General features: G+C 39.7%; 1 long non-coding RNA gene across 1 annotated transcript; it reads right to left on the minus strand.

Moving 5' to 3' along the window:
• Nucleotides 1–25,196: 25,196 nt before the first annotated feature.
• On the minus strand, nucleotides 25,197–45,356 carry LOC119871197. Its single transcript, XR_005357003.1, has 3 exons — nucleotides 42,587–45,356; nucleotides 35,430–35,552; nucleotides 25,197–26,319 (listed from the first exon to the last, which is right to left on the minus strand). It is a non-coding gene; the product is annotated as an uncharacterized LOC119871197 (long non-coding RNA).
• Nucleotides 45,357–72,089: the final 26,733 nt, after the last annotated feature.

Raw genomic sequence — 72,089 nt, forward strand, 5'->3', positions numbered from 1 at the left:
CCAAGCTCTGTCACTTAAAGTCTCCATGACCTTGGACATGGACTTAGACAGGTAAGCTAGATGAGCCTTGGTTTCCTCATTTTTAATTGTGGATAGTAAGAGTACCTACTTCATGGAGTTGTGGTGATGTTTCGATTATTTAAATCATATAAATCTCTCAGAATCGTGTCTACTAGTAAGTAGTCAATAATGCCAGCAATGATTCTCATTGCTATTTCCAATACAAGCCCTCTAGAATTAGAGACACACTCTAGCAAACTTAAAATTGTGGGCATTTTTAAAGACCATTCAGGGAGAGGAGATACAGGAGGTGGGCAAATCTGTTTGGATAGTATCTCAGGAGCCTCAAAGACATATGGAAAGGACTTTTCTTTTGGGGACATCAGGATGGCAGAAGGAGAGACAGATGGGAGAGAAGTTGAGGAAAGAGGCAACAAAGGACAAGATGAGTCAAAGATGACTCCTAAGTTGTTGTTACTACATTTTATGTTTTGGGATAAGGTAAGATGTAAGAAATTGCTGGATATGATAAGCTTCCCACAGAATATTTAAGTAGAAACATTTCTAGTCTCTGTAGAGATACAATGATTTGGGGACCACCTATCTATTTAGAGCTAGTGTTCTAAAACCTGATAGGTGGAGAAAAGACAAATCTAAGAAGAAACCCTGGAGGAATGCCTAAACTTAGGATGTGGAAAGAGAGAAGGTGGAGAATCAATAGTCAGATAGGACATGAAAATCTGAAGGGCAGGGATGTTTTAAAACTGAGAGTCAAAGAGCAAGAGTCAAACATCAAGTCAGTTTTAAAAAGGATAATGCACTGGTCCTGATCCATTCATTGTGATACAAACACTAACCAAAATCTACATCTAGTCTAGTAGGTGATTTGATTCTTCTACTGCCAAATTCAAGCTTCATACCTAATACCACGGGCTAAGATGCAAGGGATTTTTTCCTTTGATAAACCAAAAACATGGTCAAATGAAAAAGAATATGAAATCGTCTGCCATCATGTGCTAGCTAGCAATCAGGAGTACTTCAGAATTCAACAACAGATTCACTGAGTGATTCATTCATTCATAAACATGGAGTGATTAGTTGTCATATGCCTGCTCTATCCCAGGCCATGTGGGAGGCTGTGGGAATATGGCAGTGAGGATGAACATGGTCTCTGCACTCAGGAAACTTAGAGTGGGGCAAGGGGGATTCCATGAAGAAGAAAAGCTGGGTGCTATGAGTATATAGGACAGAGGTCTAGCTCTGTCTGGAGGGCCCAAGACATTTTTCCTGAGGAAGAGATGTTCAGGCTGAGATTTAAAAATATACAGCAGAACAAAGCTGTTGGAAGAAGTCAAGGGACAAAAGCCTTGATACAAGAAGGAATCTTTCTCCTGAGAAGTTAGAAATAAGGTCAATGTGGCTGACTCACAGAAAGACAGACAAGACAGACAACACTGAAAAGACATGCAAGGACCACAGCAGGCAGAGTTTGAGGCTCTGGTTAGGATTCACACTTCAGTCTAACAGCAGTGGGGAGCCATTGACAAATTTTAAACATCGATGAGATTTTACTGCAGGGTGAAGAGTGAACAAAAAGGTTATCATGATAAGGCTATTACACTGTCCCTGGCAAGAGATGACAGTTGCTGGAAATACCCAACTGTGAGAGATATTTAGGCAGCCAAAACAATAGGAATTTTGACTAGGCACAGGGGGCCAGAAAGTGGAGACAGCAATGCTGAAGTTCAAATTTCCAGTTTAAAGTGAAGTTTGTCCTCTCCCCCTCTTCCCTTTTTTAAATGTTTTCCATTGTGCTTATTTTTTATTGGGGTTCAATTTCCCAACATATAGCATATCACCCAGTGCTCATCCCATCAAGTGCCCCCCTCAGTGCCCATTACCCAGTCACCCCAACCCTCCACCCACCTCCCCTTCCACTATCCCTTGTTTGTTTCCCAGAGTGTGGGGTCTCTCATGTTCTGTCACCGTCTCTGATATTTCCCACTCATTTTCTCTCCTTTCCCCTTTATTCCCTTTCACTATTTTTTTATATTCCCCAAATGAATGAGACCATATAATATTTGTCCTTCTCCAACTGACTTACTTCACTCAGCATAATACCCTCCAGTTCCATCCAGTTGAAGCAAATGGTGGGTATTCATCATTTCTAATGACTGAGTAATATTCCATTGTATACATAGACCACATCTTCTTTTTCCATTGTGCTTAAAGTAAAATCTAGAATCCCTAACAATGGCCTTCTACCCCTTCTACATCCTGGCTCTTGTCTGCCTCTCCAATTGTATTCATACCCTTCTCATCCACTCTGCATATTCACCACTGTGGGCCCCCTTCCTGTCCCTGAAATTGCTAGTATATATTTGGCAATTCTATTTTTATTTTTTTTTAAACTGCCATATCGTTTCTCATAGTGGCTGCATCATTTTACTTTCCCACCAAAAGTGTACAAGGATTCCAATATTTCCACATCCTAATCAACACTCAGTTTTTTGTGGTTTTTATTTTTTACAGTAGTCATCCTATTGAACATGAGGTGATACCTTGTTGTATATTTGATTTTCACTTCCCTAATACTTAGTGATGATGAGCATCTTTTCATGTATGGGGACACCTTTATGTTGCCTGTTGAAGTGAGGCTCTAAATTACCAGCACCCTCCCTCCACTTTCCCTGAGATGGAGAACTATGATCCTGAGCAGTCATTCAAAGCTCTCCAACTTTGAATGCTAACCTCTCTTTTCTGCTCCCTCAAAGGTTCCATGTTCTCTGGGATATCAGATAGAGTTCTTTTCTTTTTGCATTCCCTACACTCCCTCACCTCTTGTACTTTGTACATAGTTTTCTGGGACTGGAATGCTTTTCTCCTTCTTTTCCACTGGTCAAAAATCTTATTCTACCTGCAGGGCTAATTACAAATCCTCTCCATACCCCATGTTGGTCCTGATCCAACTTCTTTGAAGAGATGAATCACTTCTACTTTCCATAGCACTTATTCTGCTTTAGTGATGTCAGTGTTGAGTCATTTTCCCATGAGACTGTGAGTTCTTTGAAGACTGGCTTCATCATCTTTGCAACCTCAGCAGTCAGCCCTGGGCCTGATGAGTGTTTGGAGCTCTAAGAAATGTCTGCCTTGTGAATAAAGGGAGAAAGCTTTGCAGACAAGAAGGCGATGAGTCAAGGTTTGGGGTCAGGAGTAAGACTCAGTGTCAGAAAGTAGAATTTATATTTTCACAGAAGTGATGAGGCTTTGCAAAAGTTTAAGAAACTGCACATAGCTGGACTTCTGAATTCTTCAGAGGCTAGAAATCTCACCAATGGGACCAGGCTTCACATAAGAAATTTTCAATAGCTCGATCAAAGCCGAGGAGTGAAGAGCAGAGGGACCGGTGGCTTACAGAAAGAGCTTACAGCTTGCCTAGCAGTGTCTTAGAAGAGTCGATAAAACTTTAAAATCAATATGCTGATGAAGTGCCAGCTAGAAAACATCACAGAATAGGTTGATGTTGTCATAGGGATCTAAGAATACCGCAGAGTGCTGTCCCTGTCCTATCCCTCATAGTTGTCCCTAGGTATCTATATAGTATAAAATCTTTGGAACCTCAGCAGTTCTTTATAAGAAAGACAACAAAAATCCTATTTTTACAAATTTTATTTGACAATAAAGGATAATTATGGGAAAAATTTAGAAAACACAAAAAAGGCTTAGAAATATCAGAAGCTTTTTAGAAGTGACCACAATTAACACTTAAGTGTGATCCAATTGCTTATGATTTATTAAACATTCTTATATTATTGGACATTGGAATTGTTTCCAATATTTACCTGAACATCTATGTAGATGAAACTTCTAGAAATGTTTTGTTATTTCCTTAAATACTGTGAAATGAAGATAATCAATACCCACCTAACAGCACTGTTTTGAGGATTATAAGACAGTATTTGCAAAAATTACCTACTAGGCACTTTTGTGTATCCTGAAATCTAAGGATAAAAAGTATTTTTGTTTTAATATTGACGTATCAAGGGAAAAGTTAGTAATAACGGGGTTGAAATCAGGGGATCGAAGTCCACGCTCCCAAGTATACATGACTAAATTGTCATAAATCTTATTTCAATGAAGTATGTTCTTTGCCACAAACCTTCTTTTATAACTTTCTCCTTCTATAAGGATATTATAATTCTCATTATATGAGTTACATGTACATATGTAGATGCACACACATGTGTATTATTTATTATACAAAACTATACTGTAAGTATTTCAATTAAAATATTTCTATACTGTCCTGGCTGCAAAATAATAATGTAGCATATCATTAATAATCTGAAAAAACAAATCCAAATGACAATCAGCTAGTTATGCAAACACAGAAATCATTTAGTGATTCAAGTATAGTCCTTTGGTTAGATTAAAAATGAGTTATCAAAAATGTACTGACAACTGAGATTTAATAAATTATCCTTAAATCATTTTTATATATAATTTTATCATTTGTGAAATTACATTACTCAAATCTCTGCCTGAATTTGGATGTTTCCTGCCAGTGTCTGCAAATAGGGTGTTTTTTAAAGCTATCTTAACCCTTTCATTCATGGTTTGGAGAAAATACTTTTTTTTTCTTTACTTAAATTCAACTTGCTAACATGTAGTAGAACACCCAGTGCTCATCACATCACGTGACCTCCTTCATGCCTGTCACCCAGTCACCCCAACCCCCTGCCCACCACCCTTCCTGTGACCCTCTATGTGGAGAACCCAAAAGAACTTATATTTTTAACTTTCTCCATTCTTGACTCTATCAATCCATCAATATTTTCCTCTGTGCTACACAATGGATGGAGCGTGGAAATTATCTATTAGGCAGCTAGGACACCAGTGATAGAAAATGTCTAGTGGAAAAGAATATTGTCTAATTGAAATTTAACAGCAACTAACAGCACAACATTCAAGTGGACCTTAAGCATTCACTGCAGATCCCCAACGCTCAGAGGTGAGGAGCTGTTCTGAATATAGAGTCATTCAGAAATTGTGTAGCCAAAGAAAGTGCCTTAAGAGACTTCTGCTTTAGGTTGAGGTTATCAGAATGGAATTACCTTTACTGGAAATAAATCACATTGTTTTCTTCACAGGTGGCTCGATTTAGGTGTTTAATCTGAGAGAAATGACAGATTTAAGAGCAGAGGAAAAAAAACTCTTGGCTCATCAGGTTTGAAAGAGTTTGAAAGATATTTTATCTCTGTTTCAGTGTTTCCATCTGATAATCAGTTGTGTAAACTATAATTTCAGAGTAATTTGGAGCATAGAAAATAGAAAGTCTTACAAATAGGTGTGTCTTGGAGTGGCATATAGATGGTAGTGGGCTAAGGTATTTGTTTAGAAATAATAACTTTTTTTACTGTCAGGTTTAATAACTTGCTCAAAATATATGTGTACATATTTTGTTAGACAGTTTCCAAAGGAAAAGGTCATGCAATTTCGATGACTGGCCACATAACGTACTGTATTTGGTCAAGACAGGAAACTAGCTGAGGTAGGAAAATAAATAGTTTAGAAAACCATGCATGCTTTCAACTAAGAATACCTGAAAGTAATACAAATATAAACCTTTATTTTGCTGAACTCTATTATAGTTCTATAAACTGCAAATATAAATGGGACATACACAATTCAAAAAAGAAATCTAAGAACAGAAATATATTGAATTTAACACAGAAATAACCATAATACTTAACAGAGAACAGCAAATCCATGCCTATGCTTAGAAAATCTAATAACATATCTTAAAAACATACAAGAGAAAAAAATTATCATCACTGCCCATAGTGATATGTTGTGGGTACAATACTATGATTTGAACTAGCAAAGCACCAAAATGTATTATTTTAACTGGTGTCTCTAATTCTGTGCCATAAAGTCTAGGAGTTGACATACAAGAAAAATCTAATGGAGGAGAAATGCAGTTTGAAAAGACTAAACAGCCAGGAAATATTTTCAGAAAACACTACACTCAAGAAATAAATTTTTAGGGGCGCCTGACTGGTTTGGTCAGTAGATCATGTGATTCTTGATCTCAGGATCATGAGTTCAAGCCCCACATTGGATATGGAGCCTACTTAATTGAAAAAATGGGGAAGGAAAGAAGAAAGGAGGAAGGAAGGAAGGAAGGAAGGAAGGAAGGAAGGAAGGAAGGAAGGAAGGAAGGAAGGAAGGAAGGAAGAAGAAGAAGAAAGAAAGAAAAAGAAAGAAAGAAAGAAGAAAGAAAGAAAGAAAGAAAGAAAGAAAGAAAGAAAGAAAGAAAGAAAGAAAGAAAGAAAATTTTAAAATAAAAGAAAGAACAAAAAGGAATACTAAAGTGAAAAAAAAACTATCTATTAACAATTCTTCTAGTCCATGACACTGAGGTAAATCAGCATTGGATGGAATGAATCTAATGAATCTAGAATCTAATGGATCTAATGAATTAGAACTTCAGGTAAAATGTGCTCAATAGTTGTTTTAACTTTACATTCCTGTCTCTGAATATACTTTCTTAATTTTTAAAGCTATTCCATGTTATGGAAAAAGGGAACCAAGGAAACACTTACAGAACTGAATGGGAACTGCGTTGTTTTCAACTGCGTTGAAAGTGTGTGGACCACTTTCCACCTGTTCCTTCAAATGTAGATGCAGTTTCCCTTCAACAGCGTTGGGAATGTAGTGAAAGTGACAAAAATCCAGAGAAAGGTGAGATAATCTTAGGAACACCAAGGAACACCTCTGTCAGCCACCATCTTGATAAGAACTCTATGAGTTCATTGAAACTTCTAGGTGATGAGGACCTTGCTGGCTTGCCCACTGCATTGCAAAAAGGCAAGTGACAACCTTTTACCAAGTTAATGAATATTAATAGATTCACATGGGTTAGGGGGAAATAGTGATTTCCACACAGAAGAGTATTACAGAAACAAACAAACAAACAAAGACTCCTTGTTCAATAGAATGTTTGGGGAATTAAAAATAAGTCTTTAATCCACGCCCCTTTATACATGGGTGCACATTTATGTAAATATATCCTATTAAGTAGGAAGAGTTCATGTTTAGCATGATCCTCTTCATCCTACTTCTACAGTAGTGGATAAAATTAGATCTTCTCAGAGGAAGCTATTAACACTCATCTGAACTATGGGTACAGAAATGTAGATAGTGTAAACGACCAGAGGTCTTGTGAACCTTAAAACACTACAGACTTGAGTTGCAGTAATAAGATGGTGGCACTGTCCTGGAAGCCTTGCCCCTTCAACCACAAGAAAGGTGATTTGAAAGGTTCTGAATTTTTTTGAGTCAGGTGGAAAAGCTCAGGGATTCCTATAAGGCTCTCTGTCCCAGATCCCTCAGCAAGGGAGGCTGGTCCTGTGAGTCCCCAGGGCAATGGACCAGACACTACGTATCAAAAAAAAGTGTTAACATAATTTTCTGAACACCAAATAAATCTGGATGAACTCTAATAAAGCATGATTCTATCTTCGGTAGAAATAGAATATGCTGATAATGAGAATTCAAAGAAGTGTATTAATTTAATAATGCTACTATGTTATTTGCATGTAGCACTTTACCTATGTTACTTTATCAACATATTATTGTTATAAGGTAGGTAAATATAGGTTTGCTTGCCAGAATAGAATTATTGGCAGTGATTTTGTTTTCATTTTTATTTTTTTCCTCTGTCTCCCCTTCCTTTCCTTCTTCTTTTTTTTTTAAACTTTATTTTATTTTTATTATTATTATTTGGTCTCTCACTATCCAACACCTATGTACCAATTTAAATCAGCTTTGTTGGAATAATGTGGTATGGATTCTCATTTCCTGACAAGGTGCTGACTAACCAGTACTTGGGACTCTCAGAGGAGGTATTCCAGGATTGACTTGGTCATTCCTTCGGCCGGGAGCACATTCCTGAGCTAACTGCCAATGCAAAACAGAATCTGGTAACTCATTTTACACAGCAGCATCAAGATAATTAAATTATCAGCTTTGGTTGCTTGGAATGAAGTACCTTTCAAAGCAGGTGCCTTGAAGAACTAAGTAGCTTATGCCCCAGCTATAACTAAAAGTAATGATGACCACAGGATCATATGTTGATTTGGCTGCTTTCTAATGCATGGATATACTTACAGAAAGAAACCTAGAGCTCAGTGCTATGATCTACCAGCTGAGGTAAGAGCCAATCAGCAAGGTTATTACAGTAAAAATAACCAACAGAAAATCCTTGGAATCCGTTTCTTCCTCAGAATGGTAAAGGCAAAATCTTACTGCTGAGAGAACTACAGGAATCAGTATTATTACCAAAGATTTGAAAAATGTAGGCAAATTCCTGCCACATCTCTACTTCACTCGACTATTGGGCTGGTGCAAAAGACGATAGATCTTGGAGAATGACTACAGATTTTCATAAACTTTATAAAGCAACCGAATTACAGAGGGTGTTCTAGATATGAATTATTTACTGGAACAAGTCATCATGTCTCCTAGCATCTGACACATAGCGATTTATCTAGCACCTTTTTTCCTGTCTATACTGATTTGCGAGGTCCACTGGAAGCTGTTTGTTTTCACCTGTCAGGAACAACAGCATACCTTCACTGTCTTGTCTCAAGGGTATATCAGGTCCCGTGCTCTCTGACAGAACCTTGTTCCCAGAGGTCTTGACTGTAAGAACACTCCACAAAATGTCATACTGCTCCTCTTTACTGATGGCAACATTGCTGATTGACCCTAATGAGTAAGTAGAAGCAAGTATTCTAAATAACTTATTAAGACATGTATATGCCAGAGAATAAGAAGGATAAATTAAAATAAAAAATAAAGATAAATTAAAATAAAATAAATAAATAAAATAAAATTCACAAGCCTGCCACCTTGATGAAGTTTCTGGATATCCAGTGATTTCAAGTATGATGGAATGTCCTTCTAAGTGAAAAAATAGTTGCTATTCTTCATGCTACATGGTAGGTGTTTTTGGATTTTAGAGGCAAGGTATATACCACAGTGAGTGTGCTAATACAATACATTGATTAAGTAACCTCTAAAGTGACCTGTTCTTAGAGAAAAGCCTTTAAAATGGCCAGTAGTGTATGAAGATTAAAGTAACCTACAAAGTGACTAGTTTTTAAGGAAAAAGTAAGCACTTTGTCACCTATTCTATAACACAGTTCACTCTGTGACTTCATCCTTGTTACTTAAAAGAGACTTCAGTTATCTATGTATTTGAGGCAAACAGACATGTTATATGGAGCATCTTATTGACTACAGTATAGGAATCACAATGGAGGTTTATTTTAAAATAGAAAAGAAAAAAAGTATGCCTTCTTGGGAAGATAACTTTTTTTTAGAAGTCCCACATATTGTTCCTGAGTTCTGGTAGTATCTGAAAGCCCAATCATGAGACCTCAGTGACTATAGCTAAGCTCTCTGTCATAAAGTGTATGTTATGGGGTCCATTAAGCCATGAAGTTGGATGTGCAAAACAATTACTCCACCGTCAGCAGAGAATGGTATAGAAGCGATTATTTTTGAGCAGATTTTGACGTCAAGTATAAGTATCTGAGACTCATAGGTCTCATACACCTGTTTCATTGTCTCCTCTCGCTCAGTCTATACCTGTGACGTCAGTAGACATTCAGCATTAGTGAGGAGGAAAAACAAACTCTGACCTTCATTATGAATGTTCCTTCACAATATATTGGTACCAACTCCAATTATTTGTAGTACCACCACCCACCCTCTACAGGTACCAATTTCCAAGATTCCCAGTGAATATCTAAAATTGCAGATAGTATGGAGCCCTGTATATACTGTCTTTTCCCATATGCACATACAGATAGTAATGTTTAATTTCTAAATTAGGCACAGGAAAATATTGTCAACAACAATTATTTTACTGATAGTAAAATAGAACTTAAATTATAACAATAAAAGTTATGCGAATCTGGTCTGTGTCTCTTTCTCCCTCTCTCCTAAAAATATGCAACTGTAGTTACTTCTTGTGTTGAAATGAGATGATAAAGTGCCCATCTGATGAGATGAAGTGAAATGACCTGATATATCAGAAGGAAGATCATCTTCTCTGGACAGTGATTGACCACAGGGAATTGAAAACATGGAAAGCAAAACCATGGATGAGGGCACTACTGTACTACAGGCACAAACAGAAAAGTTCCTAAAAGGTAGTAGTGAAGGAAAATCTTCACAGAGCAGATAATTTCAAACAATGCATTTGGTGGTCCATCTTTTTAAAAAGATTTTATTTATTTATTCATGAGAAACACAAGCACACAGAGAGACAGAGAGAGAGAGACAGAGAGAGAGAGAGAGGCAGAGACACAGGCAGAGGGAGAAGCAGGCTCCATGAAGGAAGCTTGATGCGGAGCTCGATCCCAGGACTCCTGGATCATGCCCCAAGCCAAAGGCAGATGCTCAACCACTGAGCCACCCAGGCATCCCTTGGTGGTCCATTTTAACTGTACTGAAATATGGCCGAGAATATTGGTTTATATTGATTCATGGGCATCAATGTAACTAAAGGGACAAAGACTTGAAAAGATTCGTAATAAGGAGGTCTTGGAGGAAGATGAAAGTCTACAAATTGACACAGAGATATTTTTGTCTCATGGGAATGTTCAACAAATAACATCCATTGCACTCTCTCACCCATCAAATAGCAAAGATTACAAATTCTATGGGTGAAGGTCAACCCTTCAGACCAGGAATGCCTTATTAGCTATCACAGCATCCCACCTACCATTGCTTCTGAGCAAGAAACTCATTTGTCAAACAACAACAAATATAGCTGTAGTAGACTTACGAGCATAGAATTAACCATAGAATTAACCTCAGCTTCAAATCTACTGTTTTCCACTTTGTGGTATTAGAGCACAGACTGAGAATATGACATTTTACAGACCTCCCTGAAACTAACTGCCTCTTACTTTCTGACAACAGGAAGCTCTAGAAGGAGAATGAAAAGCAAGATAAGAGGAAAAAGGATTTTTTTCAGCAGAAGCAGAGAGTCATAAATCCTTCAGAGTTTTGAGCACCCTCTTCTTGGGTCACCTCCTAAGTCCTTTTGGCTCTATAATTATCATTTCTGATATACTAAAGTATTATCCTTTTTTCTCTTTCAACTCTCAAATACTTCCTATATGAAATCAATTCACTACATTAAATTAAAATCCCTGGAGTGGTTTCCTCTTTCTGATTCAATCCTGATTCATAAAATAACAAATAAAACATGTTATTGTTTGGATTTTTGGATTATTTATGGAAGTATTCAATGGTATTTTTAAATTGCCTTTAGAAGGCCCTTTCTTGTCCTAGTAAATCACTCATAATAAGTGCTTGAGGTCAAAGTCATAGACTCAAATTCTTAGGTGATAAAATTTAGAACACTTGAAGTAGGAAGATGTTCTTCCAATAGACCCAAATAGAATATCTTATTGTATGTGGTTGGAGATATCAGTGGTTTTCGAGCTGTGGTCTGTGAACTTCTGATAGCCCCAGAGACACCTTCAGATAGTCTGTGAGTTTAAAACTATTTTCATATTAGTATTAAGAAACTATTTATTATATTCACAGTGTTAACATTTATACCAGTGGTGCAAGAAAACATAGAGATAAAAGTACTGATACCAATACTTGAATCAAGGCAAGTAACATTAGACTGGACTATACTGTATTTTTACCACCATACTCTCTCTGGTGAAAAAGAAACATCAATTTAATTTAAGACAGTGTTGATAAGGCAGTAAAAATGATACATTTTATTAAATTTTGACCCTTGAATGCAGGTCTTTATGCTGCTTTTTAAATATTCTGTTTATTAAATGAAAATGTGCATAAATCACTTCTTATGAATATTACATGGGTATCACCAGGAAAAGCATTAGTGTTTGAGTTGTGAGCTTAACTGGCCACTTTTTTTCATGGAACATTATTTTTAATTAAAATAAATACTGATAGATAAAATATAGCTATTTAGTTTTAGCTTATTTGGCAGAAAATGTCTCAGAAATGAATTGGGTGAATTTATCCCTTCAAGAGAACCACTGACCATTTGTATTAACACAGACAAATTGAGCTCTTAGGCAAATATAAGAGTCTTGGAAAATTTGTATCCGCCTCTATAAGTATAGTAGCTTCCCAAAATATAAGGGCATTTCTGATATCCATCCAACAGTAATCTTAATCTTAATGATCATGTGGTGTATTCTTTTTTGTATGATAAATTATGTCAACATTTGGAATACCTACGTAATTTAGCAAGGTAACATTTTGCAAATGGCCAATGCATGATGATATAAGATCATGTATGGTTAAAATATCCAAACAATGTACAAGATATAACAAATAAGTTTAATGTAACAGAGTTTACTAATATGATTTAAGAATCTACTTTCAATTAATCTTTTAATAGATTTAAAAGGCAAACTGCCATTTGTTGAGTTTTGGTGTAATATCAAAGAATACCTACAATGATCTAAAAGGGCTGTTAAAACATCTCTTCTTTTTCCAACTAAAAGGTCAATATAAAAGCTAGCTGTTCTTTGATACTTCAATGAAAAGAACATCACAACAGACTGATTTCAAAAACAGATATGATCAGGCACTTGATAGGATGAGCACTGGGTGTTATGCTATATGTTGGCAAATCGAACTCTAATAAAATCTATACCAAAAAAGGGAAAAAAAAACAGATATGAAATCCAGTTGTGTTTTATTAAGCCAGACATTTAAAAGATTTGCAGAAATGAAAATCACTGCTACCCTTTTTGCATTTTTTATTTTCCCATTAAAAAGTATTACGTATGTTAGCATGTAATGGGTTTGTGATAGTTATTTTTAAAATATCTAATAAACATTTTAAAAGAATAATGAGTTTTCATTTCTAATGCAGTAGATAGGAATAGACACAATCCTCACAAACAAAAGTCTTCTAGAAGGCTCATTTTAAGAATGAAAGGGATAGGGAGCCCCAAAGTTTGAGAACTACTGAGATGTGTCATTGTTTCTCCATGAAAATGTATATATAGATAATTATTTAAATTGAGTAGCAGTACTCCTAATCGATAGGAATCATTTTTCATTTATCTCTGTACCAAGTTTAGAAGTCCATATTTGACTTGAAGGTGAAGTGATATAAATGACTCAAGCTAAGTTATTGAATTGTGAAGATCGTGACGTTTTCTGACAAGAACTTGTTACCCGTTGATATGCATTTTCAAATGCATGTGGTTTGCTTTCAGAGATTCTTTTTATAGGCTTTTGTTTTATTACCCACTTTTTTGGCTCACATACACACATATTTTCATCTGTACATTATTGCCACAAGTGAGAAGATCATACATAGCAGCACCAGCTCAACACTCCTTGATTTGCCTTTTGAGTTATTTAAAAATCAGGCCTACTGCATTATAGACATATTATAATCCACTGTTTAAAAGATAGCTATGCAAAGGAAAATGTCCTTCCGAGTATCATGAAGTCACTCTATAGCCAAGGGTTCAAAAAAGTACTTCGTCTATCTTTAAAGAAATTCAACTAATTATTGCAATCCAACCAAACTGTGAATTCACCTCTAAAAATAGCCTTTTTGGTGGCTGTATTAGTTAAGATAAAACAATCCTTGCACATGTATATGTTCAAGGCTAACGAGAAGTGCCATCTGCAGAACTGGAATATTTTCACACTCCTCTCTATTATACAAAACAATAAACCCTCTCCAGCTGATTTCTCTCATTGTGAAATGCAAATTGCCAATAAAAGTCCTGAGGGTGTGAGAAGACACTTATCAAACAGACATTACACATGCATTCATAGATACTATGCAGCCTCAGACTCTATTTTAGATGCATTAAGGACCAAAAAACATAGGTGTGAACCTCTTCTGCGTAGCTATAATAATTATGGCCTGAAGTAGCTATATTGGTTAAGATATGTAGATTACTCCACTGCTCCCACTAACTTTTGATCTACTATACAACTGCCTCCTACCAAGAGAAGGAAAATCTTTAGAAGAGAAAAAAAAAAAAAACATTACATGTGCTGTTTAAAAGACTACTCTAAGTTATTAATCTGGTCTTTACCAGGCAGCTACATTTTACATGTCATGTGCTTAATATTATACACTCTTTGCTTATTCCTTGCTGGATATTTGCACATTTGCTTGTGTGACAAATTGACTGTTGGTAACAAGTAATGCAAGTTCCATTGGGGTTAATGAACTTGAAGAATCCACCTAAACTTTGATCCTGAAATTCACTCTTGCCCATGGCATATGAATACCCAAACAGAAAAACAAAACAAAACAAAACAAAACATGTTTCAGAGAAAAGTTTTCAGGCCTCAATTTGTATAGAAAGAGAAAAAACTGCAAAGACATTAGAATAAAGTTTAAACTGAAAACACAAGGAAAATATAAAAGTTTTGAAATAAAATTAACAGGCTATTCTAAATAAAAATCTTAGAAACCAATAACTTAACATGTGACTTTTTTATTTCCCATGATGCTTAGGTCTTAAATATTATACATAATAAAAATACATACTTTGGTATATTTCTACTAAATAATAAAAGAATACCTTAAAATACATACATGATTATCTTTTTAAAGAAACAAAATAGAGATGCCATATAAGCGTTAACTAGAAAAAAAAGGTCTGGTTTAGATAAAACCTTTAAATTCTGCTTTCTGAGGGAAATATTATGCATAATTATATCTCATCATGAGATTTCATTTGTTTTCAAAGGACCATTTCTAAAATTTGAATTTACATACCAACAAGCTAAATTTTTTACAAATCGTACACTGAAATTCAAGTCCCTTGTTCTACCAGAGAAGCAATTAAGGACCAATCATTTTTAATGCATCATAAATAATCTTCACACTTGCTGTTAAGTTAATTAATATAATCAGTAAAGCCAAATGCATCAAAATGAAGCTTATTTTGCAAACATGCAAAACGTTCTGCCTCATTGCCCCACCACCAAGATTAAATGACATTTTACTAACAACTTTTTCCAAGTTGTGTCCAAATTTCATCTTTTGAAAAAGATCACCAGAAGCAACACAATGTATGTTCCAAATGATTAGCCATTGGAAACGGTGACAAAGTGTCTAGCTACCTAGCTAATACTCAAATGCACTGCTACTAACCTGAAGTTAAAAGATTTGATTCCTACAAATATATTATAGAAAATGACATCATTAAGATATTATAATGCATGTGCATTTATACTTTGCTCCTGCCAGTAAGGATTTGACGCTATTCCTAGGTTTCATCTAGGAAAAAAAATTATATAAGTATAAATATATATATATATATATATATATATATATATATATATATATATATATATATGATCTGATTTTCTAGTAAAGTCATATGATTTTACTAGAAAATCAGAAGACAGTTGGAAAATGTCCCACTACAGTCAGGCTTATTAAACATCTGCACATCTGCAGACCCACTGACACATTACAATTTGGGGCTTCAATATAATGTCTCCCAACCTGGTAGCATTTGCACCGATCATCTTCCTAATAGTTTTGTCCTCCAGGCTCATTCATTTTTTAGTGCTTTCAGAGGGAGATGAACAACCTGGAACATTTTGGCCTCATAAGGTATCCATCATATCCAGTCCTTCAAAGTGCATGTCCTCTCATCATTCTAGGCTTTCCTTTCTGATGTCCCAGACCTACATTCCAGCCCCAATGCATGTCAATCTCAGGCCTATTCATTGTAAATCATGATAATTTCTCAGGTGCAGAGTCTTTTCCCAGGGTATATCTTATTCAGATAATTTGACCAGAGAAGCCAATATATTACCCCAGAACTATTGGGCTAGTCTGTACTTCATTCTTCAGTTTATCCATCCATTTCTGTGGGATCTGCAAATTAGTAACCAAGGAACTATTTTGCAGTAATCATAAATGCTTCCATTGTCTCCAACCCTGAGACATGTTGAAACATGTCCTCCCACAAGATCAATTTCCTTTCCATTGAGTAAATGCAGAGATAGAATTTCCAAGAACAGATAGCAACACTAAGAAGGATGACTGCTTTTTTCCATCTTAATTTATTATTATTATTATTATTATTATTAATTATTATTATTATTACCAAAAGAAACCATAGCAGGAAAGGAGCATATATTGATATCAAAATCTCAAAAGGTGATGAGAAGCAGCAGAAGATTCTAGTGCAATTTGAGAAAGATGGGTGTGGCATACTACCTCCAACCTGTCTCTTGGAAGCACTAACAAAATATAGTATTTTTGACTTTTGTAATTCTAGACATAAACTAAAATCAAAGAGACTATGGGCTGTGAGCATGTCCTTCCCCTCCCATTCCATTTGCTTGCAAAGAGAAAACAGTTTCTTGGGAAGGATGAGTCAACTGGAGCAAGTGAACAGCTGAGACCAACTCTAACAAATCCATAGGTGCAAGGCTCCACACTGTCCTGGGAAAGATACCTGGGTCTTAGTCCACCTTTCCTGGCACGGGAAGAGCACGAAAATTCAGAAGGAGTGCAGAGCCTCTTTCCAAAAATAAAGCCAGGACTCTGCTTTAGTTAAGAGGAGGTAGCCTCTCCATTTTCCTGAGCCCATCTTCATTAGCCTCTGGAAAAATTAGCTCAGAGAAAATAAACATGACTCAGAGAAAGTTAGGTGTGAGTCAAGGAAAATTTATCCACACTATATCAGAGCAAGCAGAAATCCAGACAGAGAGTCATCCAAAGATATGATAAAAATAAATCCCATAGAAAATATGAAAGCTTTCTATCCTCAAAAAAGAAAAAGAGAAATTATACTTAACAGACAAGTGAAGAACTTGGTCTATTAAAAATGTTGGCAGAAGGCACCGTGAACAATTCTCCATTACTGCTTCATGCAATAAAAAGATGACAATGATAAAAATTCAATCAAATTAGAGCTCAAACCTTAAATAATATAAAACTCTTAATAAAAAAATAGTTTATTAACCAAGAGTAACTGATGACTAAAATCACACCATTAATAAATATGTTTTAGAAAGAAAGGTGGAGAACAGACAATGGTGAATGAAGGATGTAACAGGATGTTTGAGAAAACAAGCAATTAACGCAGAAGGTAAAAGGATACAAAGAAAGGGGACATCTGGGTGGCTCAGTCAGTTAAGCATCTGACTTTTGATTTTGGCCCAGGTTATGATCTCAGGGTTGTAAAACTGAGCCCCAGATGGGCTCTTCACTGGTGCGGAATCTGCTTGAGATTCTCTCTCTCCCTCTCCCTCTGCCCCCCCATCCAGCTCACACACATGCTCTCTCTCTTTCGCTCTCTCTCTCAAAAGAATAATGATAATGATTAAAAAGTAAATTTTAAAAATATACAAAGAAAGAAGACAATCCTTAAAGAAGATGGGAAAAAATGCAGTGTAACGTAGGTTGATTATGGTCCCCAACCTAGGAAAAGAAAACTAATAAAATAGAACATAAAAATTATAAAAAGTCATAAGCCAAGAATACCAAACTGGGAAGATGTAAATTTTGATCTGTGCTTTCTGTGTTTTTAAAAATTATGTCTAGATGTTTTAATACAAATCATCCATGATCTGGTTCCCCATGGACACCATCATTGCTCTTGAAGTAACCATGCCCACTTTAGGTATTCCTGCTATGCACTAGCCCTTAGTAATCCTCTAAGGGTATGACTCCTGACATGAAATAAGATTTCCATGAACCTAAGGAAAAAATTAGTATAAACCTAAGGAAAAAATGGTACAAAATTACTAGCTCAGAGACAGAGCCTGATTAAATATTGAACTTGAATGATTAAGAAAGAAATATTCAAACACTCAGGCAAAGAAAGCAAATAACTTACAAAAGGAGAAAACGATCAGAATAGTTCCATATATTTTATACACATACATAACCCAACATATGTATACATTTATGTGAATTTATATGCATGTACATTTACATACACATGTGTATATATGTGTACATATGTATATAAGCATATATATTCAATGCCAGCAAATAATGGCACAATGTCTACAAAATCTTGAAAGAGGGAAATTTGGGCCTCCAAATTTTATATTCAAGAATGAATCAAATATAAAACATAATTGTCTTCCAAAAGTAAAAGTATCAGTCAGGTGAACAAGCTACAGAAATATCATACCATTAATTCTTCTAAAAAAATTACTTGACATTGAAACCAAGGAATAAATGAAAAAGTACTGATAGTCATGATCAAGGGACTGATGCCATTCTTAGGCCCAGATAGTGAACAATGCCTAAAAGAACCCTGATAAAAGAAAAATTACCTTTAAAAAAGTATATTTGGCTAAATTGTCCTCTGAGCATAAGGACATGTGTAATTATGTAAAAGCTCAAGTAAGCAGCCCCTATGAGACTTCACTAACACCCAAACCAAATCTACATGGTGATAAAACACAACAGCTAAACACAACATAAAATTAGTGATCATAAGTGAACTTGAACCCATTCATGTTTAGAATTATGTGAATAGTATGGCTATCACACAGAATCTAAATATTGCACATCTTGAAAATAGAAGAATTCTTGAACTTGTAAAAGTGGGAGAAGAAGAATGAAAATTTTTAAAAATATATATTAAGGTACATTTTTTCTTTCTTTCAAAGTAGGGAGTCAATTTCCTTCATCTAAAATTGAAACATGTTATCAAAGGATGGCTTCAACTTCTTTATGTTTCCTTTTTTTTTCTATGTTTTTCTTTTCTCTATATGTTTCTTTTCTTCCCTTAGAGATTTCATATAGAAAGTAATGAAAAAAAATGAAATATATATATACATATGAAGTCCAGCAATTTCTCTAGTTTTTTTCTTATTTTGTTAAGTTTAAGAAAAAAAATGAATTTTATTATAATATTGTACAAGTAGTGTGAACTCATTTTTATATAATGGTTTCCATCTATATATTATTATATTTGAGCATTGATATATAAATGTATATGAAAAAATATTCATCAAATTGATGCAATTTCTAAAAAATTACTTTGGAGTAATTTTTTCTTTTTTAAACTTTTTTGGCACGTTGAAATATTACTTACATCATTAAAATGAGCTTGAGGTGCTTTTTACAAAAAAAAAAAGCAATAGAATAATTTTTTAAAAATTACAATCAAGGCAAAAGTTTGCATTATGCCTTTATGCTGTTGGTATTCAGAGGTTTAAAAAAAAAAACACCCTGAATTTCAGCTATAGCATATCCAGATATCAAAGCTTTGCATTCTTTTTTATAGCCTCAAAGTAATAATATTCGGGAGAAAAGTTTCAGGTGGCAGCCACTCTTTTCTCAGGCATGATCACATATACACACACACAAAAATGACAGACTCTAGCTGTCAAAATCCTCTGAGAGCTTGAAATTGTTTATTACACCATAAAAGCCTAACCTAGCCTGACTAATAAAGGGTAAGAGAATTTTGTCAGATGCTGGAAAGTAAGGGTGGTAAGGAAACCAGTGTGAACTGATGATCCATGTTAGACAGCAGCAAAATACACAGTAAGCCTATGGATACTTAGAAAGCAGGCCACTCGCCTACGGGTCTTGTTGCTCTAAGGGGAAGAGATTGAAAGGTATACCTGAGTTGCTGGTGTTAGCAGTATGTAGCTACATTTGGCAAGGTTACAAGAAAGAGGTGAGTTTAGAAAAGAATTGGCAAGTTTGGAAGCAGTAATAAGAATAGAGAGATCCCATAAATTGAGAGATTTTCAATATTGTGAAGTCATTTATATCTAGATACCAAACAGTAAGAGATAAATTTTAAAAGATTTTGAGGAAAAAAAAAAATAAAAATAAAAATAAATAAATAAATAAATAAATAAATAAATAAATAAATAAATAAAGATTTTGAGGGACAAAAGCAGATTAAAAAGAAAAAAAATTTATACAATGCCAAAATATCTCAATTGACCAAAATAACTCAGATTAATGATGTGGCTTTCTCACAGAAGCCTAACTGCCATAAGGAGATAGCCCCACATAACGTGGAAGTGGGAGGTAATGGGATGTAGCAACCAAGGAATTTTATTGATGGGGTCAGTAATTCCTATGTTTAGCCAATAAAAGTGTACAGTCAGTACAGAATTTAAAAATAATTGTAAGACCAACCAAAAATTAGCCTACCTTTTTATCATCCACGTGTCAGCAATTTTATGGTACATCAGTAATATCCTTATATGTTATATGTTATATGAGACAACTCATGCCTTCCCTTTGATAATATTAGTATAAAGATGAGGGTAAGAGTAAGAAAGCAAATCAGTTAACTCCAAATCAAGTTAGAGAACCCTGTCTGTAATCAAATAGATGGGAGCTACTAAGTTGTGCTGGTTGAGAACCAACAGGTCTGGGATAAAAGAACCTGCAGAGTGTCTGAGACTCAATCCTCAGGAATTCAACAGTCAAGAACTCAACTTATAAATGTTGTCAGTCCCCAAGAAGGACATATTCCTAACATCCACTTTTGTTGCAACCAAGGGAAGTAATAGTCAAGGAAGAACCCTTCCAGAGGGCAAAACATCTGCTACATAAATAGAAGTATGCTTGTATTACCAAAAGGAGAAATATGAGGTCATAGAATGTGCCTGTATGATTGAAAATGATAACATTTTAGGTTTAATATACACCTGTTGGACCTATTATCTAAATAATAGACATTGTACATGTTATATTAACACATAATATGTAAATTGGCTGCATTTGTGAAATTGTACTATACATATTCTTTGGCTTTACTCTTTTTTTTTTTACCCACTTGTTCTATCAGATATTGAAGTGTGTTAAATTCTTTTATTACTATGGATTTGTTTATTTCTCATAATTGTCAGTTTTACTCTGTGTATTTTGAAACTATATTATTGTATGTACATATATTTTACATTATTGTATTTTCTTTCTTAAAGATTTTATTTGTTTATTTGAGCAAGAGAACATAAGCAGGAGGATGGGCATAGGGAGAGGGAGAGAGAAGCAGACTCTCCACTGAGTGGAAAGCCTGACACAGTGCTCCATTTCAGGACCTTGGGATCATGACCTGAGTGAAAGGTAGACACTTCACAACTGAGCCACCCAGGCACCCCTAAATTATTATATTTTCTTGGCTCTGTTTTCATTATAAAAACTTCTGGTTTGTTTCTAGTAAGCTTCCTGCCTTAGAATCTACTTGGTCTGGTAGTAGCATAACTATATTTTCAATTAATATGCATATGGCAGTTTTTTTCTATTCCTTTGATTTCAACTTTTCTGTGTCCTTATATTTAGGATGTTTTTCTTGAGAAGTTGCATCTATGTGGCCTTTGGTTTTTGTGCCTTCTGACAGGAGTATGTAGTCCATTTACATTTAATGTAAGTACTGCTATATTTGCATTTATAGCTATCAACTTACTACTTTTTTATTTGATCTGCTTCTTTTATTCTCTCTCTTTTTGGGGGGAATTAATCATTTATTATTATTATTCTCTTTCTTAACCTCTCTTTGCTTATTAAATATACGGTATTTTATTCCACTTCTAGTAGTTATCCAAATCTTACCATGTAAATCTTTGATTCATTTGAATCAAATAGAAATTATTTCTTGTATCACTTTTCTTGTGATTCTAGAATCATAGAACATTTTAACTGGGAACCTACAGATAAACTGGTAGACCTATAGAGATTGGCTATGGAGCTTTGTTAGACAGAATTTGACCATTCCAATACAACTAAGAAGAGATGAAAAAGAAGAAACCGGTGTTTCCTTATTCTACCAGGACATGCTGATTGCATCCTCCTATACCCAAAGTAAAAATGACTTGTGAATGACCCCTCCCAGGCCACTGTTGTGCCTCAATATACACAGAGTCCTTCAAGTACCATTCTCTGGGTAGTGTGCAACATTTAGCCCACTGAAGAACACAAAAGGGAGGAAAATTAATTGGGACCTATTAGCAGGAGTTAAGAACTTTGGCAATATAAGCCCACTGTCTTCATGCATTTGTGTCTGTGTGACTGCTGCAATATTAAGCTTTCCATATGAAGGATTATTGTTGCTTGAATGTATCAGTTACCAAATAAGTTGCAAGTATAAATAACAAAGTAAAAGACTTCAAACTGTGTTTTCAAAATTGTATTCTTAGCGTGAAATTATCTTTGAGAAAAACTGCATTGAAATGGATCAAATTTTCAGTGTTTCCTGCTTTGGTGCATCTCAAGTAAAAACTGTTTAAAATATTTTAAAGATCACAACTTGGTTTCAAATAGATACCAAAGATGTTTTTAAAAAATAGGAGGAACTCAATGCTCTACAGTGCTTTATCCTAATATGATCAGGCATATTAGCCATTTTCCTATTCAATCTAGAATTACAATGCTAACTGGAGAAAATAGTTCTATCATCTGAACTACCTAACATGTCACTAGTGAAAGCTTTTGAAAAACTGTAATGTAGCATTTGTAAGTATGACCAGTAAAATTAGCACATGACTGTTTACTAAATTCTGAGAGCATAGCTTTCTACCATACAGCAATATAATAAATACCATGGAAGACTTTGGTATTTATTTGTCTACATCTCTGCAAACTTTTGATGTAAAGGGCTAAATAATAACTGTTTTAGACTTTGTAGTCTTTGTCGCTATCCCTAAACTCTATTTGTTCTGGCATAAAAGTAACAGCAGACATATAAGTGAATGGGCATGGCTATAAGCCAATAAAGCTTTATTAACAAAAACTTTATTATGGGCAATATATGGGATGTGTTTCCTTGTTTGCCAGTCTGCGATCCAGTTCAGACTTCTCACTGAACATACAACAAAGATGAGCCACAAAGCCATCGTGACTTGTCCAAGAACACCCAAACACCAAGTTGTCCTATTATCCACTCCTCATTAGAAAACTTTCTCATCCTTAAAAAAATATATAATTTCAGAAAATCTCTCACCAATTTCTTCATTCAAAAATGAAAATAATGATAATAATAGAATATACTTTGCTTTTCATGCAATATTTGGCCCAGTGGAAATTTTCAATGAATATATACCAAGTGCTCTTGGTAAAGTTCTGATGTGGTATTTATGTAAAGAAAAACCAAGCCACAACCATAGTTGTGCTACACAACCAGAGACATGAGGGTATACACATCAGCATGGTTGTTCATGGAAACTTGGGTCAGTGGTACTTGGACCCACAGCACCTAAGTGAAAAGGGCAGAGAGATTCTGAAACAGTATTTTTATGTTTTGTTGACAACTACTAACTGCCTTACCTTTACAGATTTTGGCCATATTTGAATAAAAAAGAATAAAAACTTAAGAGACCATTCAATAGACAAATCTAAAAATTTAAAGTTTCCTGGACAGATTTGTTGACAAACCCAATAGCTCCCAGGTGGAGACCCTTTGGATGACATCTTCCTCCCTGATGGCTGAGATTTCTGGATCCCTGCTGTGTGCCAACTACCATTGTAAGAACTTTATGTGCATGAGCTCACTAGATGCTCACACCACACCAGGAGGTCTTCCTTCAGCTCTTAAACCCTCTCCTAGGCACCAGGTTACATCAGGGAAAAAAATGACAAGGTCCTCATTCTTGGGCATTACATTCCTGTACAACTCATATTTAATTCTTGTTGGTGATAAGTATTATTAAGAACAATAAAGTAAGGTAAGGAGATAGTAATAGGAGAATCTTTGGGAGGATGACTAGGGAAATTGTCTCATTCAAACAGAAGTCTGAATGAAGTGGGCCTCTCCCAACTCCTGCAGTTTTCTTGCCAGTGTCTCTCCTCATTAGCTGTTGTCTATGCTAGTGGCTCCTCTGTCATGTTTCCCCTCGAGGAATACAGCATTCCTGGGTTCTCATAGAACACCACTCTCCCTTACCCTCAGAACTTCTCTGAATATCTATCCAGAGGGATATTTCCCTATCTCAGGAAGAGGGGGTTCTCATGATTTGCTCAGTTGCCATAACAATTACCACAGATAGGGGTTAAAACAAGACATTTCCTCCCAGAAAGGGAAATCCAAGACCAAGTTATCAGCAGGGTTGGTTTCTCCTGAGGCCTCCCTTCTTGGCCTACAAACGGCCATTTTCTCACTGTCTCCTCACATGGTCTTTACTTCTGCAGGTACATATTTGGAATCTCTCTGTGTGTCCAAATTTCTTCTTATAACACCAGTCAAGTTGAATTAGGGCCCACCCTAGCAGCCATGTTTTAACTTAATTACCTCTGTGAAGGCCTTATCTCCAAACAAAATCACATTCTGAGGTATGAGGGATTAGGACTTCACTATATGAATTTTGAAGGGACTCAGGGGCTTCCTGGTCCACAACCCAAACTTTCTGGAGTAGAGCTTGGCTGCTTTTTTCTGATGATTGGATATGCTATCCTTGTGTGGAGGATGACCAGATCCCCCTCGCCCCCGTTTTTCTACACATCTGGCACAGAGAGCTCCATCCACAGTATGTGTATCAAGGGGTAGCCAGCCCCCTTCCAAGGAAAGTCAATCAACCTATACTTTTCCCAAAGGAAAGACCAAGGAGATCTGCTGGACAGAGTCATCTGCTGGACTCTATACTTTAGGAGGGGCTTGTGTTCTTCTGGCTCTGTCACCTGTACTGAATGTATCACCTGACTTGTAGCAGGTCCTCAATGCATCTGTGTCAAATGAAAGGAAGCTCTCAACTCTATTCAGAGAAGAAACTGGGCAAGTAACTGCTCAAAATTTATTTCAGCAACCTAGAAGAACATGTATTTTGTCCCATGTATATAAATTTACATCCATGGTTAAGGTTGCATCAGTGAACATGCTTTGACCTCTAATGTTACCTAACAAATTGTTTATGTTCTGAGACTCACTTGCCTCAACTTGAAATGAGGTGATAGAAGATTGAAGGAGGAAGGTGGAGCAGATTCTGTTTTGGAGTACAATCTTTTTGCATGTCAGTTCTGAGATGTATGATTTGAACAGAAACTGTGGTGTATTCTTTCAAAAAAAAAAATCAGACTCCAGTTGATACTCTGATGGCACTCCTACTTCTCATGAGAAAAGCCACAGTTACCTGAGCAGAAAATAATAAATTATCACAAAGGAAAAAAATTAGTATTTTAGAAAGAATTTTTTAATGAAAGCATGTTGTCCATTTTACAGAATTTAATTCAAACAGCAGGCAGTACATCTCTCAACTGGAACATTAGTTCTGTGTCCCAGCTGCCTTATCATTATGTCTTTATTATGCCTCATCCTAAAGTTGCTTCCACCACATCAGAAATAATTTACCCCTAGCCAGGTTTTAAATCAAGGATATCTATCAACACACGCTGGTTTCCAGCGATTATGTTATTTTAAATACAGGGGACCGGAAATAAATGAGTTGAAAATGTTAAATGCAGTTCAAGTTCTTGTCACACCAAAAGGAAAACATATTCCAAACCAAATTAATTTAGGTAGTAAGACATTCTGAAGCATCCTCCAATCAACGGCAGTTTGACATATTGTGATTGTCTTGATGAATAATGAAGCAAGACAACAACTTCTCCAGTGCATTCTTCAGGACATGGGAGAAAGAGAAGATGATGTTCGAAGCCCATAGCTCTTCAGACTTTACCAAAAGGGACACTCCTTGTGACAAGGTTCCAAAGGGACAGCAAGTCTGAGCTAAGCCATGGTGGGATCCTTGCGGGTCATTCCAAGCGGAATGTAGGTTTGACTCTACTGATGCTGGCAGCCAGAGCCCAGCCCCTGAGTGGAATTCTTCTGTACTCCAGTTCTCCTTTTGTTCCGATGGCACTTCTCCCAACAGTGCTTGACAATGAGTGATGCTCTAAAACCCTGCTCTTTCACACCCTGTGGGTGACCTATAACTTTTCATGGGTCACCTTTGACCTGCGAACTGACAGTTTGATTTATTGTCCGGTGTTATGATTTATGAGTATCTTCTCAGAATAATTAACAGACAACAGGTGGCGGCATAATAATTTTGATTACCCAGCGGTTCATGAAACCACCACAAAGGTGACTTCATTTTCTGAATAAGAGAGGGACAACAATTAAAAATTAAACAAAGAAATGCTTTTATGCCACAGTTTTTCAGTCTTTTGTCCCACACAGAAGACTTATTTAGGGGGCCTGCATTCCTCTTAGGCACCAGGAAAAAAAAATAAGGAACTTCGATTCTGGGAATATAAGAAGACCGCCGTATGGGTAGAATTATTTTTCTTTCTTCCGTGAAGTCTTGATTAATTGAGTTATGTCAAACCTGTCAACCAGATCATCTTTTAACATCCCGTTTTTGACAATGGCCATAGCCCAGGAAAGAATCAGTGGTCAAAGACAGTTTGGGAATGCATTTAACTTTTTTGTAAGTCATTCTAACCTAATTCAACTGACTGCTTCTAAATATTTCTTCTTAAGTACGTAAGCAGAAACCAAGAATACTCCCCCGCACAAAGCCTTTTTTTTTTTCTTTTAAAGTGTATGAATAGGAATCTATTTTTTTAAGTACTATTTTATTATGGTCTACATTAGCTTTAACTTTCTTCCCCCTCTTCAGATTTGTGTGCTATTTTTCTCCAGCAGACATCACATCACTTTTATTCAAGTCAAGGGTGGCATCCTCATTAGAGATTTTATATTACAGGCATCTCAGTCTCCTAGGGATTGACATTTATTTCCAAATGAATCCGCAGTGCATTTAGGTAAGCACCTACCTTTAAGAATGCCTAATGCCGTTTTTTTGTAATACTAAATAAAAATCAAGTCAGGTAAGATTTATCCCCCATAGCTCTCTATTTAATCTCTGCCGAAAATGGACCTAAGTGTTACTAATGTAATTGAAGTACACAGGCCTCTGAATATGTAACAGTCCTGCCTCCCACCCAAATGCTAGGTGGTTGAGAACCTCCCGTGCATATGAAATGCAGTTTTGTACAGCGCCACAATAGTGATATTACAGGCTTATCATTTTAATTGACTTTTTGACATATAAAAATATTCCTACAATCCTACTTTACATTATAGTTTAATAACAGCTTAACACACATCTATGAAATATTCATTCCCGTTACATTCAAATTTTAAAATATCTGATGGAGAGCCTGGTTAATAGATAAAGGAGAATCCCTGGAATATTAAAGACAGTTAGGTGTGCAGGTAGTGTCCTCCGCTGAAAAGTAAAGCACAATTACCACGAGGATCGCAGGTTTTTATTTATATTTTTAATTCATAAAGATTCCCCTGAACCAAAATACAGCCAAGGTAAAGGTGATTTTGTAGTGGGGTATTTTTTCTTCTACTATAGATACAAGCTCCAGGTTTCTCTGCTCCATGAGCCTCACTGAACACAATCCTATTCTTAAGAAAAATATCAGAAATACCAGATCTGTATATTTATGTATGATAGTGCTCAAGCCTGCAGATTCAGCTCACACCTCAGAAAATTAAGTGCCACCTAAATGCCCACTCTGGTTGACATCTGTCTCAGAACTCCACCCGCCCCTCAGCTTTGAAGAACAAGTTGGGAAGAGAGTTTACTTTGAAAACATGATACATGTGCGAATCATGAGGTAATTTGGGTACTTCGTTCCCCATCAATTTTTAAATTAATTATCTGGAAGCAAGCAGCGGTTAATTTTGGCCATAGACTTTTTGATTAGAAGCTTTGACCCCTTTTGCCTTTTGGCATCTCCTATACAATCCCGATGACATGCGGGGTAACCCTTGACACCTGATTCAACACAAAGTCACACCCCGGCCGGCCGATCTTCCACATTCAGCAATCCTTTTGTTACAATGGGACAATTTCACCCACTTGCATCCACCTCCGAGAAACGTGGCCATCCCCTTAAGCCAGCCTGCCTCTGCATAAAACTTATTTCCCAGGGAAAAGGAGCGCACCCCCCCCTTTCTGCCATTACTTCTGTTTTACAAACTTTACACCACAGCATCGTCCCATATGTTTGTGCAGCGTACAAGAAGGTTTCTTTAGAAAGCGCTGATGCTAATTATAAATTTAATTTGCATTTTAATTAGAATGGTAGCAAATTAAAAGCGTGGCAGCTGGAGAATTTTGAACGCTTTGCAGAGATTTGGTGTCAGTATCTCCCCGTTTTTGACTTTGCAGCCTTTCCCTTTTTCTCCCTCACTATCTTTCATTCACACAAGCATATTGGCAATGTTTCTCCCTGCATTCCTCACATTTGTGTATTTATTTTCCCCATTCTGCCCGCCCTCCCACCGCCCCTACCCCAGCCCCCCAAGGATCAAGTTGTGAATTCTTTCTTCTTTGTGCTGATAAACGGTGTGCACTTGTCCAGTGCCAGCGGACGGTGTACAGTAGTGACAAGGTGGCTCTTTAGAGGGTTTTTTTTTTTTTTTTGAAGCCCCTTCTTGTATCACTCCGTGTTGCAATCTGTGCCTGTCATACAGGTAAGAATCTAATGCTCCCTCTCCCTGAAGAAAGGGGGCTGCTTGGACTCTGTCGGCCTCTGTTTACCACAAATTTGGGTCTGCATAATAGCATCTTTATATTCCTGGAAATCTTGGCCACAGGTCTTTGGCACGTTAATAAAATATTCAGCAGGCTGTATCCTTTGCTGTGCAAAAGCTTCTTATCTTGATGAAGTCCCAATAGTTCATTTTTGCTTTTGTTTCTTTTGCCTTCGTGGATGTATCTTGCAAGAAGTTACTATGGCCGAGTTCAAAAAGGGTGTTGCCTGTGTTCTTCTCTAGGATTTTGATGGAATCTTGTCTCCACCTCACACCAGTGAGAATGGGGAAAATTAACAAGGCAGGAAACAACAAATGTTGGAGAGGATGCGGAGAAAAGGGAACCCTCTTACACTGTTGGTGGGAATGTGAACTGGTGCAGCCACTCTGGAAAACTGTGTGGAGGTTCCTCAAACAGTTAAAAATATACCTGCCCTACGACCCAGCAATTGCACTGTTGGGGATTTACCCCAAAGATACAAATGCAATGAAACGCCGGGACACCTGCACCCCGATGTTTCTAGCAGCAATGGCCACGATAGCCAAACTGTGGAAGGAGCCTCGGTGTCCAACGAAAGATGAATGGATAAAGAAGATGTGGTTTATGTATACAATGGAATATTACTCAGCTATTAGAAATGACAAATACCCACCATTTGCTTCAACGTGGATGGAACTGGAGGGTATTATGCTGAGTGAAGTAAGTCAGTCGGAGAAGGACAAACATTATATGTTCTCGTTCATTTGGGAAATATAAATAATAGTGAAAGGGAAAATAAGGGAAGGGAGAAGAAATGTGTGGGAAATATCAGAAAGGGAGACAGAACGTAAAGACTGCTAACTCTGGGAAACGAACTAGGGGTGGTAGAAGGGGAGGAGGGCGGGGGGTGGGAGTGAATGGGTGACGGGCACTGGGTGTTATTCTGTATGTTAGTAAATTGAACACCAATAAAAAAAAAATAAAAAAAAAAAAAAAAAAAATATTCAGCAGGCATTCCGCCTGGCTCCTGCATGCCTAAGGAAAGGCATTGTTCCGAGTATACCTTTGGGCAAAAGCCCTGCGCTGTCAGCCCTTGAGCCTTTGGAGTGGCAGAGATGGTAGTCCTTGCGTTTCTCGGAGCTGTCTCTCACTTGGGATGTGAGCATGTCTGTTTTCAGCACTCACGTGAGCACGTTTATCAGTTCTGTCGTTTCCCCTATGTTGTGTCTCCATGGTCATTTTCCTTCCTTCTGTTCACTTCCCCCACAGTGTCCTTGCTCAATAATTTTCATTAATTGATTGACAGCTCTGATAGACCCAACTAACCTCTATCTCACTCTCGTGTCTGTTTTTAAATAAGTACTTGTGCGTCCAATGACCTTGTCGCCTCATCAGCGATCAGAAAATGAGCATGCAGATATGGAAGGAGCTGATTAGCAAAATAAGCAATAGATCTCATTTCTGGCTGAAGTCCACCGTGAGCAGTGACGACGATACTTTGCCATTTTACATTTCGAAGAGCAGCGGCTCAAAATAAAGAATAAGCAATAAACAGGCGATGCTGAATCTCCTGAGCATCCGTTCAAGTGTATTAAGAAATGAGCCTTTACCCATCATTTTGTCACCCTGGAGGAAGAGGGATGAGAAGGTGTGGGATGTGTCCCTCGACAACACAAGACAGGAAGGTGCTTTCCCATCACTCACATCACTGGCTTCATTAAACCTCGAAAGCCAACAGTTAAGTTTGGGGAAATTATTTGTCCTAAGAGGAAGACACGGGCAGCATCTTTCTACTGCATTCTCTGTGTGAGTGTGTGTGTGTGTGTGTGTGTGTGTGTTTATGTGTGTTTGTGTGTGTTTACCTTTTTTCCCCCGCATATTCTTCATGTTGAGGTATGCTAGATATGTCAGCTTTTAAGACCTACTGTTACCATGTAACTGGCTTTATACTCATCCATATAATAAGCAGGAAGATAGGTGTGCCTGGGTGGCTCAGTGGTTGAGCATCTGCCTTCCACCCAGGTCGTGATCCTAGGGTCCTGGGATCAAGTTCTGCATTGGGCTCCTCTCAGGGAGCCTGTTTCTCCCTCTGCCTATGTCTCTGCCTCTCTCTCTATGTCTCTCATGAATAAATAAGATCTTAAAAAAATAATAAGCAAGAAAATGTACTTCAGCATCATCTAAATACAACATGTTAGTTATTGTAGTTAGTTAGTAATAACTAAATAAGCTATAGGAAGGAAAGCAATCCACATCTCATATTAGTAAAATACCTATTTTGGTCCGTTTTTAAGATGCTGATTTTTACCTAAAGCATTAATCATATCCCATGAATGAGACTGAACTGGAAAGTGACTTATTACTTACTTAACAAGAAATCACATTTTAAACATTATAAAAGCCACACATACATACAAATAATTACATTTATACTTTAATTCCAAATAATGTTCAGTTGATGTTACTACTCACTTTACTTGTTAAATTACAAATATTGATTTTATACCTTTCATTTGAAGGGCTTTTTTTAAAAAGATTTCATTTATTTATTCATGAGAGGCACAGAGAGAGAGGCAGAGACATAGGAGGAGAAGCAGGTTGCTTGAGGGGAGCCGGTTGTAGGACTTGATCCCCAGGACCCTGGGATCATGCCCTGAGGCAGAGGAAGAGGCTCAACTGCTGAGCCACCTAGGTGCTCCCACTTAAAGGGCTTTCATGATGATTTAAAAGTAACTTATGTCAGGGATGTTGATAAAGATAGAATTTCCTGAAGGAAAAGTATATAAATACCATCTCTACTTTATGCCAAGTTTTGGAAGCTGGAGGGAGAGCTACATCACCAAATAAACTATTTTATTCATTATTATAAGCTTGATTAAGATAACTTCAGAGATAAGAATGGGGTTCCACAAAACTAAGTACTTTAAATTTGGATCCCAAGAGAGCTAGAAAAGAAGACAGAATTAACGCTTTCGTTAAGCAGAAGAGGGAATTGATAAGGTGTGCCAGAAGTAACATATTAATGATGGCAAAGGTGTCTGAGATATTCACAATTGGTTTTCTGATAATTCAAACCTCATTGTAAAGAATGCATTATATCTCCAAGTTAAACAGCTTTGGTTAAAAGTAAATTTGCTTCTTTAAGTTGTAATTCTCATATGTCTGAGAATTCAATCTCCAACTTTGAAAAGCAGGAGTATCTGCGTGATACTGGCATTTAAAAAATGTTAATAAGCATATTGCCATCGAAGAGTAATTGTCTAAAATAGTAGATAATGGTATGCAAAAAGTTGGCCATGACTTACCCTAATTAAGTAACACGATTACAAGGCAAAATAGTGAAAATAAAAGTTCTAATTTCCCTGCCACTGTAGCACCCACCACTTGCCTTATTCTACACCTAAATGTACCCACCATGGCTTAAAACTGTACACATCAATTCCATGGCTTTCAAAGGAAACACATTTCGGTGGCATTTTGAAATGGACAATACACTTTACCGAGATAAATCTTTTTCATTGCCACTTTGGAAAGGTTTAGTTTTTCTTCATGTAATTTTTTGCAGCTGTACAAAACACTTTCATTAACCCAAGAATGGATTATTTGGAGTGCTAATTAATTGATTCTTCAAAATGCCAATTGACACACTCCCAGGGAAAACCTGATCTAAGCAACTATGTTAATCAAGCTATTGTACTTATGGTTCTGTCTGAATATCAGACCATCTGAAATGAGGAGAACTTTGCCATTACTCGCCTGGCCCTCTCGTGGGCAGCTAATTAATATGAGCTGAATATGACAGTTGTACTTGTACGCTCACCGTACCGCCTGACAATAACTCTATAAAATTACATTTCAGCTAAAGAATGGAAACAGTGTTAAATACCATTATTTGCCTCCCTTTGATGTCTCAGAGTCATTATGAAAGCAATTACAACAGTTTCTCTGTCTGTATGTCTACAGGGTATTTATTATCTGTATCTGTCTGAATCCTTTGCCAGGTGGAGAATATATGGCATATTAAAGACAAGGGAATTCAGCCACAATTATCAGGATGGGAACAGAGAAAGAAACAAAATCAGAGTTTTGCAGATGATCCTGCCAGAAAACAGTAATTTAATATTAAAGCCTGGTGGTCTGGGAAAACTTGCAGGATCTTTTTATTTATTTAAATTAAAAAAAAATTCTCCAGGTTCACAAAGCTCATGAATCTAGGGCAGAATTAATTAAAACCAATAGGGAAATGGAAAACACAAAAACAAAAGGAAAGGAAAAAAAAAAGCAACTCAAGGCAGCAGCAGGAAACATATTTTGCTTCTTAATTATAAGTGGATATTCTCCCTTTCAACCAGCCCTTTCCTAACCAACTGGTATAATCCACAAGACGGATTCCCTCTCTCCCCTCCCCCCTCCCCCAGATAAAATTACCTATGGTTTTTTCACACATGGACTAACAGACATCAAGAAAACCTCAGTTTTCAGGTCCCCTCTAAGACTTTCCCCATGCTGTTGGAACCTGGCATGATTCAGACACAACCATGTCTATCAGGAGTTGTAACTCCTCCCTATCAAAGTGCATCTGGATTCAAAGGACACTTTTGATTGACAAGCAAGGTATGGATGCTGACTGCCCCCATGGAGGAGTTTTGTTTTTTGTTTTTGTTTTTGTTTTTTTTCTCCATGGCAGTGTCTGTGGACAGGCCTCTATATGATTCAATTCAAAGATTACTGATCGTGTGCTCCCTATGTGATCAGTGTTCTGTGGATGTTGGGGAGAACGAAAGACGAAAAAAGTCATATGGGATGAGGTCTCTGCTTCATGGGACTGTAGGAAGAAGAGAGAGAGGCCCGTTGGTTTTGAGCCTCCCATTGGGCATTAGGACGTTTCATCTGGGTAACAACCATGTGAGTAGAATCTCTGATCTCCAGTTATAGATGAACAAACCGCAGGGCAGGAAGGTGAAACAACGTGTCCAAAGGAACACAGTTGAGGGCCAGTGCTTTAAACTCCGCTTCTGTCTGGCTCCAAAGTCTGTCTCTCTCCACGAGTTCACACTCTTCCAAAGGCCCAAAAGAATGCTGGGACCAACAGTGGATGAAGAAGGTACCAAATGCTGCCAGCTGGGAGGAGTGGAAGGACAATGTAGAGGGAGGAGCTGGAGAGAAGATTCTGGGAGGAGTTTTGACTTGCACTAGATCTTGCAGATGTGCAAGCACTTTAGTGAGGAAGAGGTAGGGATCCCAAATTTCCTATCCTCCGGGATTCTCAATTAAGACAGAAAAATGATCTCTTGTATGATGAAGATGGAAGACAAACTTTGTGATTTGGAAAATACTGCACGGAGATGTGTGCTTATTAGTATTTCTGATTTGAGAAAGAGTGATGCGAGACAGATGGAGATAGACTTAACCAAGATGTATTGAGAGGACGTTGAAGAGATTGGTTGCTTAGAATTAAGGGTTGGTATGCTTGATGTGCTGTGTCCATAAAGTTTTGGCCACACGTGTCATGGAGGAATACCTTTGGGTGGAGAAGAGCAGATGCCAGGTTGCTAGGCAAAGAGTACCAAAAGCACTCCCTGTTCTACAACAAAGAGTTTCCAAAAAAAAAAAAAAAGAGTTTCCTCACTCAGCTACAATGATTCTCTTTTTCTCTTTCTCCTCCTTTGGCTGCTTCTTTTCCAAAAGTACATCGGAGAGGTTAAACCACCATTCAGAGCAGGAAGGATGCTCTAACAGTGCTGCTTCCAGGAGCACATTCCCCATGCTGACTGCTATCTCTGCTTGCAAATATAACATTGTTTCGACTATTGCAAAAACAAAGTCAATCCTTGAGATCTTTAACAAAGGGCTTAACTGGATAAGGAGCTGAATATAAACTTGAGATGGTATCACCTGAAGTCAAAGAAAATACAGATACTTTTTTTTTACAAAGAAGACCCTTGGAAACATTTCATTTTTGTGCCATGTAACTTCACCTCCAAAAGGTTCATGGTGTTGGCAATCTCAATATATTCAAAGTCTCTGGATACAAATTGAACCAAGTTTCTCTTTTGTCACCAGAACAACATCAAAAAAGTTTACATATTGATCAAGTATGTGAGTAATGGTCTATTTTGTATATCTGGATTAATATGTAAACAATCTTGGGACACATGGGTGGCTCAGCGGTTGAGCATCTGCCTTTGACTCAGGGTGTGATCCCAGGGTCCGGGATCGAGTCGCACATCAGGCTCCTGCACGGAGCCTGCTTCTTTCTCTGCTTATGTCTCTGCATCTCTCTGTGTCTCTTATGAATAAATAAATAAAATCTTTAAAAACTATATGTGAACAATCAAAGTAGAAAACCATTTGCATGCAGGGAAAAATGACAAAGAGCAGCAGAAGGGGAACAAGCTGGGTTCAAAGCCAAACCTTTCAATTTCTGACATCTCCATTTTCCTCTCTTAAATAGAAATGTCATTTACCTTCCATGGTTACTATTATGCCTTAAGTAAAATAAAACATGTACATTACCTAGCACTGTTTCTGGCACCTAGCAGGTGCTCAATACATGTTATCACTTTTTCTCTTTCATTTTTGAATTGGTGTACCAAATTTTACTTTGGGTAGAAGAGGAGATGGACATAAAAGCTGCTAGTAACAATAAAAGCTGGGAACTGCCTCAACAATTTTAGCTTTTAAAAATGACTTTTTATGTTTCTTTAATCAAAAATTCAATTCTCCCTGCAATCAATGATGACTTTTATTTTTATAAGGTTTATAGCCATCATTAAATCGTTAAATTATTCAACATAGAGCAGTCAGGACCAGTTAGGTTATGCTGCAGTAACAAACCATTGTTAAAAATGATTACCCCCAAAAAATAAATTAAATAAAATAAATTTTAAAAAAATGATTACCCCCAAATCTCAGCATCCCAGAGCAACGCAAGTTGATTTCTGATCTCTGCTGCACTTATTGCGGCTGTCTGCAGGCTCTGCTCCTCCTCATCCCCCGCTGGGGACTTGCAGTGTTTCTTGTCCCTGTGGCAGAGGGGAGGAAAGCTGGAAGGTCACACCCAGACAATTAGATGCTCCAGCCTGGAGGTAGTTTGTGTCATCTCTTCACTCCCCATTCGCAGTGAATGGGCCAATGGTCACACAACCCCTATCCAACCCAAAATCCCAACTTCAATCCTACCATTTTCCCAGAAGGAGAAGATCTGAACAAATGTGGGGAATTGCATTACTGGTACTACAAGGGATTTAGAGAATGCGTGTTTCCAGTACATTCTAGTAAATGTTGTCTGTTGCACTTAAAAATTAACAGAACAGGCTGAAAAAAAATCAAACCACTCCTTTATGATGCAAATGGGCCTCATAATACTTTTCCTAATTCATTAAGCACCAGATGATCCTGATTTTCCAGCTGAGTTTTTCCTTTGAGACCAGGTATACCCAGACTGCTTCAACAATGACTGCAAGCTCAGGTAGAAATACCTCTTCTGGCCGTGGCTAGCACTTCTTTCTGCTCCCCTGATCAATAATTCCAGCTACAAAAAGAATCAAACATCTCAAAGACATCCCAAAGGCATAGGTTGCCAAAGGGAATAAAAAGCAAACGCCGCATAGATTAATGTTCTCCTTAGGCTGCCCAGACACCCTTGTAGGGCCTGAGGCCTACAAGAGGCCAGTGGTGATTGGGATGCTTGAAATTATAGAGCTTGAACAACATTTCTTTATGAAATAGCTTTTTGAGCCTCTAGAGAAAGGAATTCTAGTTCAAAGAGTGACAGTTTCCAGTTTCACAGGTTCCCAAGCAGGTGAGAAAAGACAAAAGGGGGAAAAAAAAAGAAAAAAGAGGAACGAAGGAGAGGAGAGTGATACTGGGGATACTGAAAAATACCTAATAATAACAATGATGTCTTATTAAGATTGAAAATAATGCAAATATCTGGTGTTGACAAGAGTTTGGAGGGAGTCGGCACACTCATCCATTGCTGGTGATAGTGTAAATTGGAAAAATCTTTCTTGAGGGCAATTTGGAAATACACAGTAAAATTCTAAAAAAAAAAAAAAAAAAAAAAAAGGAAAGGAAAGGAAGAAAGAAAGAAAGAAAGAAAGAAAGAAAGAAAGAAAGAAAGAAAGAAAAAGAAGAAGAAGAAGAAAGAAAAGAAAAGGAAAGAAAGAAAGAAAGAAAGAAAGAAAGAAAGAAAGAAAGAAAGAAAGAGAAAGAAAGAAGAAAAAGAAACCCATGCCCTTTCTCTCAGCTGCTTCACTTTTAGGACTCTATCTTACTTAAGGGAATAATCAGAGATGTGTCTAGAGGTATATTCACACAAATCATCATTGTATCCTTACTTATAACAGTGAAATTAACTGTATATATATATACTAGGGATTCAATTAAGTAAATTTGATAGGTGAAATATGAACCATCGAAAGCCACACATCTGAATGTATACCTATATAAGCAGAGAGAATAGACTGTAGGGAAACCCAAAATGCTTAAGATATGTGATATGAGACAAGATACAACATGAAGATACGGCTAATTTGTACTTTTTTGCTAATTTTCCCTTGCTGCTCTTCTGCTTTGCCCATGTACATCATTTGAGGAAAAAAAGATACAAACAAAACAAAAATAAACCTCTAGTATGACCCCTTAGAGTCACCAAATTAGCTCTAACTACACATGCTTTTTCATCTGCTGTGTCCAGAAACATGTAAGGCAGGGATAAAGAAATACAGTTATACTTATTTTCCCAAAGATAAAGATTAGGTCCAGAGATTTTACACAATATCTTGAACTAGTTTTGTAACCACAACTGATCTGTGTAAAAACTTGCAATTAGAATCAGTCCCTAATGATAAAATCTCAGTAAATTAATAGTCTGTAAATTAATGACAATGTACATCTGAAAGTGAACCAAAGCTGTAAGATACTTCCATTTCTTGTGTATAGGTTATACATACTTTAATTTAAAAACATCAAATTTTAGTTAACATAAATCTGTGAAGATGTAAAATATGACTTTTTTTTTTCTTTAAGGGTTAAGATGCTGTTAGACCCAGGAGATAGGAATAAATTGTTAATATATCACTTTTTTAGAAGAAACACATTCTGACATTTGTTAATTAAACTTTTCTTAAGGTTTAATGCATTGTCAAGATAGGATATGTTTTCAGGAAAGCCTTGTGATCTTACCAAGCTTTAAAATAATCCAAAAGCTAGTTCTGACATTCTACCTAATGTAGATAAAAGAGTATTTTAAGCTCATGCAAATCTAAAGAAATAGGGAAATTTGATTCATCCCATTAATTAGTAGGTAACAACATAACGAGAAATAAATCTTGCTTATTTTCTTCAAAAAGGATGATTAATGAAGGTTTAAAAGCCTTTTTGGTTTTGCAAAGTTAATACAGTTTAATTATGTGAGATTAAATTTATATCATACCCTATATTTTCTTTGGTGTAGATGGGGTCAAAAAATTTGCAATGTTTAGTGAAGATCACCTTGTGAACTTTTCCAGTATTGAATAAACATGGCAATAATAAATTATAAATGCTGGCAATATTTAAGAGCTTCCTTGTGTCTTTTAATTTTATCTTAATAATTTCTCCCTGGAGACCATTCATTTTCTTGGGGTCATCATTCTGTTTGATGAAATGAACTGAGACCAAAGTTAAGGGTAAAACCCATGTACCAGTCATTATTGGATTACATGATCAAAACAAAAGCTTCCTACAGTATGGTAAATGTAATTTATGTGAATGGTTTGGTGGAGAAGTGGATAAAACCCTCTTTGCTCAGGGTTACAAAGAATCTGAGAAGCCTCCTCCCTTGGTCATTTTCCTGAAGGCAGCAGGGCAGAGTAGATAGCTGTGGAGGGCAGGACCCTACAATCTTCAGCCAGTATCTCAAACTTCCTGTCCCCACTTTCATCCATAAAACAGGCCATACCACAGGCTGCACCAGGCCTTTGCAGTGAGTAAAGGTGATAATGTGCCTAAACGAGATGGCACATGACAGGCGGCTCAGAAATGTTAGTTTCCTTCCCCATTCCTGCTCCCTTAGCAAAATATTAGACTATTAAGATTCTGATATCAAACATAATAATATATACATCTGATGATAAAGCACTTTTTCTTTTTTCTTTTTTCTTTTTTTTTTTTTTTTTCATGAGAGAAGCAGAGACATAAGCAGAGAGAGAAGGAGGCTCCATGCAGGAGCCCGATGTGGGACTTGATCCCTGAACTCCAGGATCACGCCCTGAGCCGAAGGGAGACGCTCAACCGCTCAACCACCCAGGTGTTTCAGATAAAGTACATCTTAAAGCTGGCTAAACTGGAATTACATTTTGGTCTGAACTGATCATCGTGAATAGATGGAGCAAATGTTGCAAAATATCTAGGCATTTTGTGTAATGATGGCTTTCTTACGGAGGAGAATGGAAATGCGGGGCGGGGAAGAGAAAAACTAATAATGAATATCTGTAAACTACTAATTAGAGGTCTGACTTGGGGTTAGTCCCTTCAAAGAGTTATAGAAATAAAACTATTTCTCTGGATTCAAATCTGATTCTACAACAATGGAAAACTAAGAAAAGTAGCACTAACCTCCAAATTCTAAATGAAATTACCCAGTTGGGATCTTCATTTTATAATTAGGTAAATGCTGCAAATGCTGCACAGTGTTACTGAAGCAAGTGAATTCTAATCCTGGAGTCTTCGTGGGAAATTGTCTTGCTGGCAGATTCAAGATATCTAGTCATTCAGCCACCAAAGTGACTTCAGCACTGGAAATGATGGAGAAACTTGAACCTCACCTTCAACTCTCTACATAAAAATTAGAATAGCAGGTGTGCCTGGGTGGCTTAGTTGGTTAAACGTCTGCCTTTGGCTCAGGTCATGATCTCAGGGTCCTAGAATCGTGCCCCATATCAGGCTCACTGTTCATCAGGGAAGTCTGCTTCTCCCCCTCTCTCTCTGTCCTCCCCCCTCACTCGTGCTCTCTCACTCTCTCTCTCTCAAATAAATAAATAAAATATTTAAAAAAAAAACATTAGAATAGTAGCTGTTCACACTTTCTTCACAGTGTCTCAAATACTTTCATGTGTTTTCTGTTTGTCAACAATCCCGTACAACAGTTGTTAAGTGTCACAAATTCTCATTGTAAGAAATGTGGGACAAAGGCTCAAAGATCTAAGGCCATTTTTTCAAGAACTACTTACTTACTGGTTGACAGAAACTCAAGATGTAGGCGATTTGTGATCCTGTGATCTAAAGCAAACATGCTAAAAAAATAAAAAATAATAAAAATAAAAAAATAAAGCAAACATGCTGAGAAGAAAGTGAGAGCATAGAGAGTTTTGCAGCCAATGGATTGTGAGTTCCAGAGGTAGGGTGGAAGGGTTCAGGCTGTTGGAAATGGCCAGAGAAGGGGCAGAGGAGGGGATGTGTCCGGATTCATGATGATCAGACCTTGAGTGATGAGGAGTAGACAACCTATGGATCAGAGACTTCTGGGGTGAAAGGGCAGTACCAAGGATAAAGGGCAGAGTGAGAGAGATCCTCATGGACTCAAAACAGACACAGTGGGTAGGCTGCAAATACAATAATGACGTTATTCGGACATTTGGGGGTATGACAACATGGACTACATATTAGACATTATTTAGAAAGAGAAAGAGCACATACAAATTAAGGAAAATGTTAATAATCCATACATCTCAGTGAAGACTATCTAGGTATCAATTGTCCTATCATTGTAACTTTTATGTTGGCTTGAAATGTTTTTAAAATAAAAACTCAGGGGACAAAGAGAGAACCAAGCAAGAATTCCACTTGGCATAAAGCAGAGCTTGTATTCAATACCAGAATTGACCAGGAGTAAACCTCTCTACACAACTTTAGTGCCCAAAGCTGCCTCTTTCTCTATAAGACCCAATTTAAAAACATTGTCTTGCCTGCAAGCTGGGCTGCTCTGAATTCCAGCCCTCCCCCCAACTATCCTGTCCAGAGAGATATCTGTGGGACTCAGTGCCCTCAGTCTAAGCCTGAAGCAGTTCTCAACATTCTTGGACCTTACCCCTTTGGCATCTAGTGAAGACCATGCATTTCTCTGCATGATCTTCTAAGTACAAAAGAAATAAATAAAATAGATGGGATTATAGAGGAAATCGGTTTTATTCAAATATATTTTCATAAATATAATTCTAAAGTGTGGTAGAGCAAATATGTGTTTCTTTATTGATGCATTAATTAATAAGAGTTAGCCATGGGTTTAATAACTACCATGATTGGAAATAGTGATGAGCATAAACTGTTTGTTAAGATATGTACAACTATAAAGTGATATAAATTTATCAGTGGTTCCTACTGATGACAAAGTACAGCTAGTGCTAATACTATCATGGTTTATCACAATCATTCAGAATTGAAAGAAATGCTATATTTCAGGTAGTCATTAGTACTTGTCTAAAATGGCAGACAGATCTCAGGCTAAGAGTCTTGGTAAGGAGATAAACATGCACCATGCTCTGTGTTGAATTTACTAAGACCTCTTACAATTATTTTCTGTGACTCTGAGAGTTTTGCTAACTATAAACCAATAACTAATCAGTTTTTATGATCCCCTGGTGTTTCGTATCCACTGCTAAAGACTATTATACAATATCGTGGTATATTTTCATGACCTTATCCAAAAAACCTAAGAGTGGAGTTGTGTAATTATCCATCTTCGGATCATCTATAGTCTGCCCTCTAATATAACATTTATAAGTTTTTGAAGATGAATGCTGCATTTTTAGATCTTGTCTGTATTTCATGTTCATTTATGTTTTTGAAGTTGAATGCTATATTTTTAGCATACAAGATTTCATGTATTTCATGTTCAAATTAAGAACTCAGTTAATAGTTGCTCTCCAAAACCTATTTCAACTAAATCAATTAAACAAATTAAGCTTAACTTAGTACACACTTCAATGATTTTTTCCAAAATATTATAAAGTCTTTTTAAAAATTTAAATTCAATTAACCAACATAAAGTACATACTTTGTTTCAGATGTAGTGTTTAATGATTTATCAGTTGCATATAATACCCAGTGCTCAACACATCATGTGCCCCCCCTTAATGCCTGTCATCCGTTTACCCCATCCCCTCACCCATCTCTCCTTCTTCAACTCTCAATTTCCCATAGTTAAGAATCTCTCATGGTTTTTCTCCATCTCTGATGACTTCCCATTCAGTTTTCCCTTCCTTACCCTGTGATGCTCTGTGCTGTTTCTTATATTCCACTTATGAGTGAAACCATATGATAACTGACTTTCTCTGATTGACTTATTTCTCAGCATAATACCTTCAGTTCCATCCACATCGATTTAATGGCCTTTGTCCTTTTTGATGGCTGAGTAATATTCCACCACCTCTTCTTTACCACCCATTCATTTGTTGATGAACATCTTGGATCTTTCCACAGTTTGGTTATGGTGTACATTGCTGCTATGCACATTGAGTTGCAGGTGACCCATCGGATCACTACATTTAAAAGCTTTTCTGTTAAGACACTCATTGGTAATAAAAGAATACATAAAATATAGAACATTCAGATATCTTATTCAGTGGACAGTGAGAAGTTCAGGAATTCGATTCTGTCATGTTTTGACCAAGCTAAACCTTGAGATAGAAGGCTATCCAAACTCTGCCCTCCTTATTTAAACTCCACCTCTTTTGGGTGACTTCTAATAAGAATGTACAGAATGACACAGCTAGAAAAAAAAGTTGTATAAGAAAAATGTAGCCCAGGTAAGGAAACAAATATAAAAAATATAAATATAAGAGGTAATCATTACAGGTAAGCCACTAGGAGATCTTGTGAAAAATGATCAATTGTCATTAATTTGAGAAGAAAAAATTTCTGGTTTACACAAGAAGTTGGGTTTTTTAAGACATAAATGTCAAAGTAGTTATCCCATGGAACCTAAGAAAGGAGCACTGAATGGTTATAAAGGCAATATTTTCAGCAACATTCTCATAGCAGAAAAAGCAAATGGGGTAAGCATAGCCGATCTTACCATATCCTGATGACTTGGTTGTGATCAGAGTACAAATTCTTATGAACTCTTTTTGACCATGACAGGTGAATTTCAGATCCATCCCTTTGGGTACTGTGGCTGATAGATTCTTAGACAGTTTTCAATGATCCCACCTTATGGCATGCATGCCCTTGTGTAATCCTCACCCCTTAAGTATGGACAGGATCTGTGGCTTGTTTCTAACCGATAGAGTACAGGGCATGTGATAAGATGTTAACTCTCCAGTAACACTACATAGGATTGAAACGTCCACCCTGCTTACAGACTATTAACTCTTTTCCTTGTGGGTTTTCATGGAATAAGACTTCTTATGGAGAGGTCTATCAGGTGAGAAACTGAGGGCAGCCTCCAGCCAACAGCAGTGAGCAAGAAACTGAATCCTTCTCATAATGAGCTTGAGGGTGGATCTTTTTATAGGAGAGCCTCAAAAGGTATCTGAGCTCTGGCCAACACCTTCTCCAGTAGCCATGTCTGGCCAACACCATCACTACAATCCTGTGATACCTTGAACCATGTCCAGATTCCCAACCCACAGAGATGGTGAGGTAATAAATGCAGGTCGTCATAATTTGGTAAGATTGTGGTAACTGTGTGTGCAGCAATAGATAAATAATATTCAATACACAATAAATAAGACACACATCTTCAAGATATGTAAAGCAGAGTATGTGCTTATGCTAGGCTGAATGTGCCACTCAGGCAGTGCTTTGGACTATCAGGTGGTGTTTTGTTTTAGGTTGTGGTCAGACATCTTCATCTCTCACTGGTACAGATGTCAAATCATAAGTACATGGTTTAGATGTAATTTTTCCATGGACTCAGAATTATAGAGATAAAATGTGTGTATTGTTGGGCTCATGACATGTCGTATGAGAAAATCCTACTAGCTTCTTCAAGTCTCTCCATGTAGTTTGTCACACAATTCAAGAAGAATGAGAGTGTTTAAAAGAAATATGCATAAATATTCACACAGGAGGTCCTGTGGTCCTCATTCAGTTATTAATTCAACAAATAACTTTTAGTTTGTCTTCCTACAAGAACCAGGCCTTTACTGATGATACAATCTTGCATGGATAAGAGCTCTGATACTGTCTTAAAGAAGTAGATACTAGCATCTACCAAGAACTTTACATGCATTGGCTTATTTGGTTCAGAAAACAAAAGTTTGATTGAGGTTTGGGAGTCATAGAGCAAGCAAATTGCAAAGCTAGAATTTGATCCTGAGTCTTTTTTCTGACTTTAGAAACCCTTTGGCCATGTCATGGTCTTCTGGCTTAATAAGAGTCTCTCAATTTATGAAAGTTATCATGTTATTATAAAACATTTAGAAAATATGAGCGAATAAATGAACAAAAACATTCATTTGATCTCATTGCCATTTCTCTACAGCTAGTATTCTAGAAAGTTACATTTTAGTGGACAGATGGACAGATAATTATGTGAGAATAGTTGGTTAAACAAGTTGTGTTTGATTTCCTGGGCCCTTTGAGGTTTTTTGCTTTGAGGGATTTTTGCAGGGAGCTACTTAAAATTGGCAGCTCTTCTGACTCTCTTAAAAGCCTAACCACATAGAAAAGATGTCTCCTTATTCCACAGAAAGAAAGAGAGGGGTTATCTTAACTGATCAAAAGGAGAAAGATGCTCTTTCTAGACAGTTAAGAGATAAAAAGCAATGGATCTTACTGGGGGGGGGGGGTGAAACACAGTGATGGGGATGGATAGCCCTTTGAGAAGGGAGGCTGTGGGGTTCACCAGTGAGGCTGGAGCCCAGGCACAGGGCCAGCCCCAAACATGGCACAAAACCAGCAGCACCCATGGGGCCATGTGCATTGGAATACAGGCATGGAAGAAAGAATATTTGCCCGAGCTAATGACCTGTGACAAATGACTTGAGGGTTCCTCCCAATAGTCTGGGGCTCCTTAAAACCCAGGGATTCCTGCACAACTCTGAAAAGGAGAAAACTCCAGTTATGAATGAGAAAAAATATTCTAAAAAACAATTCTGCATTCTAGCACTGGGAGTGCTGGGAGGCAGATGGAAAGAAAATGTGATACTTCTTTCACCCCTGACTTCATGGACTAATAGCCACAAAATCCATGCTTGTTATGCCATCCCTGCAAATATTTAGAGAATATGATCTAGCAGACACTTTTAGGGGATACTAAGACAAATAAGGTAGGATCTCTTCACTTATAGTCTATTGAAAAAAATTAAAAATAAGTCTTTTAAGAATTTTATATATCAAGTGTCCAGTGAATCCAGGTGATGCCTTTCTCAATTTTGCAAGGGATAATTAGTTTGGCTTCTCCAGAGAAGTAGAAACAGTAAGATGACAGATAGATAGATAGATGATAGATAGATAGATAGATAGATAGATAGATAGATAGATAGATAAAAGGAGAATTATTTCAGGGAATTGGCTTATGTGATTGCAGAGTCTGGCTGGGAAAATCTTAAATTTTAGGTCAGGCCAGCAGATTGAACAGTCTTGAGCAGGAGTAGATGCTGTAGACTTGAGGCAGAATTTTGTCTTCCTCTAGAAGACCTCAATTTTATTCTTAAGGCCATTCACTTGATTGGGCCAAGCACACCCAGATTACCAGAGATAATCTTTATTTAAAGTCAACCAATGAGGGCACCTGGGTGGCTCAGTAGTTGAGCGTCTGCCTTTGGCTCAGGGCATGATCCTGGGGTCCTGGGATCAAGTCCTGAATCAGGCTCCCCACAGGAAACCTGCTTCTCCCTTTACCTATGTCTCTGCCTCTCTCTCAATCTCTTTCTCTCTCTCATGAAAAAATAAAATATTTTTAAAAAGTCAACCATTGATAGCTGTTAGCCACATCTCCAAAATACTGCCACAGAAATACCTAGGTTAGTGTTTGAGTAACTAGGTACTGTAGCTTACCAAGTTGATACATAAAACTAGCCAAGCTGATACATAAGACTAACCATTCTACACAGGAGGTATGAGACTGGAAGCAGAACTAGAAGCTGATTAAGAGCTCACTGGGTGGAGGAGAAGGAACAGCAGAGTGCACATCAGGGCAGGGAAGCGGAAGGTATGCTTTGAGGAAGTCTAAGTGGTGCTGTGCAGTTGGGACCAAAGAGGAGGGGAGAGGAGTGAGAGAAAACCTGGATTTGCAGGCCAATAAGCTGGGGTCAATGGAAAGTCTTATGGGGCTTTTTGTGAGTAATTTGATTATATTTGAGTTCCAGAAAGACCAGTCTGGGGTTAGTGTGGGCAGTGGTAGGGATGTCGGCTTGGAAGGTTTAGAGAAAGGGTGAGTGTCTGACTTCCAGTACAGTGGGGGCAGAAAAGAGGGACTTGGTATTGGGAAGATAGAGAAGAGCTGACCCCACAGACCTTGTGGGCCTCCATGCCAGTCACCATTCATCCATCACTGTGCTCTCTCCTTCTCTGCTTAGATGCGCTATTTACTCTTTGCCGACACCCTCCTCTGTGGAGCCGTATCAGTAAAGCAAAGTCCTGAGCAATCTCCAGGAGTGGAGACAAGAGATGTAATGATATAATTGTGACACTTGTCTAGAGAGCGCTGGACCCAACACATCGATGTATAACAACAAACCGCACCCATGAATGCACGCACGCACACACATATCCTTCAGTATGATCCTTCACTGCAGACATAATTTTCCCCACAGTTTAATTGCACCCAGGAGCTTGTGCAGTTGGAGATCCAGAAAGAGTTGAGATTCCAGCTTTTAAAGCCATGAACTAGAAACCCAGCCTAGATATTCTCTTTAGAAAATGGAATAAGAGAGGATGAGGGTGCATAGTGAAAGTGTTGATAAATGTCTTAAATCCTGGTTGCATCTCCACTACAATGCCTTGAGCCTTGCTTAGGCAGAGCGAGGAATTCGTTTGATCAGAGCCTGATGGGATTTTTTCCAGTGTTTTGGCAACAACTGCTACTCAGAGTAAGTAGTTTGCCTCAGTATCTATTTAATAGCCCCTGAATCTGAATCCACAAAGTGCCCTCAAGATCGGCCTTGTGTAGAACTGAGTGTCACCACCACCACCCCAGTAGGCAAATCTAATCCATAAGTCCCGACCTGAATGCACATCCACCTGCCCCACTATCTCCTCAACCCCTTTATCATTCTTCCTGAGCACATTGGATTACATCAAGATTTATTCTGCTTCCCTTATCTCTGCCTTCAGAGAAGAAATTCAACATTCATGTATGCCATTTTGAAATCATTTTATTTAAAATAGTATGTGCTGAGCATGCATGCCAAGTTCTGAGCTAAGCACCAGGGATCCAGAAATGTATGAGAAACAGTGTCTTGCCCTCTAGGAGCAGAGAAAGAGCTATCAAGACATTGAAGAGAATGTAGCCTTAGCCTGGAATTAAAAACCAAGTATATATGGAATGGAGTTGGCCATGAGCACACATCATGGAGAAAACATTCCAGGGCTCACATCTCACACCAAAAGTCTGGTGAGAAAGGGGCTTTCTTGGGACTTCTTCAAAAGTAGGGGAGGAGGATGTGGCATTGGCAGGGGCTGAAACCTTCCCTGGGGACCAAGTGATGATCTCCCATCTGGAGAATTCTTATCATTTCCAATTGAAGGCCAGATGGCAAAGGGGAAGGGAAATGGGACCGCTATGCTACACTCTTCACCTCCTTTGTGATGACTGATGGAGGAGCTTTGGTGTGGGGGTACTGTCAGGTCAGGGATCCCTGACACCAAGGGACAATAGTTAGGGGAAGCAAGGTGTTCCTCTTCATTGTCACCTGAATCAGTAGCCCTCCCCTTTGAGTTGCATGGCTCCTTCCTTGACCTGGGGTCCAACCGTTCTCTGTGAACAGAAGAAAAGGAGGAGGATAAGAGGCAGAAAAGGACACAAAACATCCAGATGTTGGAGGGGAAGAAAATAAGTTGGTGGAACAATGCTTCCTGAACTTTCTTGCTTCTGGCACACGTGGTAAAGAGTATGCGAAGAGCACATTGGGATATAGAAATGTTTGGCCAAGGCCCACTTGGCCATCCCATGGACACTGCACTCCATCATCTTCACAACCCTGTGACCCATACTGGTGGAAAAGCTATCGAGAGATGGCTTCTACCAAAGAGACAAAGGAACAGGAGAAATATTCAGAGGCAGAAATAAAAACCAAAGTCAAGGAGATCACCTAGGACAAGGGAGGGCCAGGGCAAGCTTCCAGAAGGCAGAGGCTGGAGAGAAAGGGAGGTCAAGCAGGGAATGGCTGACCATACTTTGTGGCCTCACCCAAAAAGTCTCCTCTCACTCTCAGTTCCTCAGAGCAGCAGGAAACAAGTCAGGCCGTCCCTCTGTCCCTACTCTGTCCTGGCCCTGCTCTATTCCTCCCTTTGCCCCAGGCAACAGCCTTCCAGATTTAGGAAATGGAGAGGAAAGGAAGAAAAGAAACTCAAGTTTGGCTTTTAAGATGCTGACTCAACTCTCTACCTACCTTCCTTCCTCCATGGGCAATACTGGGCTTAGGAGGCCTCTGTGACCCTCCCTGAAAGGCCCCCAGCTGCAGGGACATGTCATGGCTTCTGGGAACTGTTGCTTGGAGGGTCTACGGGGAAGAAAATAGAGGCATCAGGATGTCCCTGCAGTATCAGGAGCCTGCCTGGAGCCAGGGACCTGGGGGCCAACTTCATGCAAGGGGAGCTTTACTGTTAGAAGAGGCTCTTTGGGGACCCCTGGGTGGCTCAGCAGTTTAGCGCCTGCCTTTGGCCCAGGGCATGATCCTGGAGTCCCCGGATCGAGTCCTGTGTCGAGCTCCCTGCATGGAGCCTGCTTCTCCCTCTGCTTATGTCTGCCTCCCTCATTCTCTCTCTCTCTCCCTGTGTGTGTGTGTGTGTGTGTGTGTGTGTGTGTGTGTCTGTGTCTCATGAATAAATAAAATCTTAAAAAAAAAAAGAGGCTCTTTGCCAACCTGGGGAGGTAACACCTTCAGGCGAGTATCCCGCCAAGCCCATTTAGGCAATCTGGGGTGTGTTTTCAGATGCTTTCTCCTGCTCTTCCAACCTGCTCAGATGCACTGGGTGTATTCCTCTGCCTTTACCTGCTCCCTCCCCCACTCCCCAGTGCTCCAACTTTACCCCAGCTGCTGGTCTGAAGGGGGTCTTGACAGGTTGTCTTAAAGGACAAAAGAATGCTGGCAGCTTGGAGTACATCTTCCCCACAAAGAAGTGGTAGTTCAATAGAAGCCTTCATTCAGGGAAGGAATCCTTAATGGTGGAGCATTGTATATCTGAGATGCGGCAGCACCTGGAAGGATAAGAGAGGTTCTTGGCAAGGGCTGGAGCCTGCCCAGGCCCCCTGAAATCCCTGCCAGGGCAGCTCCACAGGCCCTTCCTTCACCAATACCCAGGCTGCCACACGGAGCTAGGGATCCAGCAAGTTTCAGATATGTTTCCGTGGGCTCAGTAGGAGCAGAGCAGCCTGGTCTTAACAGAAAGTCTGGGTTGAGTCATTTTAGAAGTCCCTGCTTCTAGAGAGTTCTGCACTCAGGAACTGCATGGGAGAAGTGGATGTTCTACAGGCCAACTGCCAAAGTACCTGTAGAGCTCTTTAGGGTTGCCCTGGAAACCCCAACTGGAGCAACTGTCACTGGGTGTGGGGGAGGGGCTGGCAGTTTGAGAGGCCACAGGTTCCTTCCTCACTGTCCCACCCTCCTGAGGAAAGCAGAGGCTCCTTGACCTGAAGGGAGGATACTCATGATTCCCACCTTTCTTAGGGGAAAGACAGGGTCCAGAGAGCCTATTGGATGGCCTGGGAATCAGCATGAATATACCTTCTCAATGAATAGGTCCTTAAAAAACTGCTCCTAGATTCTAATATATACAGCTATATAGAGATATTGTACCAGGTGGCTGCCATCTACCAGAGCAGGTTTGCAAGTGCTAGGAGGTGGGCGAGGGTGATGGCCCTGGAGATGCCCCACAGTAGGACACTGAGCTCAGGCCTTGGGCATAGTGACAAAGGGAGCAGAGCTGGGACAGCAAGGACATTGGGGCTGTTCTGCCGAATTGTGCTTGCCCACTGTCCCTGCCCCCCTCCACCCGCCCCAGTTCTTGTGAAAGAGAGCCTTCAAGAGATGGAAAAGTCTCCAGGGCAAAGTTTCCAGAGTGTGTGGAGGGTCAGAGAAAGTTAGAGATAAAGCAGAAACCCTTGGCAAGATGGGGCAGTGACACCCAAAGGGAGGGAAAGGATAGGAAGTCAAAAAAGAGCAGGGTGAGCAGGGGAGGGAAGGAAAGGAAGTTGGAGGACTGGGGGAGGTCAGGGGCAGCACAGGGGGGCTGAAGTGCAGAAGCAGCACCCTGAGCAGGGCCGGCAGGGGGTGCGGAGGGAGTCAGTGGCACCTGCGGGGGTCCTCTTCCTTCCCAGGTTATTGCTGAGAAGAAGACAGGCAGAAGCAGGGAGCAAAGGGGCCAGCGGGAGCTGCACAGGGGAGAACAGAAAGCCCAAAAGTTCCCTTCTGTTGTCTTATGTCCCCTCACCAACTCTTCCCAACTCTCCCTCATGGAAGCCCAGTCCCAGAAACAAGGGAAAGGAAAAGAATCAGGTAAGGTGGGGTGGAAAGATGGGAGCTGGGAATCCTTTCCAGAAAGAAATTAACAGCTTAACAGTAATCAGTGACCAGGAAACACCCCTCTAATGGTGGACAGTTAAGCATCCAGTATGGAACCATGGGGGAGGGGGCAAGGCAGGCTAGGTAGGGGGCCTTCTGAACCCCTCACACCCCAGCCTGAGTTATCCCTCCAGGGCACACAACGGGAATCCAGGTCTGAGAAAGACCTGGAAATGGCTCGTAGGCTGAGGAGGATGTTGAGCCGCCTCTTCCTGGAAGGCTATCTGAAGATTTGTGGGTCCAGCCAGACATGTTAGGGAATAGGCAAGAGAGAGGGGCACCAAGGCATGCTCCCTCCCCACAAGAGCCCCTTCCAGGCTGCTCAGGGAAACCCCAAAGGGAACAACTGCCACTTTTTCTTCCCTCCACCCTGGTAGTGGGAGAGGTACTTTTGAGCACCTCGAGTGGTGCTCCTATCCACCGGCTCTGCTGCCTCAAAGGCCTGGCGCCCTGGGTTGAGACAGGCCATGAACAGGCATGCAAACTGGAAGCAAGTCTGGGGAAGAGTTGTGATCTCAGAAAAGATATGAAATTGCTCTCCACATAGCTTAGTGAGCACCAGCTGAGCAGAAAGATTTAGAATCGGATTTCTCTTCAGGCAAGGGTTTGGGGGCTCTGACTCTGGTGTTCTTGTTGGAGCATGCTCACATGTGCTCGCCTGCAGATTGAGACCTAGGATTCTTGTGGAAAAGTCCCTTCAGAAGATTGTCCCAGTAAAATAAACCAGCTTCCAATGCCCCACAACCACACATCTTGGAAAGGGGTGAAGTCCTGGCCAGGGTGAGGTGTCACTTACTCCCTTTTTGATTTCCCTGTTGCCAGTATCCTCTGGAATTTGTCCAGGGTTTCACTCATGCATAAGGTCATTGCTTTATCAAATATTTGTTGAGCTTTACTAGGCAGTGGAGATACAAAGATGAATGAGACAAAGTTCCTGTATTCAAGTACTTTTGTCCATAGTGAGAAAAGGACATGCTGACGTGCTGGAAATGGAAACAGAAATGCAAGACCGGGCTGATTGCTTGGGTTTATACGCCCTGTAGTTGCGACCTACACACATACACACATCCAGAAAAAATGAACATTAGAAAAATGCTCTGGTGAATCCTCTGAATCAAAAAAGATGGAGTGTTCACTATGACCAGCAAAGAAGTTGCAAGCTAGAATGTTCTTTGCCCACTCAGAAGTTGACTCTAAAAAAACCAATGAACAAACCCATGCACTCACCCATGTTAACAGGGTCTTGATCTTGAGCAGCACTGTTGTTGGGGAAAGGAAACTACTTGGAACCTTGATGGTCCTGTGAGAGTGGTGAACCAAGGAAGCCATTGAACATGCCCCAAATGCTAGAGACCCAAAATTTGTAAGGAGTTCTGAGGGTGACATGTGCTTATCGTGGACAAGAGTCAGATACTTCCTGAGACCACCATAGGACTGGGGAAGGGAAGCCCCCCAAATCAAGACGTTGTGTGTGAGTGCTCACAGGGGATGGGATGCCTGGAAGTTGCCTCTTTAGTATCTTCAGTCAAAGGGCAGAAGCCATGGGCTGGTCCCCAGAAGGTGGTGATGGCCCAACTGATGGCCAATGGAGAGGAGTCTTGGAGACTCACAGAAGGGACCAGGGAAAGGTGGTGACATTGTAGTATCACCAGGCTGGTGCTTTCTTGCCATCAGAAACAGGGCCTGGTGGGAAAGGAATTTGTTCTTCCCTCAGCTGGGAAGATAGAAGGACAGAGCACAGCCAGGGGGAGAGGGGGCCCACTCCCTCCCTGCCATTCCTGCCTTCATCTATCTATCCCTTCTGATTCTGAGAAAGAGGTCCAAACAGAGGGCTGTTTGACCAGTCTGAAGCCCTGGCGAACCTGGGACTCTGGACAGAGGTGGGCAAGAAAAAGGAGCTCGAATGACTGAGGTCTCAATTGCAGAAAGAATTGAGAGAGTCCACAGTCAAGACGGGGACCAAAGAGAAGAGAATTGTACTTAAAATATCATTGCATACAAAAGAAGAGATCGGAGAGGGAGAAGGGAGAGTTGCTTAGGGGGACCAGGGTCAGGGAGATAAGGGAAAGGAGAGAGGTGACCAAGGAACCAACTGGCTGGAACTTGCCCAAGGAAAGGAGCCATCAGGGAGCAGAGCCTTCGAGGTGGAGGCAGCAGCTGGGAGGTGGCTAGGGTGCCAGGGCTGACCAGACACTGAGTTGGCAAGAAAAGCTTTCCTATTGGGAGCAGAAGTGTTCCATGCTATGTGTGCAGACATGTGGTCTGCCCTTGCCCCACCCTCTGCTCCTAACTCAAGGCGAGCCTCTCCTGGAGTAAACATAGATGGAGAGAAACAGAGGCTGAAGTGAGCAGTCCATGAGCCGACGGTGGCATTGTGCAGGCATCCTTTGGAGAAAAGCTCCTCTCCAGCCTCCTACCCGTACCTCCAGGACCTACTGGGACCCCTATTCTGGTCCGGCCTGAAGGAAAGCAGCCAGTGTCTTTCCAGAGCCTGCCTCCCTCCTAACCCTGTCCAGTGGCCCCTGATGGGGAGAGCCAAATTTCTCATCCCATAGTAGAGGCGCCCCTCCCCCCCCCCCCGCAGCTTCTCTGCCCGAGGGGTGGCTGCCAACTCTGAGGAGGGCTGGCAGCCCCAATGCCTTTCTGTTCAAGCCCAGAAAAATCCCATCTTGATGCTAGCCTATTTCCCATTGACAGAGGGGACAACTTTGGATAGTCCAAGGAGAGAAGCAGGTTTGGGGGACATAAGATGATTTGCACAGAAGCAAGGTCTTGGATCCCTCCACCCTTCTGGAAGTTTCTCGAAACTCTGTCCTTCCCTGATACTCAGGAAGCCCTGAGAATCCAAGGACCAAGGAGGTTCAAATGGAGGTTGGCACAGTCTGGGGCCTGGGGTTGGAGAGAGAAGCTACCCTCCCCCAGGGGAAGTGTTGGAAGTTGGGTGCCCAGGAACTGCCTGGAATAGGCAGTTGTGGCTGGCATATGCACTTGAGGCAGGTCCCTGGGGCCCCAGGAGCCACTCCCTCCCTCCCCCCGCCCAGGGTCTTTGACCCTGGCTGACCCTGTTTCTTACTTCCAGTCCACTCACCCCAGGGAGGAGAGCTGCTGTGGGCTCAGGAGACCCCACGAGTGCTCCCATGAGGCTCCCCTGCTCCTTGTGCCACAGAGCTTACTGACTCCAGGGCACTCAGTAGAGACCAGAACTAAGAGAAGGCCCAAGCTGCCCTCTGGCATGGTGGCCTGGAAGAGTCAGGGGCTTAGAAAGTGATGAAATTACAGTTCATTCAAGGAACCACCAGCAGCCTGGGTCAGGGGTTAGGTTTAGGATTTCTCTTTCACCAGGTTCCCCAGGCGAATTTCTCTGGATCAGCTGCTTTGACTATTCAACCTGCAACATTGGGATCTCCACTATTTCTACTTCCTTGACATGGCAGCCACTTATACATTTCCCCATGGAAAGGGTTCCCCAGAATATGCCCCATGTAACCCTACCAAGTAGGCAGTGGTGAAACCATCCCTCTTCTCTGCTCTCTCTTCTTTCCTCATTCCACCACACCCCTCTGTGATTTCTTCACGTATTTTTCATCAAACAGCTATGGACTTGACCTTGGTGTCAAGGATACAGCAACAAGTGGGCCACATGAGCCCCTGCTCTCAAGTTGCTCACCACATCCCAGGGAAAGCTATGGTCCTAAACATCACAAGGAGAGGATGATGGATACAAATCATCACTAGGAGAGGACAATGGTCACAAATGTTCACCATGGCCTTTGTTAGGCTTAGATGTCAATGTGCCATAGTCTTTCTCCCACATCACACCTCACAGAGAGCTAAAAACACTTTAGATGGTGAAGATCACAAAAATGTCACCAGAAGACTGCTTTTGCTCAGAGTGGCACACAGTGAGCTAGACCTGTGCTCATCAAGATCTCATTGTCTGAAAGAAGCTGCCACTTTGAGTGTCCAAATTCCCATAATTTCTCTTTATGCTCTACAAACAATTTTACGGATCAGGAAAAATCCTGGAGGCTACATTTCCAAAGTAGGGAACCTTTAAAATGCTAAAGACTCCAGGTCTGTGAGGGGTCATGAGGGGTCAAATGCCTCCTGAGACTAGGGTAAGGGGAAGCAGGGAACCCCCAAGATACAGGCCCTGGGGTACTCTCCGAGGCTGGGACTGTGTCTCAAAGCTGCCTCCTTGGTATCCCCAGTTGGAGGGCAGAGGACCAGGGGTTGATCCCAAGAAGAAGGTGACAACACAGATGATGGTCAATGAGGAAGTCTGGGGGGCTCATGGAGTGCCCAGGAAGAGGAGGTGGGGGTTACATTAGGTATCATCAAGATGGGCTTCCTCAAAACCAGAAACAGGACTGGGAAACAGGTTAATGGAAAAGCTTATGTATATTTTAACATAATTAAAAAACAAAAAAACAAAAACAGGACACTGAGAGGAAAGACGAAAGGTGTCCCTGTCCTAGCTCAGATAACGGATCAGGAGTATGAGGCAGGGCCTGAACTCTTCCCCTGTGGCCTCTTCCATTATTGGCCTCCAATATGCCTAGGAGGAGAGCAAAAGGAAGCAGTCTAAATCCAACTCAGATGCCTAGAGGACACAGGACATTGGAGAGATAGAAATTCTGTGGTTGCATCTGCAGACAGGGAGTAAGAGTGACCTTCTCTCTGCATCTCAAAGATATACAGAGAGAAGAGACAGAAGGAACCCAGGCAAGGATGGGAGATCTGCAGAGACCAGAGTCAAGACAGTGCAGGTGTGAACACAGCCTACCCCTCCCCCAATACTGCCAAGTGCCAGAGTACCCCAGTTCCAGAGGGAGGAAAAGGAGGGACAGGTGGGTGGAGAGGAAGCAGCTGGCCAGACTCTGCCCCGGGCTGCTGGCTCTCGAGAATAATCAGATTCTTTTGGATTTCATGGTTCAAAACATACAAAACAAGAAATCAGAAATTTTCAGAGGCAGAGAAAAATGCTGGGGAAAATGTGCCCAAGACAAGATGAGCAAGATACTGTGTGATTCCGAAGGCGCTTGCCTTCTATATAGTGACTCTCTCCTCAGCTCTGGATTGCCCTGCTACCTGGAAATTTGGCAGTGGAGGGTCCAAATGAACTGAACTAAGAAGGATTGAAGAGGAGAAAGAAAACAATGCAGGACTGGAGGCCTGGCTGGATGGGAAACAGCCAGTTCCCTTTTTGAGTCCAGCTATGCATCAATTTCTAGATTAGCTGACCCTCTTGCTCCCACGTACAAAGATCCTTTGCAGGGAGCGGGGGGTAGCGTGCAGAGGAAAGTGGCACACAGAGCACATGAGAGATGTCCTTGGCCTTAGAAGGCCCTGCTCTTACTGCTGCTCTCAGAAGCTGTCCCTCTGGAGCCGGGAATACAACAGCCCTGCCCCCAGGCTCTGCACAGCCTCTGGTAGAGCTCATTTCCAGGACAGGTGCACCTGCTGCCACCCAAGATCCATGGCCCAGGCCCTCCTCAGTCATTCGGGAAATTTCTCTCCTCCTTTCCTACAGTCCTGCCTTAGAGTCTCTCCTCTCCAAAAATCCCTAAGGAAGTATGTTTGCTTTCTTTTTCTCATCCCCAAACTTCTATCTCAGTATTACTGTGTCAACAGTGATAAGCATCCTCCTTTTCAGAAGCAGAAAAATGATACTACTAGGCTAGATGTCTTCCCTGGAGAAAGTTTACTAGCTTAACACAAAATGGGAGAGTACAGGGTCAGGGACCAGATACTGTTCAGTAAGTATCCGGCTGTTGCAAAAAAGTCAGGTGCTCTTCTGGTTTCTGTGAAAGTTCAGACTAGGAACTTTATTTTACTCCCTCTTGAGACTCTGGCAGCCTTGAGAAGTCAAGAGCCAACAAAGCCTTCAAAGTGTGCCTGGCACATCTCTCCTAGAGAAAAGCAGTGGACTGTTCAGGAAATGATCAAATTACAATTTAATCAAGATATCTGGACCTGAGGTCTTGGGCCTGGGATGCTCCTTGTACTGATTCGAATGGGGTATTTCTTAATCTGTGGCCTTTGAATGCTTACTAACTTCATGACTAGTCTCTCTGGAATATCCTACAGACTTCATCAATATATCCACTGAAAGTGAGAGAAGGATCCAAGTCCTTACCTTACAAGAGCTTCCTACTTTCAATCAGCTCACAGTCCGAGTGGGAGAGGGAGATAGATCCTTGAGTGTATAATCTTACAACCATATGTTAAATGCAGAATAGTATCCTGAGGTACTCTAATACTCAGAGGACCCCAGAATCATTCAGTCAACCATAGTAAAAGATTGCATGGGCTGGCAACTCTTTCAAAGAAAATGCTTTTCGGTGGTCATTAGTCTGTCTTCAGACCAGTGCAGGGTAAATGAGACAGGATCTCACTTCACAGAGTGGGAGGAGTTTTCCTAGGGTCCAGGTATAGGGGATTGAAGTGCAATGATTAGATCAGGAACTCTTGCTATTTCTAGTTGCAGCGGGAAATGAAGTGGGATGGGTTAGGGACTTGTTCCTTATGGACTGCCCCCCTCTCCAGACAGTAGACACTTGAGGCATCTAAGAAAGAAAGAAAGAAAGGGGAAATGGGGACCACTTGACTCATGAATTTCCACTCTCAAAAAGGAGACCAGGAAAGGAAGGTGGTTTTGTCCTTTCTGGAGGGTCCATGACCCTTTCTTGCCTCATAGTCTTTATTTTGTCTCCCCAGAGACAGTCCTCTTATTTTTTTTAAGTAGACCAATACAGATACAGAATATATACCCTAAAACAAAACAAAGTAAAAAAGAAATAGCAAAGAAGAGCAGCAGAATGGGTGGAGGCATAGATCCTCAGAGTCAAGAAACAGAGCAGAGCCCTGGAGAGAGAACTAAGGATGCTGTAGACATGAAGGCACTGAGGGAGGGCTCCCAGCCAGAGAAGCCAGAGCTGACTGGGTACCGGGGCAATGGGGAGCCAAGGTGCTTCTTACTATGCATACATACCGTGTTCCAATCAGGGAAATGAAAGGGGGCAATGGCCGGGCACTCAAAAGCAAATTGCTGTCTGACTTACCCATTTCTCTTCCTAACTCTCAGCATAAATTTCTGAGGAAGAGGAAGAAATCTATAAAGCATGAGCCTTGTAAGTTTGCCAGAGAGGGGGAAAAATAGAAACCAGGAATTTCACCAAGAGGTGGGACTGGGGCTGGCTCCTGTCTGTAGGACACACTGGGAAGTGTCTGTAGGTTGGAGGGGAGGGTGTGGGGCAGAGAGGGAGGACTTGATAGTCAGGGAGAAGTTAATGGAGTACATCAAGCTCTTGTGAATCCCCCTGATAGGACTCCTTCCTCTGTCCCCTGAGTCTTTCATCCTGATTTGGTTCTCAGCCAGGCCATAGTTCAGATGGAGTACTGAAGAAAATTAAGTTGACTGAGACCACAGATTCTCCCTTCAAAATAGGCATTCCCAAAACAAATGGACTTGGGCCTGGGCCCTATCATCCCCAAGAACTATAGTTCTCAAGGGCCAGTCTTGATTTCCCTTTACCTCCTGGAAGGGACATATATCCAGCCAGGAAGTAGGGTGAGCTGTCTGCTCCAGATGGGACTAAGAATGGCTTTCCAACTATAGTTTGGGCATACTCTTATTCATGTGCCATAGGTTGGTATAGTTCCTTTAAGAAAGACAAGGCAAAAGAGGGATCAGAATGCATTGCTCTGATCCTTCTTTCACCTCATCCTTCTCTTTGCTTGGTATTGCTTCCCCCACCCCCACCCCCAACCTTGGCTTGGACCGTCCCTGGCTGACTCCTTTGGATTGGCTCTTCTGACAAGACTTTGCTCCCACTGGACCTCAGAGCACCATCCTGCTGCTTTGTGGGCCTCAGGGAATCTTGCATCTTTGACAGATGTGACCTTGTGGTGCAGAGGAGAGAGGATGCCTATTTTGAAGGGAGCATTTGTGGACTCTGTTCTTTTCCATGATCATTTATTAAGCCTCTAAATTTAATGTATACATTTTTTTTGGCCAAGGGCTGAAGGAGTTTGTTTTGATCTGTAGTTTTGGTTACACCTGCTTGGGAAGGCAAGATCTTCTGGCAACTCCTGCCATCCCTAAGTCTCTGACTGACTTCAGATTGTCTAGGATCTATTAGGACTCTTCAGCTACAAGTACTCTGACATAGAGAAGCTATGCCTTACCTGGAAATCCTTTCTAAAACTCATGGATTCATATTCCTGTCTTTTCCTCCTGGCTCCTTTGCCATATCTGCCTCCCAAATTGCTACATATTTTCTTGCCTCTGGTATACATAAAAGACTGAGAGTTAGACATCTATTCTGATATCATTCAAAACACATCATGAAAATTCATATATCATTCAGATTCTCTAACAAGTCAGTCTTGGGGATACAGTAATGAATGAGAAACAGTGTCTTTCCCTCTAAAAGCATTTAATCTTATAAAATAACTTCTAGTACCTTCTAAGACACAAAAGGTGAGAAGTTGAATTTGTAAATTAACAGAAGTACTCAACTCTTGGATGGTAAATGGAAAAAACCCATGAAGACCCTAGTCCATGAATGGCTGGGTTGGGTATAAGGATCTCCTGGGAAGTGGCTTGCAGTCCAAGTAGAGAATCTCTAAACTCCTAGGAATCAGACATCTCAAAAGACTTAGCCTTTCTGGATGTGGGATCTATAGCTGACACAGGGAGTTGTCTTATCAGAGTTCCCAGTGAAAGGCAGAGAGCCCGGCGGGCAGAAGGCAAGATGTGGTTTTGTGAAGACATTACCTCACCAAATGATCGCCACTGCAAGAAAGGAGAATAAGTAAGGAAAAGGCAAGCCCAGAAGGAGATAGAAACCATAAAGAACAATGGAACAGGACCTGAAGACAGTACATTGTTCCATACTTCTCTGTTTATAAGCTGGTTTGCCAGAACACACTCCAGGAATAGTCAGGGGGTATCCCACTCCACCTCTGCTATCCTTGCGCCCTGCCTTCCTATGAGGAAAAAAGTACAAATGAATAAGCTAGAATGTCTCAATCAGAGAAAGAGAATCTCATAGATACAGAGAGAGAGTTATACAAAGAGAGACGCAGAAAAAGAACAAAATGCAGAGATAAAATAAGAGAGCTATAATAAAAGAAATATAGCAAATGAATTGTAAACATCCCCTGGGGGACAATCCAGGACAAAGAGCAGTGAGTTGATATATAAATGAATAAATGAATAACTGATAGTGTCATCAGAAGGCAGAAACAAAAATATCTCTATACAACCTAACTCTGGCAAGGTTCAGGGCATGCAAAAGAGCAGAAGCTGAGTTCTCATCTATAATACCTTGTCCCACTGAGGCCAATACCTTTAGCACCCTAGAATCTCTCACATACTCAGAGCTTCACTGTAAAAGTAAAGGAGCAGAGAAAAGTCCTGAGAAGAAGGAGGAGGGAATGGAAATAAAGGGCAGATGTAGGATGTGTTTGAAGAAATTAGGGAGGGGAAAAAAAGTTCTGGCCAGCAGTGCTGGGCACAAGGTACCTGTAAGGCTGAAAATGTACCCCACAATCATCACATTCCCCCACCCCCATATAAACCTCTGGTACAGATGGAAGCAAAGGGAGAAAATGTTGTGGTAGGATGCGGGTCAGACAGTTTGGGACTACCAAAAAACCCTCAGTTCATTTAATCTCTTCTACCTTTGAAATTAATTATTCAGACTCAGGGCTGATTCTCTATCAGATGTGTTTGGATTCTACCCAGGATTCAAGATCTCTTTACCCTAAGTGAGGGCAAGAGGAGGTGTCCGCTGATGGGCTCTTGTGTGGATAATCAGGGTACTTGTCCCACTAGGGTATAGTGAGGGAAGACTGTGCCATTATTTGCGATCTCTGGCCTTTGACCTCATATGTGCTCCCAACCCTATGTTACAGCTGGTACTGACAGTCAGTCCTCTGTGCTCACTCCATCTGATCAGCCTCTGATGGCAGGAGAAGAAGGAGGAGTCAGCTGAAGTTGGCAGATGCCTTTGAGTTTTAATCAAGTCTTTGAAACAAGAGCACTGAACAAGACCATTTCTTTTCTACTTCTTAGCTTTGATACAATGGCTACATAAGATGTCTCAGGGCAGAGGCTGGTCGTGTTTGTTTTGTCATCATCCACAGTAGGGCTTGGAATATAATCTACCCATTTCAACAAACGTCTATTGAGTACTTAGTAAATCATACTGGGACGTCTGCTTTCTCAAGAATTTTATCAAAAGATTGTTTGAGATTAAACCAATTTCCAGAGACCTTCAACCGTAGCCTGACTCAGCTTCCCTTATGGCAAGCTATGGGCAGGGGAAGGGGAAGGCACAAAAGGTCTCACATGGTTTAAAAAATTGTCCCATTGCATTTCAGATCAATAATCACAAACCCAACCTAAAAGCTGAGACCAGAGTTTCCATCAGCTGAGATATGGAATCAGTCTTAATCCTTTACTACAGGAGACACGCACCTTTGTTGAAGCTCTTTGCAGTGCAGACATAGAGCTCTCAAGAGCCCACAGTAGTCTCAGACTATTCAGAAAAACTGCTCTAGTTTTAGGGTTTACACGCTAAAAGTACAGTGCAATCAATATTCACTCACCCTTTTTCTCTCCTTTCTCCTCAAATCTTCTTATTCTACCTTCATGCTTTAGTTGGACTTTCCCTCTGATTTACTTAATAGATACATAAGAAGACTTTGGAAGTCTAGTATCACTGATGAATATCACTTTAATTAACACTTATTGACCTTTGGCCAGGCTTCTGTTGGTGTAGGGAACTGAAAATTAATGGAGAGTTGGTTTTTCCCATTGTGATAAAGTCAATATTGACAAGGGGCAGAGGGACTGCAAGGAAAGGGAGGCTGGGCCAGGTGGACAGGGTATTCTTTGAGGAGTTATCCAATGGGATACAGACAACGTTGGGATACAGTGTGATTTCTTACTGTTTCCAGTTGGAGAAGAAAGAGCCAGATAGTGAGGGTGATTAATAAGAAGCTTGATCTCTTCAGTTGTTATTTTTTTATAGTTAATAATTGCAGGAGGGTGGGGGAGAGAAAGGCTGGGCAGCTAAGAGTGTGGGAATGGGCTATTCAGAGAGTTCTCCAGGGCAGGGTGATCTGGCTGCATCAACTGTTCCTTGGGGAGTAACATGGCAACCTGTCTGTTTCCTTCCATACCCTTATTGCCCTTGCGGCCAATTGAGGCTCCTGCCATCCCTGCTTGTCTGAGGAAATATTAGATGAGCAAAACAAAAGATGAACACTCACATCCTGATGCTGGCAAATGAGAAAGAAAGAAATGGAGAAACAAATAATTTTCTAAAAAGTTTTCTCTAGAAAGAGAAAATCAGATATAATGGCAAAAATGCAGAGATTTGGAGGATGACCACTGAATAGGGAGTAGGGGGGAAATGCATTACAGGGAAATCTAATCAGATGGGAACACACAAGAAGGGGTGGAATCCTAGGTAGAGAGAAGAGGAAGAACAGAGAATGGAGGCAGTGGAAACTCTCAATCATACCAGGAAGGGCACTCTCTTCTCCCATCTGGGCTGTGGTCCAAGCCACTTGATTTCTTGGTTCCTAAAAAAAGGTGAAAGAGGTGGTTTCAGGGAAGAGGCGCAACTAGAGATCCATATAGGGAGAATCTGAGGAAGCTGTGTCAAGAACATGGAAGAGAGTCTCAGGGTCCAAAGAGTGCCCATTCCTCCATAATTTACCCAACCTATTCACACATACCCCAGCTATCTGTCAAGTGTCTGATCCAATTTAGCCTAAGGGAATAAAGAGAATAAAGAAATTGGATAGAGTGGAGGATCCAGGCTATATGGCAGCCTCCATCTACTTGCTTATCTGAATCTAATTTGAATCAATACCACCCCTTATTCTTGGGCAGCTTTGAGGAATCTGACAACAGGAAACCATCCATTCTTTTTTCTTAACGAGTGGTTGCTGGGCAGGACCACAGTGTGGGGAAAAGCAGAAGATATCAAGAATATGCCTTATAAATGTCAGGATTCATGTCCTTGGTACCACATTTAAGGCTATTAAATTTACGGATCTCTTCTTTGCCAAGATAAAGCACAAACTATATAAACACAAATACAGTATATATTTGTATATACTGTATATATATATATATATATATATATATATATATATATATATATAAAACAAGGTGTTAAAAGAGGGCTCATACTTTATTTTCACTGATATTCTAAAAGGCCAAGAAAAAAATGGTGGAAATTTTTGGCTATTTTTTTTTTAATAAGGAGCTTTAAAAGGGTCAAAGAAGGAGATCAAAAACTGATACCAGACCTTAGTCCCACACGAAGGGTATAAAATATTTGAGGCCTGGGAAAGAGAAGGATCTTCTTTGTAGAAAGTTCTTGAAGTGATGTGGCATTTTTACCTCCCCCATATCACTAGCGAAAGAAAACTGAAGGTACCACACAGGGCCCTTAACATGCATTTCTTGGATTTTGCAAAGCACAATGCACTGGTGCTTGACCCACAGATGACTGCTCTAAGGAAAGGGAGTGAGACAGCAGAGCAGAGACTCAACTTCCCTGGGAAGTGGCTGCATTGCCAAGGATAGGAAGTGGAGCCAAGGTGGATCACTGTGTTGCATTGACCAGATGTGTTGCTCCAGGAGAAAAGCTGACTAGGAAGCTAAATTATATCATGTCCATAATAGCTGCTAGGAGGGATATGGTAGTGGTTGGGAGGAGTGTTTGGCTGAGAAGGAGGAGGTCATTGCTGAATTGAAGACATGCTTTGCCCATGGCTGGGAAGCAGTTAAATGTGCTCCATGGGGAAGTACACTCGATAGTACTTCACAGAAAAGTCAGCCCTGAACATGCACAACCAGATCCCATGAAAACCAACCCACTGCCCCATTCCTGAATGCTGAGGTGGAAATCAAAGATGGGTGAGCAGAAGGAAAGCTCAAGCCTGGGAACTGGGGAGAAGTTAACTACACCCACTAATGAAGGAGGGAAAAGGCTTGAAATGAAATTCTCTGTTTTGACCATTACACAGGGCTGGGCATTTTAGTTACTAAATGGATCTGTCTTACGACTAAACTTGACTGAAAGGCTGATTATAAACTGAGAGTTCCTGGAAAAATTATGGAACCAGCCTGAGCTTCCACTCAAATAAAGGAGGGCAAGAAATAGCTTCACAGAACAGATTTTCAATAATTGGTTGTTCTTGAAATGTGGAGCTTTTGGGTGTTGTAAGTCATTAGGGGAACTTTGCTCACTCCTTCCCCTGCTCTTTGATTATGCAGGCTTCCCTCCAGCCACCTCTGACCTGACAGGACATGTTCCAGCCAGAGTGAAGCACTTTGAGTTTCAGGAAAGAATACTTTTTCTCTAGTTCCTTGATCTTGACACATGTTCTTGACTCTGCTAGAAAGCACTCTTCCTGCCATCCTTCTTATGGCATGATTCTTTGGGTGCCTCTCAGACTTAACTCCTTTCTGAAGATCTTTGGAATTTCTCCCAATGAGGAGAGAGCCCCCACCCCCACCCAAAGACTCCACCAGCATCACCACCCCCTGCTCCTCTCTGTGGCTCAGAAGTCAGTGTCCTCATTGCCAATTAATTTGTCCTTCATCTCTCCCAAAACACTGTAAATTCCTTGAGGGCAGGGATTCCATCTTATTGATTCATTTATTTCCCAGGTTGGATAACTTCTTGGTACATCGTAGATGCTCAGTTAATGTTTGTTGAATCAATGCATGAACACACTCATACCCCCTCCCCCTTTGTTTGGACATGTCAAATATATGTGTATGTACCTCTGTTTACTTTCTGGGCAACGACAAGCATTTTACTTTTATTACATGTGATTTGAAAATCACTTATCTTGAGAGGAAACAAGGTGTAGAAAGTTTAAAATGGAGGAAAGGAATACAGAGAATAAACAGATTTGTTTCTGAGGCTTCGGTAAAGATAAAGCAGAGGGAAATTAGAAACCAAAGAGTTGTGGCATAGGGGCTAAGGAGAGGTGGCTCAGTTGTGGGTCTGAGGCCAACTAGTATACTGTGCCATGAAGTGACTTGGGATATGGCTACTAAACAAGGCTCATGAAAAAATAAAAGCAAAGCAAAAAAATAGAAATAGCTTAAGCATATTTTTGCAATGCAGTCTCCAGAATGTGCTGGGACACTAAGTCCGTAAAGGTCCATTGGGGTCAGGTGAATCAAATTATTTGTGAAAGGGAAGGGTGATAAAAAGATGTGAGAGCAGAAGTAAGCTTGTGTAGTCTTCCCCAAATTTGGAAAGAATAATATAAAACCTTTGGGTCACAGTCTATCACTTTAGCAGTGCCCCATGATAGTAGCAGACCTCATGGGATGGCTTCAAGATGTACCAAGGAAGCATCTCCCGGGGGCTGGCTCAAGCTCCTATGCCTGTGAAAGCTGTTAGAATATCTGCTTACACTGTGACCCAAAGATAGAAGTTTCTTAAGAATAGTCCCTGGGACATGTGCACGGGAGGGGGGGGGTGGAGCACAAAAATAAGTGATGAAAAATTGTTAATTAGGTGAAAGAGATGGGAACTTGGAGGCAGCTTATACTAAAAACAAAAGAAAAGAAGTAGATGAGGTAGGATTACTTGAAACTAAATAATTGTACAGACTAAAAAATTGTAACTGCTAAATCCATCATACCTGTAATATCTTTAAGTTGTAATTGCACTGGGGATTTCAGAAACAGTTGTAGAAAATGCTTATTTAGCTCTACTGAGGAGATTAAATGCAAGTCAGAGCTCTGTCCAATTCAGGGATCTTGAAAATCCTCTGTGACTGGTTATTGGGTCGCAATATGGACTGGTTATGGAGCCATGGAGGAATACTGGTTATGGAGCCATGAAGGAATACTGAGTAGGAGGAAATCAAATCAGAGATGGAACCATACAAGCTATGAAAATTTGGATGGGGGACTTGACACAGAATAAAAAGATGGCTTTAATATTTATATTGTCAAGAGGGAGGGGATATGATGCAGTCATTAGCAAGCATCTCCTTGAAGCTAGAATGTAGTAGGCTCAGAAAAGTTTCAAGTAAGTCAAATATGATTCATGGGTGACATTTGAAAGAAACAATAGTAATTATGGTCATAATTAGACTTCCAAACAGATACTAGCTGAACTCCACAGAAGCCAAAGCCCCTTAAGGCAAGCAATAGCAGCAAGAAAAGGGCTCCATGATTTCTGCCAAAAGACTGCAAAGCCATGAGTGTAGTCCCACATATGCAAGGCCTGTAACAAGGGTGATGATAACATATTCAAGGGGAAATGGGCCAGAAGTGTTGGACAGTGTTAAGAGTATTCTATTCATCTGCTTTGGAATGGATTTCAAAGCTGTATCCTAGCCAGTTGTGAGGCTGCATTTGATCATAAATAATTACACCCTTTTGATGAAATATTTTAGCTCTTTTTCATTTCATTACAGTTTCCAGAGTGTTCCTACTATGAACCTATGAACCCAGAAGACAAGCCAGGAGCAGGTTGCACAAAGCTTCCCTTCTCCCTGTCCTATGGCCACATTCAGAATTGCCAGATTTCTATAGTAAACTTCACTCCGTCATGTTCAAATTTTCATTTGTAAAATTTTAATTTGAAGATGCACTTAAATGATGAGCTCAGGAAAAGCTACACATCAAAATAGACATTTAACAGATGGTCGAAACAGTAGCAAACTTAAATTTGATAAAAATGCAGGAATGATTTTTATACCACATTACTAAAATGCAAAAGAGAACCAAATTAAAATCCAACATTTGTATATTTCTCATTACCATCCTTAAAACTGTTTGAAATAATTCTCTGAAGTTTCAGAAATTTTTAAACAATTTTATTTTATACAAACCCCTTATTAAATTACAAATATCTTTCAAAATATAATAGGACACATATTGACATGAGTCATGGTTTATGCCAGTGGTTCAAATTATATGCTTCATAAATAATACAATAAAAAATATACTGATACTTAGTGCAGCCAAAGTGATTGTTTAACTGGTCTTCTGCAAAATTTAAACAGGAGAGAGACTTAAAAGTCTAAAATTCCAAGGGAATGACTGAATTTTGATTTTGTCAGATTCTTCCTAGTTCTGCAGAACCTTGTTCAAATTTTGCTTCCCGTTTTCTCAGAAACATATAGATGACAAAGCTTAGATGATAATGTCATTCTATCCTTCAATTAATGATAAATGTTGTCTTAAATAGTACAGGGTGAATGAATTTCACAGGCGTCAATTACCATTTCAAAATAGTCTTATTTCTCTGTCCTAAGTGAACACGGAGAGGATTTTTTTTTCCCCAAAAACGCTCAAACCCTTGCTCCACATGTTGCAAGAAAACTCCTCCAGTGCGGATTTGTGTCTGATGAATATCTCTCTCCAGCACCCAGCAAAGGGTCAGGAACATAGTCCAGTAGCCAGAACTGATGGCTTCTCCTGCCAAGTCCAGAGGGTCTGAATGTGGGTCCGCACTGGTAGCATCTTAATGCTTCAGCTTTTAAAAATGTATCATGATCAGTAAATAAGGCCTTGTGTCCCTTTAACTTCTGATTTTCGGAAACATGTTTGGGCAGGGTCAAACACTAAAATATCCTTTGCTCATCTTAATGTTCACACAGGCCCTGATTTAACACTATACTGGACCACACAGGAGACAGTTGACAGTCACTAAGCTAGGCTACTAAAGACTGCATGCACTCAAGCTGTCCCCAGGGAAAGTTTGGAGATATTCTGGTCAGAAATTTCACTGGGACGCTAACCTTTCGAAGAGAAATATAGCAAGACATTTAGGAAATCCAGAAATCCAGTGATCCACTGTAGAATTATGAAAAGTTGCGCTTCAGGATTGACACTGTAAGGATTTGAAGAGAAGAAATGGGATGTCCAATTTTGGCACCTCTCCTAACAGCACAATAAGTGTGATGTTTTGGTTATATCAACATGAAAATAACTAAATATAGGAGGATTAAAATCTAATTTTAATTACAACCTTTGCATCCCCAAAGAATTTTGGACAACATAGAAGTCTTTTTATTTTTCTTCATTGTCTATTATATATCTTGTTTCCTTGCTAAACAAAAGAATATCTTAGGAGTAAGCACTGTGTCTTATTTATCTTTGCCATTTTTGTATCACTTCCTAAATTTAGTTTTTAGGAGAGCCACACAGCAGGAACTTAAGTAGATTTGTATTGAATTAACATATAGCCAAATCCAAGCTTGCCATAATGTCAGATATTGACTTGTTATTTGCATATCCAATAATCTTTGCCGGCATTCTCATTGACAACAGCATGTCAATTGCACAGGCAGATCAATTAGGACCTAGGTCAACCACAGATGTCTGTATAAATGCCTGAAATAGCAAAAGTTGCCATTAATAAAGTTTGGATTAGTGTTATAGTGGAAAAGTTAGCCCAGAATATTTTTAAAAAGAAAACTTCCAGTTTTCTAATTGGATAAAATACTTAAAGAGCATGAGGTATTTTTTTAAAGATAGAATACAAAGGAAATATAGATAGCTATTTGACTTCAGCATGGTGGAGTCTGTTCTATACACAAAGCAATTGACATCATGAAGAAAAATCTTGACAAATTTGATTACACAAAACTGTTAGTATTAAAAAAATACTGTTAATATTAAAAAATATATATTTCTATTACCAGTACTGTTCTATTGAGGGAATTAGAACAAATGAGATTTTTAAAGATTTTTAAGCAACTTCTAAAAGCATGAAATCTTAAACAGATTAAGAATGGATTTGAAAGAGAAATTTATATCCATGATACAATTTTATTTTTTTCCATGATACAATTTTAGAAATAAGCATGTTGGGATGCTTGGGTGGCTCAGCGGTTGAGCATCTGACTTTGTCAGGGGGTGATCCCTGAGTCCCAGGATCGAGTCCTACATCGGGCTCCGTGTATGGAACCTGCTTCTCCCTCTGCATATGTCTTTCTCTCTCTCTCTCTCTCTCTCTCTCTCTCTTTCTCTCTCTCTCATGAATAAATAAATAAAATCTTAAAGAAAAAAGAAATAAGCATGTAAATGACCTCTTGAATGTTATGTTTCCTAATGATGAATTTCATTGAGGTTTGAGAGAGAAAATACTAATAATCGTTTAGACAATATTTAATTAAAACCAGTATTTACAGTTCTGGTGCATTTAAGAAAGATTGTTGCCAATTTTTTTTAATGTATATTTCTATTTGGTAACCAACTTAAAATAACCAGATGATTGGCTTTCTTACCAAAGATGAAGAAGAGCCCTTACATGAATAAAAATTGCCTCAGGGCTTCACTTTAGAAATTTTGAAGAAGTAATTTCTGCCATAACTATGTAATGGTCTCTACGTATAAAATTTAATTTCTCACATATAATTAAAACCCCCAAGCTTGTTTATATAGTAAGGGTAATAAACTTCCAAAGTAAATACTAGTTCTGACTAAAATACATGCTAAGAGATGTTGGTTGTGTTTCAGAGGGCAATTCTCTGTTTCACCAAATAGTGGATTTACTCATTGGATTATGAGTCTTCTTTTCTCATAGAGATGCAAAACCACATACTTTGAAAATCATCCCTATTAAATGGTTGGTTCATACATGAGACTTTCCAGAAGCAAAAAGGTCCCTGGTCAGAACGCTTCATTATAAAAAATTTAAAAAAGTTAGTCATTTCAACTAGTTTCATCTTTGCTTCCCCCTTGGCCACCTAGGCTTCCCAGGTGGAGCAGAAAGGACTCAGACTTTGTTCTTACAGGATAGTCGGAATGGGAAAGTCTTGGAGATCATCAAACATAATCCCTTTACTCTGCAAAGAAATAAGGCTGAGACTAAGAGTAATTGACCTGACACAGAGAAACTGATGAAAGTTTTAGTTCTGTTACTTACTTGTTATGAGGCTTTTTTTTTGAAATAGACATTGTATCTGATTATTTAAATCACTCTGGATTTCAGACATAACCATTCCATGATAAACCCATCTGTATCTTGGGGGCTGAGGTGGGGTGGGGAGAGCTCACTTAAAATAATGCAGGTGTTCTGTTCATATTAGGCTAGTCCAAGACAGTTAACGCTAAGCAATATTCATTGCATGCCTTCTGTCTAATGCTAAGTTAATCAGCATGGTACAGGAAAAAAAAAAGAATACTAGTTTTGAAGCCAGACAAATGAGAATTTAAACTTCTATTGCTTACTAAACAGTTATCTTGGGTGTTCTTCAACCTCTCTGGACTGGACCTCAATTTCCTCATCTGTAAAACATATAGGAACAATGTTTTCAAATTTATTAGAAAAATAGGATGATACGGCTATGAAAAACAACTATAGTAATAGATACTCAGTAGACATTAGCTGTCCTCTGTGGTTATGAAGTTAAAAAAAGCCCTTGCTCCTCCTTCACAGGCACATTTGTCATTAGATAGAACTTTCTATCTCTGTTCTGCTGGGATATCTGATAAAGGTGGGAAGGGAGTTGTGTGTCCAGGCAACACTGCTTATGGTTCAGGTGACCCCTAACTGGGGAACTGCATCCCTACAGAGAGGAAGTATAAATGGAGTAGGTGTTAGGATTCTTCTGTCAGGGTGTGGCCCTTGCAGGGAGCCTAGCAGCTGAGCTAGAGACTGTTTCAGAAGATACTGGTTCCTAGTTGGAACATGGGGTTTCTTCTAAGCCAGGACAGCTCTGGCACTTGCCTGGCTTAGTGTCCTTCCCTTACTCAGTAGCTCTCACTGGAGGGACCTAAAATAATATCCCTTGGACAAATGTGCAGACTTCTGTAGGACTGTTCTTACTGAAGAGAAATGCTTGATGCTGCTCTGAGGGCACTCTCTGCCCTTCCTGCATCCTTCTGAGAGCCAGGTCTGGTCTGTGGTAGTCACGCAGGTCTGTTCCTCTGGGGCCCAAAGAACCCTAGGTTGATATTGTGTCTTTCTACAGGCATGCTGAGAGATACAAAGGACAATAAGACTTGGAATACCTAGGTGTTTATTACCTAGGGGAGAAGTTGTGGCATGCACACAGTTAACTCTATCTATGCCACACCAGAAAGTGTCATGAGAGAGCTAAAAGAAACCAAAAAGAGTTATAGAAACACAAAAGAGAGAAATGGCATCAGCTTAAGAGATAAGATGTCTCTCATAGGACAGCATTTCAGCCAAGCAGAAGTGCCATGCTTGTGGGAGGACAAAGCGTTCCAAACATAGGTGGCACAGAGCACAGGCCAGAAGACCAATGCACGGGAGCTGTAGGGGTGAAACAGGGAAGTTGGAGAGATTGAGGTAGAGCAGCAGAGTTTGGGGGAGCAGGGTTCTCCAGCTACTCACAGGGACTCTACGGATTAAATAACGTAAAGCTGTGTTCTCTGAGGGGGTGCACAAATACTCAGAAAGCTGACCAATAAATCATGAGACAGCAAAAAGGTCATGGAGGTGTATCTTCATAAAATAGGAGAAAGGCCCCCTGCTAGGTGTAAGGAGGTCAAATGTGATTTCAAGAAAACAGAGCATACCAGGACCAGCTCTGATAGGTACTCAACTGGTCAATAGCTCTGAAAAAAAAAAAAAAAAAAAAAAAGGTGTTGCCAAGTGGGATAGTGATGTGCTGAAGGTACCGTGGGGGGACCCTCTGTGATCTCAATCGTAAGAGCTTGCTACAACAATTACTTTTAAATGTCCAGAAGCACGTGACGTTTTATTTACTTTTTAAATTATTTTTAATTGAGGTATAGTCTACACACAGCAATATAGTCACTTTAGGCGTACTACCTGGTCATTGAACATGACGAAAATGTTCATCACAATAAGTGTGGTCACCATCTGTCACCTTACAAAGTTAGTACAGTGCTATTGGCTATATTCCCTATGCTGTGCTTTTCATCCCTGTGGCTTACTTATCTTATAATTGGAAGTTTGTACCTGTTAATCCTCTTCACCTATGTCATATGTCTTTCCCTCCTCTCTCCTCTGGCAACCACCAGTTTGTTCTCTGTATTTATGAGTCTAGTGTTGTTGTTTTTTGTTTGTTCACTCATTCATTCTGATTTTTGTATTCCAGATATGAGAAGTCATAAAGTATTTGTCTTCCTCTGTTTCATTTCACTTAGCATAACACCCCCAAGGTCCATCCATGTTGTCACAAATGGTGGGATTTAATTCTTGGTTATGGCTGAGTAATATGCCATTCTGCATGTATACCACATCTTCTTTATCCATTTATCTATTGAAGGACCCTTGGGTTGCTTCCATATCTTTTTGGCTATTGTAAATAATGCTGCAATAAGCAAAAGGGTGCATATGTCAAATTAGTGTTTTTTGTTGTCTTTGGGTAAATGTCCAGGCATATGGATCATATAGTAGTTCTATTCTTAACTATTTGAGGAACCTCCATACTGTTTCCCACAGTGCCTGCTCCATTTACATACCCACCTATAGTGAACAAGGGCTCCCTTTTGTCTACATCCTCACCAACCTTTGCTATTTGTCTTTTTGATAGTAGCCATTCTGACTGGGATAAGGTGATCTCTCACTCTGTCACCATCCAGTCATGCTCCTTTTTCCCAAATGTGGAACTAAATTTCTTGCATAGAACCAAAATCTCCCAAAAGAATATTCAACCCTACCTACTAGATGGAATGTCACCTATGTTCATTGATATTTTGAATGCATTTTTCACACTGGTAAGTTGATTTACAACCAGAGTCTTGAAATGCAGTCTGTAAATCAACATTCTACAACACTGTTTACCTGTTGCAAGTGGAGAAAGCAGAAGTCAGGCTTATTTAGAAATGAAGATGAGCAG

Source organism: Canis lupus, chromosome 3 (genome assembly GCF_011100685.1).
Source record: "Canis lupus familiaris isolate Mischka breed German Shepherd chromosome 3, alternate assembly UU_Cfam_GSD_1.0, whole genome shotgun sequence".
Classification (NCBI taxonomy): Eukaryota; Metazoa; Chordata; class Mammalia; order Carnivora; family Canidae; genus Canis; species Canis lupus.